The sequence below is a fragment of the Bidens hawaiensis genome, unplaced genomic scaffold (assembly GCF_021521415.1).
Source record: "Bidens hawaiensis isolate Kalapana, Puna unplaced genomic scaffold, B.hawaiensis_p1.1 tig00008580_1, whole genome shotgun sequence".
Lineage (NCBI taxonomy): Eukaryota > Viridiplantae > Streptophyta > Magnoliopsida > Asterales > Asteraceae > Bidens > Bidens hawaiensis.
The window spans coordinates 497,815-569,903 of record NW_027491619.1 but is presented as its reverse complement, the minus strand read 5'-3'; the positions used below and the strand labels follow the sequence as shown (position 1 = coordinate 569,903).

At 34.2% G+C, this 72,089-nt stretch overlaps 2 protein-coding genes and 1 long non-coding RNA gene across 3 annotated transcripts; 1 reads left to right on the top strand and 2 right to left on the bottom strand.

The window, feature by feature from the left end:
• Positions 1 to 35,280: 35,280 nt before the first annotated feature.
• On the bottom strand, positions 35,281 to 42,905 carry LOC143529594 (uncharacterized). The gene is made up of 8 exons (XM_077025355.1): positions 42,722 to 42,905; positions 41,191 to 41,246; positions 37,464 to 37,604; positions 37,199 to 37,311; positions 36,238 to 36,601; positions 36,008 to 36,148; positions 35,804 to 35,919; positions 35,281 to 35,685 (listed from the first exon to the last, which is right to left on the bottom strand). Exons 1-8 carry the CDS (start codon positions 42,903 to 42,905, stop codon positions 35,283 to 35,285), a joined length of 1,518 nt encoding a protein of 505 aa, XP_076881470.1. The 3' UTR covers positions 35,281 to 35,282.
• Positions 42,906 to 52,926: 10,021 nt separating this feature from the next.
• Positions 52,927 to 54,186, top strand: LOC143529579 (uncharacterized). The gene is made up of 3 exons (XR_013134686.1): positions 52,927 to 53,140; positions 53,371 to 53,739; positions 54,150 to 54,186. It is a non-coding gene; the product is annotated as an uncharacterized LOC143529579 (long non-coding RNA).
• A 3,550-nt stretch (positions 54,187 to 57,736) lies between these two features.
• Positions 57,737 to 65,368, bottom strand: LOC143529593 (uncharacterized). Its single transcript, XM_077025354.1, has 8 exons — positions 65,185 to 65,368; positions 63,654 to 63,709; positions 59,930 to 60,070; positions 59,665 to 59,777; positions 58,694 to 59,057; positions 58,464 to 58,604; positions 58,260 to 58,375; positions 57,737 to 58,141 (listed from the first exon to the last, which is right to left on the bottom strand). Exons 1-8 carry the CDS (start codon positions 65,366 to 65,368, stop codon positions 57,739 to 57,741), a joined length of 1,518 nt encoding a protein of 505 aa, XP_076881469.1. The 3' UTR covers positions 57,737 to 57,738.
• Positions 65,369 to 72,089: the final 6,721 nt, after the last annotated feature.

Sequence of the window (72,089 nt, the reverse complement as noted above, 5' to 3'; positions counted from 1 at the left end):
TTAAATTAAAAATTAATCTCACAAAATATTTGATATGAAAATCCTATAAAATATGGATATACTAAAAATTAATATTTATTTTTTTAAAAAGATATGATTTATAATTAAGAAACAATTTTATATTAAAAAAAAAGAAGCGGGTCATGGGTTTTACCAAATCCATATAACTTTTAAACCGGGTTATAACATCTAGTTTATTTGTGAAACAATTTTCATAATCAAATCCTAAGTATATAATTATTAACTTCCTTACAATACATAAAATTAAAATTATATATATATTAGAAATGAGAAATATAAAATAATCCCGTAATACGAATGAAACCTTTAATATCCTACGTGTAGCGCTCTGGTCACTCCCCGCCCCCTCTCAAGCCACCAGATTGTTTCATTTGTAAATGGAGTTTTTTTATGCGTTTGAACCACTTTGACGGGCATGGGGCTTCTAGTTAAACCTGGATAGCCCACGGGTCATAACAACTTATCTTAATATTTTCCTCTTTCCTTTGCCTGCGAGACCTTGCTCACACCCACCTTATCGCTGGTGTGGATTAAAAGATGGAGAAGACTGAGCGAAGGTCATGGCAGATTGAAAGTCTTTCTCTATCTTCACAATTTCAAAACCTTACCTTTCAATCAACGATTCCATGGTACGATTTCATCGCTTCAGCAACACATAAATTGCGCACTAATTTTAAACCTTTTTTTGCAGGCGTCTTTTTCTTATTATGCTAGTTTCAATTCGAATTCAATAAGTAAGTTTTATCATTGCCTCTAATCTATATGTATACCTAAAACTAGTTGGCTTTTATTCTATATTTAAGATCGGACTTTGTTAACTATTAAAAATTCATAGTTCTTTATTAATTAGGTTTTTTCATTATTTTTTTTAAGATTTTATGATATATATTATTATTATTATTGTATTCAACTTCAAAAGGTTATTTCTGTTAGTGTTCTGATTAGGGTTATTTTTCGTTATGCATTTGTTAGTTATCGAAGATCATTTGTTTTATGATCCCGATAACACAATCGTGACTGGATAATTAGTTGCTGGAACTTTACACACTTCTAAATCATGTACATTTATTGTTATTATTATTTTGTATATGATAGGAGCCGTTTGTTACAATGGAACTCTTATTGATCTAGAAGAAAGTCATCGCTGCTATTCATCGATGTTAAAAGATCTGATGGCTACAAGTACTATGTATTATAACTATTAATCTTTGTTTCTATAGGTTTGACCACATCCAGATTCATCTTGATTTTATGTTAGATGCTTTACTGATAAACTCCAAAATTTTGATCTAAAAATTTATGTTTAATTTTAATAAGAGGCTTCAAGCTGAAGTGAATTAGGTTTTGTTTACTTTCAAATTTAAAGTATCATACTATTGGATATGGTAGCTTTAATATTTTGTGCTAAACACCTCAGTAGGGTATTCTGGTGGAGTTTGACTTTAATAATTAAACAGTTACTTTTAAAATTTAATTTCATGCTGATTGGTTTTAATTTACTTAAGTACTTCAGTGGGGTATTCCAGTAAACTTTGGGTTTCATGGTCAAATAATTTCTTTTATGCAGATTGGATATAACTTATTTTAAGGATTTGTAAATTATTTTATCTCCTGATTTATTTGCATATGAGAACTCATTATAATTTAGATACTTATTTAACTTGCAACGTTTTTGTTTTTTTTTCACATCTTTTTTTTTTTTTTGACTTTTGGATTTATATGGTTTTGTTTGATAATATAATTTTTATATAACGATATTGTTGGTGTTTGAAACTTCACTTCCAACTCAATATTACTACATTTTTTACTTATTTGTAAGTTCAAGTATCTAAATTGAACGAATGTGTTATTTGCAATTTTGCACATAAATAAAGAAATAATATAATTTCTCATATTACAAACGGAGAATTTTTTTGTGACTTGAGTTGCGTGCTATTTCTTTGAAGTAGCAATCTTATAAGAGTGTCTTGGTACTACACTCAAGCTCAGTTGTTTCTACTCTATATGTAATATGTTTTTATGATATGCTCTTAGGTAGTTTAAAACCTTTTTTTACATTAATCTTTTAATAATGTATTGTCAAACGGGTGTTTTATCTTTGGCGAAGTTCTTCAAAAATGAGCAAGAGTACATTTTTGTGAGACAAGACATGTTTATGAGACGGGAATGAAGTCTCTATAATTAGGTAAAAAGAAAAGGTATGCAACTTTGTTTTACCTTTGATAATTATTTTTGTTAGAACAATAGTAATATCACTACCATAATCTGTTTATTAAAAAACTAAAAAGAAAATAATCACATATAGGTAATGCCAACTTTATATTGCAAAAGAATCCCAAATGCTGAAGCATTTGACATGATTAAAAAATCTTATTTCAAGAACATTGCTAATGTTGTTTTGGGTAGCGAGTAGCAACTTACTGATATTTTATCATCAGATATCAAGCATGTTGAAAACAAGGTCAATTCTTGAATAAATATCTTCATCAGTCAATACAACATGTTTAGAAAGTTGAAGTTTAAGGTGTTAGTTTCTTTCTCAATTGATGCAGGTCATAAATCATAAACGATCTAGTGTTAACAAGAAGCGTATTTGATTGAGATTCGGTCATAATGAAGGTTACGTATTTTGTTTAAATTTAGACCAAAATATTTAGCTTCACCTTTCAGAAAATGGGAAACACTAGGCCGTTGGCATAATGGAATCCTTGGTTTTCCAAGGTACCTTATCATTACATTTTTCATGTTTGTTCATAAAAAATATGGGCATGTCCATGTGCATTCATGTTCTTTCATTTAAAATATAAATGAATAGTTTGCAATGGAAATGAACAAGCCTAATAAATCACAAAACACATTTAAATTAGTGGCTTAAATTTACCTTATTCATTTTAACAAGCCCTTTTTATATTCAATTTTCACACACACACACACACATATATATATGTATATATATATAAATATGTAACATCCTAAATTTGATATTAATAAATAAAAGGAATTATGTTTGTTTAATGTGTGTCAATATTTAATAGATTAAATATAATAAAGAATATGGACTTGGGTAGGAAAGATGGAATAAGGGATGGGATGGACCTTAGGTTAATAGGCTTAAGAGAGTATAAATACTCCCTTAAACCTCCTAAAACCCTAAATCCCTCATTCTCATCTCCTAGCCTCCCTACACACTCAAAACACACACATAACCTCCTCTCATAAGGCCGCGATCAAGAAGAGAAGTTCCAAGACCAAACCAAGCCTAAATCTTGATATAACTTGACTATACGGGCAAGATACAAGATCCTTGTTGAATACCGGAGTTAACCATAACCTAAGAACGCATAAAGGCATGTTCTTTACCTTTAAAGGTTATGTTTTTATGAACTGTTTACCCTAAAACTTAGCCCTATAGTAGATCGGGTATAGATGAACCATAAAGTTACAAACTTGATGTTTAAAATAGACTTAACGAACTCATGGTTATATATACGGCTCGTACGAATAAACCCTAGATCTAGTTAAAATGGATTTGTAAACAATAAAGGTTGAAACTTTATTGATGCACAACCTAGATCTAACCTAAAACGAGTTTGAAAATGATAAAGGCTCAATCTTTATGGATAAACGGGCTAAGTCTTAGCCGATCACGGTTAGGGAAACGTTCAAGGGTTAATATAATACCATACTAGAAGTGTAAATGTTAAAATACCCTTTGATAAGGGAAATAAAGGACCAACAGTAGTAGCTCGCTCACATACAATGGTTAGATTCGAATACAATGGTTAGATTCGAATACAATGCCCAGATTCGAATACAATGCCAAGACTCGAATACAATGAACAGGTTAGAATACATTGTATAAACTCGATTACAATGAACATGTTAGAATACATTGTATAAAATCGAATACATTAAACATGTTATCATACATTGAAAGGACTCGAATACAATGTATATGTTCGAATACATTGAGGATGTTCGAATACAATACAAATACTCGCATACAACGAAGGAATCTAATACAATGCATACGTTTGAATACAGGGATGACTCGCATACATACATACATTCAAATACAATATATGTATTCGAATACATAATGTATTCGAATACACTTAATTGTATACAAAGTTACATTCTAAACCTACATTTCGATACCAAAAAGAAAGAAAGAAAGATTAAGCGAGTGTTGAGTATTCGATTACAAAAGGAAAGAAAGAAAGGAACACATTGTATTCGAATGGAAAGTATTTGAATACATTAGTGTTTGAGGGTAAAATTAAATTCTAAGTAAATTATATTCTAATACAAGTCCATGCTTATGAATACAATACCTTATAAAGCCATTAGAATATACCAGACTTAACCATTTTGGGCTGAAATATGAATAACATGATTAGGACAAGTATTGATACACGTAATTAATATACAGTTAGAATAGCTCAGTTAAATAAAGGAATAACTGTGAACAGAGAAGGTAACAGGATCCAGGTGAGTTTCTCGCCCCATTTCCTTGTTATGTTTTCGTGGTTGTGTGCATACTTATTGTGGATGTTAATACACTTACCTTAAGTGTTAAGTGTATGTCTTAAGTGTATGCCTTAATAATACTCGAGGCAAGAGGGAACCGAACCCTAATAATATTCGAGGCAAGAGGGAACCGATCCCCAATAATATTCGAGGCAAGAGGGAACCGTGCCCTGATAATATTCGAGACAAGAAGAAACCGGGCCCTAATAATACTCGAGGAAAGAGGGAACCGCCCTAATAATACTAGAGGAAAGTAGGGCGTAATTCTCTTTAAAACGTAAGGCATGAATATAAAAGAAAGAAGGTATGAAGGTAAGTAAGTGTATAATGAACGAATGCATGAAAGTATAAAGTATGAATGAAAATATATAACTATGAATGTGTTGTATATTATATGATTAACTAGAACTCACTCAGCGTAGCTGGCTTTTAGTATACACGCATGTGAGTAGAATGAGACAGTTAGCTTGAGCGGGGCACATGGAAGAAGAATAAGAGACTGACATTTGAAGACTCATGATGTTTTATAATTGATGTTTTAATTTTGAAAGACAAGAATGTTTGTTTAAGACATGTTTATGAATTATTATGTAATGTTTAATGAAAGGTTATATTCTGCGAAAGTTTTAATTAACTCTGATATTTAGAACTATGTTTATGAGTAAATCCAACATCCAATGTAGTGCACCGGTAACGGGGTCTTACAAGTTAGTAACAGAGCAAAGTTCGAGAGAATTAAGTAGCCTACATGCTTGGACTCGAACAGAGAATGGGATTTAAGTAAGAAAAAAAAAAAGAAGATGCCAGTTCAAGATAGCCATGTGTCACTCAAGCAAGCTAAGTAAAGGTAAAGTGTATGGTTAAATAATGTGTAATGATGTTAGCTTAATTGCTAAAGAAAGGATATGTGTATGTTAGGGATATGATTAATTGATTGTTGGATTGATTAACTGCTTAAAAGTAGAACATAACACAAATAGACTCATAAGAGGAAGTGTATATGACACGGAAAGTAACGTGATTAGCTAATCACAGCTGGCCACTTTTATTACCTGTTAGCCTTACTATCCTTGTACTAAATAGTTCCTTGAGTGATGATGTTTGTGTTTCCTTATAGAATACGAATGGCTGGATCTAGGAAAGTTGTTGAACAAGGGGTCGTAAGGGACGTTGTGGCAGGCCACGCATTGTCCGAGAACCTTCTACAGAGCCGGTTGTTAACTCACTGGAAGGACCAAGTGAGACTCTACGAGGGCTAAGCCAGATTGAAGGGTATCACCTTAACCCTGCTGTTCAAGCTGCCATTGCTCAAGCCGTAGTTGCGGCAGTGAAGAACCTGCAACCTGAAAAGTCTGCTAGAAATCATGCAAGAACTGCTGAGAGATCAGGGGAGAAAGGTAATAAAGATGATGAAGGAGAGAAGGGTTACTCGAGTGAAGTTCAATCGGTGAAGGTTGATGACAGGAAGCGAGGCCGAGGTGGGTGTAACTACAAGCCGTTCAAAGGTTGCGACCCACCGAAGCTAACTGGTTTGTGATACGCAATCGCTACTCTTCAATGGGTAACCGCAATGGAAAAGGTTATCCGAATTAGCGAGTGCCGTCCCGACCAAGCTGTGGGTTATGCTACCCAATCATTCGGTGATGAAACAATGTACTAGTGGGAGTTGATTGAGCAGAGGAAGAGTCGGGAGGAGATTAAGGCCTTGAGATGGGTTTACTTGAAGGATATGGTCATGAAATGTTTATGTGCTGATGCCGAGGTTGAAAGGGCCGAAATGAAGTTCCTGAACTTGAAAGCGGGAAAGAAGACACACCAGGAGTATACTACCGAATTCAACCGAATGTCTAGGTTGGTGCCTGATATGGTTAACACTGAGGCCAAGAGGATCAAGTGCTATGTAAGAGGACTGCCACAAAACTTCAGCACGCTAGTCAGGGTGAATAAACCCGCTAAGTTTGACTCAGCAGTGGAACTCGCTGAGATGGTTTATGAAAACCAGGCTGTGGATGATGTTGTGGTAGGGGTTAAGAGAAAGGATAAGAAGTGGGTCAATCATGCTAAATGACCCGATACCCAGCTATGGAACTCCAAAGACAAGAAACAGAAGGTGTGGGAGAGGTCATGTAAAATTTGCGGTAAGATGCACGGTGGTGATTGTAGATGGGGTATTGGTTCTGATACATGTCATAAGTGCGTGAAAATCCATGCTGGGGAGTGCATAGTTGGATCTAATGCTTGTTATAAGTGTGGAAAGGCAGGGCATTACGCTCATGAGTGTAATGCCAAGCCTGCATGTTACAAATTTGGCAAGACCGGCCACATGGCAAGGGAGTGCACCGATAGTGGAGCTGGAGGTAGTGAAAAGAAAGATGCTAAGCAAGCAAGACCAAAGAACAGATCTTACATGCCGACTCAGGAGCAAGCCAAGAAAATTCCAGACGTTGTCACATGTACGTTTCTAGTAAACGGTGTTTCCGCTTCCGTATTTTTTGATTCATGTGTGAATAAGAGTTTTGTAGCTACAACATTTAGTACATTAGCTAAAATGAAATGTTGCCGAGTGCCTGAAACTTTTATAGTATAAACTGCTAGTGAAACCAAGGTTAAAATAAAGAGAATGGTTAAGGACTGTAAGATAGAGTTAGAGGGACGTGAGTTCCCTGTTACCCTATATGTGATGACCTTAGGAGGGTTCGGTGTAGTTTTGGGAATGGATTGGTTATCTGAGTTTGAAGCTCAGATATTGTGTAAGAGTAGATAATAAGGTTAAAGTCCTTGGAGGGTAGTGCGGTGACGGTGTATGGTGATAAAGAAAGTTCAGGGCTTAATTTCATTTTGATGATAAAGGCCGAAGGATTGTTAAGGCGAGGGTGCGGTGCTTACATGGCGTATGTTGTCAAAGCTACGGCTGAGACAAAAGAAATGAAAGATTTTCCTATCGTGTGCGACTACCCAGAAGTATTCCATGAAGATCTTCCAGGGTTGCCACCTGAGCGAGGACAGAAATCCAAATATATTTAATACCAGGAGCCCAGCCCGTCGCGAAAGAGCCTTACCATCTAGCATCGTCCGAGATGAAATAATTGATGTCCCAACTACAAGAGCTCATCGACAAAGGTTTTATCAGACCAAGTGTTTCCCCGTGGGGCGCACCGGTGTTATTTGTTAAGAAGGATGGAAGTATGAGAATGTGAATAGACTATCGTGAGTTGAACAAACTGAAGGTGAAGAATAGATATCTGTTGCCATGGATTGATGATTTATTTGACCAACTGCAAGGTTCAAGTTAGTTCTCCCGAATAGATCTCAGATCTGGCTATCATCAGCTAAAAGTGAAAGAAGAGGCATACATCCCTAAGACAGCTTTTCGGACGCGGTATGGACACTACGAGTTCCTCGTGATGTCATTCGGTCTGACGAATTCTCCCGCAGCGTTCATGGACATGATGAATAGGGTGTGTCGGCCGATGTTGGATAAGTCAGTTATCATTTTCATTGATGATATATTGATTTATTTCAAGAGCGAGCCTGATCATGCCGAACATCTGAGGGAAGTATTGAAGGTTTTGAAGAAAGAGAAATATGCTAAGTTTTCGAAATGCGTGTTCTGGTTGTGAGAAGTGCAGTTTCTAGGTCACGTGATCAATCCTGAAGGGATTACCGTGGACCCAGCTAAGATTGAGGCGATAACAAATTGGAAGACTCCACAAAACCCGACTGACATACGAAGCTTCTTAGGGTTAGATGGCTATTATAGGAGATTTACTGAAGGCTTCTCCAAGATAGCTGCACCGTTGACCGGTATGACCCGAAAGTCTGTAGTTTTCAGTTGGGGTAAGTTCTAAGAGGAAGCTTTTGAGGAATTAAAGAGAATACTCACGCAAGCTCCAATCCTTGCTTTACCCGATGGTTACAATGATTTGGTTGTTTGTACTGATGCTTCGCATCGTGGGTTAGGTTGCATGTAAATGCAACGAGGAAAGGTTATAGCTTATGCGTCCAGACAGTTGAAAGTTCACGAAAGTACGTATCCGATGCATGATCTAGAGCTAGCAGCAGTAGTTCATGCTCTCAAGATATGGAGACATTATCGGTAAGGTACTAAGTGCACCATTTACACAGATCATAAAAGTGTAAAGTACTTAGAGCAGAATGAATTGAACATGAGGCAGAGGAGATGGTTAGAGTTGATAAAGGACTACGACTGTGATATTAAGTACTACCCTGGTAAAGCTAATATGGTCGCTGATGCGCTAAAGCCGTAAGAATGAAGAAGTCATTGCAACAGTGAAGTGATATTAATAGATCATGAACTCAAGTCTTTTCGAAGAAATCATCAAGGTACAGACAGAAGTGCTAGCATATGAAGGATTAGTGTAGAGAGAAAGGATTTTCGGTCAGCAAGACGAGTTGATAGAAAACACTCATGTTGTTAAGACTAGGTTTGACCGTATGTGGATTCCACACCATGGAAATATTAGAGGTCGAATCTTAGATGAGGCTCATAAGTCAAGATATTCAATCCATCCGGGAACCACTAACATGTATCAAGACTTGAAGAGAGACTATTGGTGGCCGAGTATGAAGAATGATGTAGTAGATTATGTCAGTAAGTGCTTAACTTGTTTTCAAGTCAAAGCTGAACACCAGAAGCCTTATGGGAAGATACAACCTTTGGAGATACCAGAATGGAAATGGGAACACATCACCATGGATTTCATAACTAAGCTACCTCGTACAGCTAAACATCATGATACTATTTGGGTGATAGTGGACTGTTTGACCAAAAGTGCTCACTTTCTGCCTATACGAGAGGCTACCTCATCAAAAACGTTAGCAAATTTGTTCATAAAAGAGGTTGTGACTAAGCATGGAGTGCCAATGTCAATCGTGTCTGATAGAGATACTCGTTTTACTTCGAGGTTTTGGAAAAAGTTCCATGAATCCATGGGGACAAGATTGAGCATCAGTACAACGTATCATCCTCAAACAGATGGACAATCTGAAAGGACAATCCAAACCCTTGAGGATATGCTACGTGCTTGCATTCTAGACTTTGGAGGAGGTTGGGATGATCATCTGAATCTGTCAGAGTTCTCTTATAACAACAGCTATCATTCAAGTAATGGTATGCCACCGTCTGAAATGTTGTTTGGAAGATGATGTAGAACCCAGTATGTTGGGGAGAAATTGGTCAGAAAGAGATGGGAAGTCTAGAGGTTGTGCAAAAAACTTCTTCAAAGTTTGATCATATCAAAGCAATGATGAAAGCTGCTCAAGACTGTCAGACGTCGTATGCTGATAAGCAGCGACGAACGATTGAGTTTAACGTTGGTGACAATGTGATGCTCAATGTCTCGCCTTGGAAAGTAATTATTCGTTTTAGAAAGAGGGGAAATTGAGTTCGAGGTACATTAGACCGTTTAAGATTATGGATCGTGTGGGTGAAGTGGCTTATAAGATATATTTACCCGAGGAGTTAGAAGGAATTCTTTTAACCTTCCATGTTTCTCATATGAGGAAAAGCCTCGCTGATGACACGTCTCGTGTGCCATTGGTAGACATTGAGGTTGATGAACGGTTGAACTACATTGAACAGCCAGTAGGGATAGTTGACCGCAAGGAAAATCAACTCTTTCACAAGGTTATACCCTTAGTGAAAGTGATATGGAAGCATCGCAAGGGATCAGCCGCTACTTGGAAAGTTGAAGAAGAGATGTGCAAGTTTTACCCAGATTTGTTTTAGTAATAGTTAGGTTTCGGGGACGAAACCTCTATAATAAAGGAAGACTTGTAACATCCTAAATTTGATATTAATAAATAAAAGGAATTATGTTTGTTTAATGTGTGTCAATATTTAATTAAGATTAACTATAATAAAGAATATGGACTTGGGTGGGAAAGCTGGAATAAGGGAAGAGATGGGCCTTAGGTCAATGGGCATAAGAGAGTATAAATACTCCCTTAAACCTCCTAAAACCCTAAATCCCTCATTCTCATCTCCTAGCCTCCTTACACACTCAAAACACACACATAACCTCCTCTCATATGGCCGCGATCAAGAAGAGAAGTTCCAAGACCAAACCAAGCATAAATCTTGATATAACTTGACTATACGAGCAAGATACAAGATCCTTGTTGAATACCGGAGCTAACCAAAACCTAAGAATGCATAAAGGTATGTTCTTTACTTTTAAAGGTTATGTTTTTATGAACGGTTTTCCCTAAGACTTAGCCCTAGAGTAGATTGGGATAGATGAACCATAAAGTTACAAACTTGATGTTTAAAATGAACTTAACGAACTCATGGATATATATACGGCTCGTAAGAATAAACCTTAGATCTAGTTAAAATGGATTTGTAAACAATAAAGGTTGAAACTTTATTGATGCACAACCTAGATCTAGCCTAAAACGGGTTTGAAAATGATAAAGGCTCAAGCTTTATGGATAAACGGGCTAAGTCTTAGCCGATCACGGTTAGGGAAACGTTTAAAGGTTAATATAATACCATACTAGAAGTGTAAATGTTAAAATACCCTTTGATAAGGGAAATAAAGGACCAAACAGTAGCAGCTCATTCGCATACAATGGTTAGATTCGAATACATTGGTTAGATTCGAATACAATGCCCATAATCGAATACAATGCCAAGACTCGAATACAATGAGAAGATTAGAATACATTGTATAAACTTGAATACAGTGAACATGTTAGAATACATTGTATAAACTCGAATACATTAAACATGTTAGCATACTTTTAAAAGGCTCGAATACAATGTATATGTTCGAATACATTGAGGATGTTCGAATACAATACAAATACTCGCATACAACGAAGGACTCGAATACAATACATACGTTCGAATACATGGATGACTCGCATACATACATACATTCATTCGAATACAATATATGTATTCGAATACAATAAAAGTATTCGAATACAATATATGTATTCGAATACAATTAAGGTATTCGAATACATAATGTATTCGAATACACTGTATTGTATACAAAGTTACATTCTAAACCTCCATTTCGATACAGAAAGAAAGAAAGAAAGATTAAGTGAGTGTTGAGTATTCTATTACAAAAGGAAAGAAAGAAAGGAACACATTATATTCGAATGAAAAGTATTTGAATACATTAGTGTTTGAGGGTAAAATTAAATTATAAGTAAATTTTATTGTAATACAAGTCCATGCTTATGAATACAATACCTTATAAAGCCATTATAATGTACCAGAGTCAGCCATTTTGGGCTGAAATATGAATAATGTGATTAGGACAAGTATTGATACACGTAATTGATATACAGTTAGCAGAGCTCATTAAAGAAAGGAATAACCATGAACGGAGAACGTAACAGGATATATGTGAGTTTCTAGCCCCATTTCCTTGTTATGTTTTCGGGGTTGTGTGCATACTCAATGTGAATGTTAATACACTTACCTTAAGTGTTAAGTGTATGTATTAAATGTGATAGTTATGTTTATATTATAAACGAATGCTTGACAGTAAGCGAACGATCTTTGGATATTGCACGTATTGTTAAGGAAGGTACTATGTAGTAAGTATGAAATGAGTATGTAAAAGAAAGTATGTATGAATAATGCATGCATGATGTTATGAAAGGTATGTATGAATCTTATAAAGTTAATGATAAGGTAAGGTATGGTTGTATGTTAACGAGATGGAACTGGGCCCTAATAATACTCGAGATAAGAGAGAATCGAACCCTAATAATATTCGTGGCAAGAGGGAACCGACCCTAATAATATTCAAGGCAAGAGGGAACCGGGCCCTAATAATAGTCGAGTCAAGAGAGAACCAGACCCCAATAATACTCGAGGCAAGAGGGAACCGGGCCCTAGTAATACTCGAGGAAAGTAGGGCGTAATGCTCTTTGAAACCCGTAAGGTATGAATACGGAAGAAAGAAGGTATGATGGTAAGTAAGGGTATAATGAATGAATCTATGAAAGTATAAAGTATGAACGAAAGTATGTAACTATAAATGTGTTGTATGTTATATGATTAACTACAACTCACTCAGCGTAACTGACTTTTAGTATGCACGCAGGTGAGTAGAATGAGGCAGCTAGCTTGAGCGGGGCACATGGCAGAAGAATAATAGGCTGACATCTGAATACTCATGATGTTTTATAATTGGTGTTTTAATTTTTAAAGACAAGAATGTTTGTTTAAGACATGTTTATGAATTATTATGTAATGTTTAATGAAAGTTTTATATTCCGCGAAAGTTTTAATTAACTCTAATATTTAGAACTGTGTTTATGAGTAAATCCAATGCCCAATGTAGGACACCGGTAACGGGGCCTTACAATATATATATATACACACACACACACTTAGATGTTTATAAAACATAAACGAACGAAAATACATCAACGTAAATAAACGAACATAACCGGATGCTCATGAACATAAATGAACAAACAAAATACATGTTCATGTTTGTTCATTTTTTAAATAAACGAAGATGAACTTCCAGCCAAACATTTCGTTAATGTCCGATTCTTTTGTAGGCTTAAATTAGCATGTAAGCTGATTAGAAATACATCTAGAAGTTATAATAAATAGCGTATATTTTTAAAGTAGTAACTATAGATATATACTAGAAGAAAGAATAAAACATAATTCTAAAAGAGTCATATGGGTCACATGGGTAAAAAGCCGTCTGAAATTTATTGCATTGTGTTTTTGTAATTATGCTAACGGGTTCGCGCTGTCCGACCTAACCTAGACCGAATTTTATGAATACATTGACATAAGATGAATGCTATTTTAGCACCATTGTATCCTCAATATACAATTCTTCTGATAAAGAAGATACAACATGTATACACAATTTCTTTGTGATCATGCTTTGTAATGGACTGTTTATAAATGAGTCATAATATCAACTTCATATTTGGCAGGAGGAGCCATCAAGGTTAAAGCTTGTATTATCATTTGTTTCATTGAAGTACCATGTGAACTCTAAAAGTTAAGTGACAAGATTCATATTAATAGTTTATCTTCTTTTTAAACTTGTTGGCTTGACTTAAAAAGTCAAAATTCACCCAATAAAACATATATAAAATATTTTAATAGTTTTAGGAAACTTGTGGTGGTGGCGGTCGTGGTGGTGGTGGTGGTGGTGACTACTATGGTGGTGGTGGTGGTGGCAGTGCAATATGTCACATAAGCATGTCACATATATGCCAAATAAGAATGTCACGCCATGAAAACTAAAGGCGTTAGTATTTCGTTAGTCAGGGTTCATTGGTAAAAAAAAGAATGATAAAAGGTGGGACTATCATTAGGCATTTCATTAGTTATGATCGGCAAAGGTCAAAGGTGGTATTTGAGATTATTTAAAACTAATATATTATTTTTAAAATGGTTGTAAATTGTTATTGACACAATGGTCGATTAAATATATTAAGAACAAACACAAATCCCTTCTACAACCTAAAAAACTTTCACTTAACAACACAATTCGTCTTAATTAAGGGGAATATTAACTTAGGTTTATAATTGTTAGATGAAATGAAGGATTTGATAAAGAAGGCGAGAAAAGAGTTTCTCAAGACGGTTTATTATCTTTATAGCGTCACTTACAAATGACGGCTTCCAATTATTGCTCATTTCAAAATATAAAAAAGTAATAAATCTATCAAACCACATAATACAAAAATTTATATATAAAATATTAAAAACGTATACATTATTAATAAAAAATAAATTTTTTAAAACTTAGTTTTTACATATGATCATAAAATTTTCGTTAATATAATTTATAAACTAATATAACTTCTATTATATTTGATAAGAATAAAAATTAATTAACAAATTAAATGTTATTTTAATACACAACAATAACTAAACCACAAATCTATAAATACAACAAATACATACAAAATAATAAGAAAATCACACATTAAACATCATACTAGAAAAAATTTAATAAATTAATAATTCACCCAAAAATGAAATGATAACAAATGACGTACTCATTTCAGATAGACGTGGAACTAGAATTGACCTATAGAAATGCAAATACATTAATTTATTAAAAGCTCAATTCACTATCAAGCACAAAATACATATTTTAAATAACAAAAAATAAAATGTTGGGCTACATTAATTGACTGACACATGAGAGCCCATTTTAGGTGATCCATTAAACAACATATACATCTCCAACGAACCGTAACAATTCAATACAAACGAAAATAACACAAACATATAAATTTCTTTATGCATTCATGTATATTAAGACAAAAATTCGCATCTTAAATAACAAAATGTTGGGTCACGTTAACTACTAGACCAATGAAACTCATTTGAGATATAAAAAAAAACAAAACAAACTATACTTTAACTAAAGTTAATAAATATAACATATTTTAGAAATTCATGTAACCTTTCTATTTAATACCTAAATACATACTACATGAAAATTATAAATAAACAATAATTAAAAATAAACAATTATTAAAAAAAACTATAAGTTAGTTATATATATTAGACGGTAGATACTGAGTATTCTCTCATCTCTGTACCCCTAGGACACCATCTTATCTACATTATCTATATTATATTATAATACATATAAACAATTCATCACCTTCCTACTTTCTCACTCATGAGATGCCCTAATATTTGTTATCTACTTGCCATCGCTCCCTTCAATTCAATCTTCCGAAGACATTCAACTCACTTTTTATTACATTCAATTATCCCTTCAATTCGCCCAATCCGTTTAAATTGAAACTTATTTCTCACGTACCATTACGCCTTACCAATCGCCCACCTTTAACATCTTATTGCTCTGTTGGTCTCAAGGTTCGATTGATGATCTTTTTTTACTTTCTGCATTTTTCTGTTTCTCTGGTAAGCGCGTCATTTTCTCTAATTTCTTTATGTTTTTTGTTTGTTTCAGTCTTTACCTAATTTTCCATCTCATATTCAATTTCATCAATTCATGACGTTGTTTAGATCGCTCAACTTGTGTTTGCATGTGCCTGGTGGTATGGAAAGCATGTCTAATTTCTTTATATATATTGCAAAAAGCAAGGTAAAGCTTTTTTCACTCTTCTGTTTTTTTAAAACTAAGGGTTCTTGAAACTTACTGAACTCTTTCTTGGTACACGTTGGGGTCTAAATTTGGATATGATACTCTTGTTGATGGAATCCTAAAATACAGATTACCGGATGTTTTCAACAATTACAAGATAGGAATTTTTGCTAGATACATATGGAATTACAAGACAACTGGTACACAAAATGTATATAAATGCAGCCTTCATTTCTGGATGACTATGTTATTCAGAGCTTTGAACATGGTATGGCCGAGATATTGGTGCATTTTCTAGGGAATTGTTTATCGTAAGGTGGCCAGTGTTAACACTTTTGACTTTTTTTTACTAACACCATAAGTAAGTAAATAACCATCATTTTTAATTTACAGGTTCAGGTTCCAGCCCCAGGAGGAAAACCCTCAATAATTGTTATCAAAGTTGATGACAAACAAAAGCTTTCTCTAACGAAGGTAACCATGTTGTGATTTTGACAGCTCTCAATGACCAAATTAGCTGCACCAACAGGTCCACAAACTACAAGCATTTCTTAAGTTTCAAATAGTGTTAAAATACTCATGGCTCGCTTGATATTGGATCGTTTATAAACGAGACGAGCCAACTCCCATTGTAAACAGTTCAAGGGTTTGTAACGAGTTAGTTGGGTCGTTTAGCTGGCTAGCTAACTAGCTTGTTTAAACTAAATCTCAAACTTAAATATCTATAAATTATAACCTAAATATTAATACATAATAAAATTTGTAGTTTATTAATACTGTATAATAAAATATTATTTTTATATATATGTCAATATTTGTAAAAAGGTAAATATTTTAATACATAAATAGCGAGTTTTCTTGAACTTTTCACGAGCGAGCTCTAGCTAAACATTTCAGCTCGCTAAGATAAACGAGCCGAACTGTATAGTTTTTCTTATGTTTTGAGCTTGTGTTATGATCTAAAATGTCAATTCTTGATATGGGTTGTTGTTTCTTGGCTGATCTTTGAGTCTTGTTTGTGATTTCTGATGTTTTGAGCTTGTGTTATGACTACAAATGGGTTCTTGTATCACCGGTGATCTTTGAGACTTTGTGTGTTTTGTGATCTTTGAGCTTGTGTTATGATCTAAAATGTCAATTCTTAATATGTGTTCTTCTTTCTTGCCTGATCTTGTGATTGCTTATTCTCTTTGTATTTGTAGTTATGTTAAACCATTTTCAATTGTTACATTTTTTTGTCCTATGATCTAAAAAGTCACGGGAAATGAAAGGAGAGTTGCCGACTCAGCTAAAACAGGACACTAGAGAGAGTAGTATCAACTCGATGATCGAAAAAGTGGAAGTCAACGGTTTTGATCTAGAACCAGAGTTTGACTTTTGGCCGATTCAACACCCAAGCGAACCGTCCCATTAAGATAGACCGGTCCAGTGTCCTATGCCCTCACTCTTCCCACCTCATCAAAGTAAGCCTTTTCCACTTGTGCAACTTATTATATGTTTTAGTTGAATACATGATATTCCAACAACAACAACAACAACAACAACAACAACATATAGGATGAAAGAATGCAAGATGATCGGTTTTCATGTCAAACGAAGTCAGAAGCAACTGATGGCTTGCTTGATATTGGATCGTTTGTAAACGAGATGAGCCGACTCCCTTTGTAAACAGTCCAAGGGTTTGTAACGAGTTAGTTGGGTCGTTTAGCTGGCTAGCTAACTGGCTTGTTTAAACTAAATCTCAAGCTCATATATCTATAAATTACAACCTAAATACTAATACATATAAATCATTATAAAGTTTGTAGTTTATTAATATTATATTATTTGTAAAACGGTAAATATATTTTATACATATAAATAATAATGTATGATAAAATATTATTATTTGTTTATATGTCAATATTTGTAAAACGGTAATATTTTATACGAAAACAGTGAGTTTGCTTAAACTTTTCGCGAGCGAGCTCTACCTAAATATTTCATTTCGCTAACATAAACAAGCTGAACTGTTCAGTTTGGTTTGTAAACTGATGCACTTGTGATGGTACTCGAGACATCACGTTAGCATTCTCACATTGAAAACTGCATAAACTTACGGCATCTTATTATGTCACTAATTGTTATTAAACGTAACCGGCTAAAGATGGCATAATTAACTATGTCAACAGGTTGAGTAACATTAACATACACACATATATAATATTGGTTCTGAATTTTTATTTATGCAAATGCAGTTGATCGATTACCAAGCCTGATAGGAGAATCTGCGGTTGATTGTTGCAGTCTTTCTTCCATTTCCAATATCGCCTTTACCTCAATTCATCGGTGGCACATTGACTTTATCTTTTGGTTCAATGTCATGGCTCACCTAAGGTATCTCTACCCCCGAGGCTACCTGATATGTTCCCAATCAAAGTATCTGCATTGTACGATGCATACATTTCTTCATTGCGGTGACACAACTAGATATAACTTCACTCTATTTACTATAACATGTAGTTATCATTACCATGATATCGTTGCTTATGTGTTTAGATGGACGCTCGAATTTTTCATGGATCAAAAATGTATACTAATGCTTACCAGAGTCTGTCAAATAATCTCACGACTATTTTCATAAACGGATTATCATTTTTATGAAGACCTAAAAGAATGATAATCAAATGAGGTTTGCACATTATGTAATGACTTGTACTTATTTTCCCTTTTTTTACCTCTGTTTTTTTAACTCAATCGTTTTATCATTTGATGAAACAACATATGAAACGTGGTATGGTTAAAACGGGTTCTTTCCAAAACATGAACAGTCAAAATTTTTTACTTTCCGATACGGGTGTGCAACGTGTCCGACTTGCACCTGAACTGATTTAAATAATTTCTCAAACCCGGAACAGGACCTATTACAAATGGGTCGGTCCGGGTATATAAAACGGTCCTGCGCGACGGATTTGACAGGTTTAACAAGTTCCTTAACAAAATTCAGAAACTATGATAAACTCTTTGATTGATTTCTTCCCTATAAGCCAAATAATATTTACAACATATACTCTTAACTAACTTTTCATCTATCACAAAAAGTACATAACCTGTTGCATTAATAGTGACAGTACATAACCTGATTTTGAAAGTATGATAACATAACCTGAATTCATCAATAAAAAACAAATTTATAATACAACATCGACAATAAGCAGCTCCTGGTTTGGTCGGTATCGTATCTTTCGGTTTCATGCACACCCATTGACTCATCAATTGGATAGCATAAATTAAGTTATTGTTTCTTGGAAAGGTTTGACCTGTACAAGCTTACAACAAAATGCCCAAAATAGATTTGACTCTTAATGTCAAAGTCCAAACGCAACAATTAAATTGCAATTCCAACCTCAACCATAAAATTTCAGGTTATTTGATCTTTTATTTGAATCAGTTTTTGAATTTGTTTTATAGTAGGAATATTATGTTGTTGTGGCAGATATAGGATGTTGGAGCTGACATAACATAAATCCGCATCTAATGATTGGTTTGGGCTGAAGTTTACAACGAAAATAGAAACAATCTGTGTGGCGGTGGCATGTTGAGGACCTGAAACAAAGGCCGAAGTCAACAGTTGACCAAGATTCTGAAAACATCGAAATGGTAAAACAGGTAGTTCAGTTGATTCTAGACAACACCTTTAATTTCAAGGTATAAGAGAACCCATGATCGCTGGCAGCTTTTAAAGTTTATATATATCCCTTGATATTTTATAAGCCTATTTAACTGTTTGCTTATGATCTCGTAAATATATTTTTTTTTGTATACTATGTAATGGCAAAAGATATTATCGTATTGTTTACTTATGTCATAGTTAAGTTTGTTTTTTGATCATTTTGTTTGCCTTTGTTTTGTTTCACATATTTAGCGTTTTCTTTCGTTAGATTTATTTATAATATTTGTTAGTAATTAAAAGTTAGTCCTTGTTTTTACTCAGCCTGCACTAGCATATGTTGCATTAACCTATAGAAAACTACTGTGCCATCACAACCGTAACGACACCATCAAATTTCCGTCGCGTCTCTTTTAGGAACCTTACTCATACCGACCTAATCCTCATAGTGTCCCGCCGCAACGCGCAGGCACATCTACTAGTATAGATTATTATTATTATTATTATTATTATTATTATTATTATTTATGAACGGTTCTGATAAGATGCCGAAAATGACGAGAAACACCCGACGACTTTTGTTATTTAGCAATTAAAAATGAACATGAGAGATTTGAAATATGTAGTTTTGTTTCCATAAATGAATTAATTACTCGCAGTATTTGTAAATGGTTTAACTCTGATTATGAGATTTGTTATTAAGAAATTTAACAGATGTAGCCAGTTTGGTTTGTTTTGTCTACAAAAATAATAGATCCAATAGATCTATCCTGGAAACTAATATAAAGGGTGATTTGAGGAACTAAAGTTTAATTAATTATCTCTAAAGAAACACCCAAGAACAGAAACTTTACAAACAAACAGAACGTTCGAACAAAGTTAACAAGTAACAACAATGAACTTCGATACAAACACGATCATTTAGTTCTTGTCGCATGAGTACGTCTTCTTATACATACGGGTGACCTAACCGGACTGAACGGGCTTATTAGTTGAATTCTTTGCACGTGGATCCACATCTCCTTGTGATGGTGGTTTTTGTGGATCATTAATTGAGCGTTGAAATGAAACAGGTTTTTTACCCGCAACACCTGATGAAGAAGAAGAAGGAGCTCCAGGCCTGACAGAAGAAAAGGATGGAGGTCCACCAGACATGTTGAATGTGATATATTATTAATGCTCAAGTAAGTGATTGGGGAGATGGAGGACTAATAGTGCTCTACTTATAATAGAAGAAATGGATGTGATTTACGTAATATGATGACGCATAGGATGATGATGTTGCTTCTTGTTAAACTTTTTTTTTTCTTTTTTTGTTATAAAGTAAATTCATCCAATTTTATGTACCAGGATGGGAAGGCGTCGTGTCAGAGCCTACTGAAACAGGAAGGTACCCTTTTGGAGCATGTAGGCTAGGATTCTAAGAAGGTGCCTTGCCGGGCTGCGTTGTAGCCCTGTCGGTCGAAGAAATTGTCAAGACTGCTTATTCTACTAGTTTAGGCAACCAATTAGCTTAACAAGGATACATGTGATGATTATCATGGACGTGTCAAGTCAATTTAAAATAAAGACGTACATGTTGGACTCCCTTGATGCATGCCATGCGGCGCCCAAGGAGTTTGTGAGCAAATCCAGTCAGGTATATTCATATTAGCCGGATATTTTATTAACGTCTATATTACTAACTTTCGTCTCTTTTTTTTTCTACAAAAGATGTTTATTTTGATAATTTTTCTATTCTTCTACTTTAAAAAGTTGATTACATAATTAATAGTGATTGTGCATCGATAATGGTCACACTTATTATGCTTAAGTTTTAAAATTGCATGTTATTATTTGTTTTTCATTTTATAGATGGTTTGGAGTCACTAACCATTTATATCTGTTGCTTTTGTATAAATTATAAAATGACTATTTAAACTTACATGAAGATATGTGACTTGGAACGAATCAAATGAATTACTTGTACAATAAAGTCTAAAGTCATCTCCCGAATTATGTCACGTCAAACTTTAAATATCACTCACTTGGAATCGTTCAGCACTCTTACATTAATTTTATTATTAAAACAATTATATTTTCTCCACCTTCTCGGTAAGGACATCATTGTTAACTTCTTTCCTGTGTCATGTAGCTTTCATTTTTAAACATTTTTATTCTCACGCAAGGGACCCAACATACAATATAATTATTGCAAATTGCTGGTATTTGTATCTTCTTTCTTTTTTTATAAACGTGAAAAATAATAAATAATGCTCGGTGGCGTAAAGGTTAGGTTCGGAAGGGTGGCGTTGGCGAAGGCTTTTGAGAGGTGGAGTCGAATTGACTTCCTTTGATGAATAGGTACATTCTATTTCTGAGGTGCACCTTGGGGATAGTATGGATCGTTGGCAATGAGTTTGTAATGGACTGGTAGGGTTCTCAGTAAAAGATATGAGATTGTTGATGGAGGGACACTTTCTGCCAACCAATGTTTCTCAAACAATTTGGTATAAACACATTCCGAGAAAGATCAATATTTGTGCTTGGAGGATTTTGATAGATTGTCTCCCCACCCGATGTAATTTGGTGGACAGAAATATAGATATTCCCTCTGTTCTGTGTCCGTTTTGTAACCTTTGGCCGGAGTCGGCTAGTCATAATTTTGGTGTTTGTCCTTCTATCTCTCAGATATTGAGCAAAATTGCCTCTTGGTTGGATATTCGGTTTCCGGTGGATCGATCTCCTTCTCCTCTCATGAATTGGCTTAGTTCGACTCACTTAGTGGAAAAGAAGAAAGAGTTAGTGGGTTCGATTATCTTTATCACTTGGTGGAATATTTGGAGGCTGAGAAACGACATCATCTTCAAATTAAAAGGAAGTAAGGAGCGTCTTTTTGATGACATCGTTCAATTATCTTTTCTTTGGTATAGTGGTCGGTCTAGTAAATGTCGTGTTTCTTGGACGGCGTGGTTGTTAAACCCTCTGATGTATGTGTAACACTTTCCTTGTTTCCCCCGTCTAGTTTCTTGCTAGTCGTGGTTTTATTTTTTTTATATATTTCTGACGCCTTTCAAAAAAAAAAGTGTGACACGTGTCAGTTTATGGTTAATCCTTACTATTTTTTCCCTCCAAAACTAATATATGTCATAGATAAATAAATAGACAAAATTACAGAAATTGTCCTTTATATATGTTTGTACCAAATTTCAGTAGTTATCATTTATCTTTAAAAGTAATATAATTTGTACTTTAAGTTTCAAAATGTTACACCGTTTGTCCTTTTGGCCTAACCCAGTTAGTTATTCTCGTTAAGTTAGGTCATGTGTGTTGTACATGAGTGCAAATTCGTCAATTTACCTATTTAATTATAAACATTCTAATAATAAAACAAATTAAATAACTTAACCAAACCCACCCCCGTCTCCCCCTTCTTCCGTAAAGTACAAATTATGTTAATTTTAAAGATAAATGACAACTATTAAAATATGGTACAAACATAAAAGAAAATTTATGTAACTTGGTCAAATAAATAATTACATATTATACTACTATACATTGTTAGAATATATTTCACAATATATTTTGAAATACAAAAATCAACAACAAACCATATTTGTTAAATATTGAAAATAATATAATTTTAAATTTTATCATTAATATATTATACTATGTATATTATTGAAGATTGTAAAAAAAAAAAAAAACTTTTATATGTTTTCAATTTACGAAGTAGTTTTTTAACATTAAATTATAAATATATGCTTAAAAGTTGATCCATTTTTAAAAATAAATCCATTTATCTATTGGTTTTTTTGTACAATGTCATATAAATTTGTAAATTATAAATATATGATTTAAACCTATCTATTTATTTTTCGGTTAATTTAGTAAACTATACACATATATATTAAATTTTAAGGATAATATATACCAATCACTTCCGAATATAATAAATTTTATCATATTTAGTTACTTGGGGTTTTTATTTATCAATGATTGTTTCGGGTTTTTTTTGTGAAACTTAAATTTGATTGTTTCGGGTTAAAAGTTGGCAAATAAATCGTTTGGTACAAATTAACTACATTTAGCTCAAATTTGTCATGGGTAAAAAAGAGGTAATATGAGTATTTTAAAAAAAAAATTTAAGAATGCAAATAGATTTATCGTCAAACTTGTTACGGGTTCAAAGTTTTGTCTTGAAAATGTAAAACAAATGAAAGTTAGAATTTTAAATGTGATTGAGTATCAAATTTATTTTTAATGACATTTTTTGAAATAGTCAAAAGATTCGAATTTTGCACGTTGAATATTTTTCGCATGACTATTAAAATTAAAATAAAATGGCACACACTTCCGACATGCCACCTCCAGGTCAACATTGACTTTTTCCTCTAATAGTGATCAAAATATTGTATGTGAAGCATATTATACAAAATTATGCTCAAGTGAAGCAAAACAAACACAAAATTGAACGGGTTAACCGTAGTTATTTTTTTTTATCAATTAGCAAAGTCGAGAAGCCCCCAAACTTATCAAAAAAATTTTCATGGTGTAACTCAAAACTATTATTACATGAAAAGTATCTCCGAAATTGGTTTATAACCAAATTTCTTTCAACTATACATATGTGATACTAAGAATAAATTTTCAATAGATGGAGTGTTCTTGGTATGTTTTTGCGCGTACATTATTTATTTATTAAGTTTTTTTGAAAAAAAAATTCATTTTGTGATATAAATAAAATCAATTTATGTATAAAATGATACATACATATATGTAATACATTTTTCTATATACATTATGTATTGATTTATTTGTAACTTAATTACTTAGATTATCATGTGTGTTACATGAACTCTAAAGCTAGTTATAAATGAAAGATTAACTTCTTTACTTTAACCACATTAGTGTGGATACTGATAAATACTAAATTCTTATTTACTTTTTTTTGAACGACCAACTAAGTAACGCCGAGTACTTCGTACGCGACCTCTATTGGCTAAAGGTAGCCTGAGCCGGCCACTAGTCCAGACGGACGGAGCCTCTAGTGGTCCACCTATTGAGGGATTCACCAGATAAAACCCGACCCCCACGCCCTCCAAATGGCACGCCAGGGAAGAGCCGGTAAAACCGGGTGAGATCAGGACTCGAACCCTGGCAAGTCAGGGTCATCGCGCATATCTCCCATATAAATTGGTGATAGTGAGGTTTGAACCTCCTATCGCTCACTAGTAAAGTGAATTCTCTACCATTAAGCCACAATACTTTTACCAAGCTAAGTAACACACATATATAAAGGTATGGTAGCAATTAGTCTCTTTACTATATAGTGGTTCACAAAACACACTACGGTAGCAATTAGTCTCTTCACTAAAATTGCACTCTGATTATTATTCTTACTATAGGTCTAAGGATTTAGAGAGCACATATTTCGGTTAGTCTATGGTGAAGCATGTGTTGTGGCTCGGGCGGCCCCGACTAGGGCTGTCATAACATATCGGACATGACAAGATAAGACACGATGACCTGTGATACTAAACATGAACACAATGCGATAACTATTCGTGCCATTTTTTTCAAACACAAACACAAACCTACTTAGTAACATGTTAGCCTGCTAAGGAACATGTTTAAAGACATAATGAATACTATGTGTGTAATGAAACAAAAATTTTCGAAACGAACATAAAAGTCTTAATTAATACATAACAAGTGGCAAGCCATGCTCAAAAGTATTTCATCCGGCAACTTTCTGGTGGAAAAGATAAACGACGAGCGAGTATTCTTGATATAACAACGGTCAATGTCAATGAAAGTCAACTTTCTTCGCCAAAATGCAAAAGATCATCACCCGAGCAATGTAAATTTCAGTGGAATCAGCCTAGTGGTGGCGGTGGTGACAACGGTGCATCTACAACTTTCCTCCAAACAAATGGTAACAACTTTACTTCTCAATACCGAGGTAATGTGGGGTTTAGAATGGGTGGTGGTGGTGGTTTAAATGACTTTTACAGTGTACCAAAAAGCACGGTTTTTCAAATGCAACCCGTGATGCATTACCCTCATGTATGATCAAATGTCGTTAACGTGTTTAGTGATTTCGGAATGGTTGATTTCTTTTTGGTTTGATTTGAGTAGTTTTCTTGTGGTGTTACCCTCATGGTGCTTATGGTATATTGCTTATGGTGTTAACTTGTTATCTATAATGTGGATATTGTAAGTAGTTTTTTAGCACCTTATGATTGTTAATACTCTTTATTAAATATTGCTTTATAACAACATTAATGAATATATGTATGCTTGCTATAACAATTTTATTTGTTTGACACCATAATCCTTATAGGTTTATATATTCATAAAATAAAATTACTTTTTTGGAAAACATAATTTTTCTTCGAGTTATATATTTTGCATTGTCTTTTTTACGTCTTTGTGCATAGCCGATCAAAATTAAGTATATAAGTTATCGTTTGACCATTAAAATATCATTCTTGACTCGTGTATGAATCTTTATTTGAAAGTTGATACGACTAAGTGATACACGGATGATCAGTTCCAAGATCCCGCATAGTGAATCATGATAATGATCTATAATAGTACCTTAAACTCACCAATGTGGTTTTCCAATGTGCTAACATGTAGTTGTTAATTTGGACTAATATTTGATTATCACGGGCAAATCCAAATTGAACCTAACACATTTAGGACCACATACATATTGATGCAGGAACGGAAGCATTCAAATGGCTCATGACACTTTAGTTAATCAAAGACTGATAAACTGAACCATAGGTTCCAAGAACAATGTTCTTTTATATAAACTTAATCAAAAAACTAATTAAAACAATAAACCATAACATCCAATTTATACTAAAGACTATCTTACTAAACAAGAAAGATAAATATTAGGAAACTTGAATTTTAAACGAATAATAAAAGATATTAAATATCTGATATTCAAATAAGGAGATATCCTGTATCATACTCCCCGTCTTCGAAAAAACTCGTCCTCGAGTTTTGCCTCCAGGGTCAAACGGAACATCAACCCGCTTCTCATCTATTTTTATTATTATCACGACCCACTTAAACATTCCAACGTGATGGAGTGCATTGCCCAACTTTAAACTTGTACCACCCGGGTCAAAGGGAGTGTGGATTCGCGTCCTATCCACCGCCGACGTTACTCGCTCAAATAGTTCAGCTCCCACTTCCGTTATTTTTATTGTGATGAACCCATATTGAATCCATGGTTTTGCTCCAACTTTATTCTTACACCCTACATTTAATAATTCCCGTACAGAACTTTCATGCAATCTAGATTTTATTTCCATGTATGCAACTTTAGTAATATGCCTCACCATATCTTGTGTATTATTTAAACAAATTTTATTGACATGCAAACCCACATCAGAATCCTTATCACCAATTATCGAAATCCTTTTTTCACTTTGATTTTGAGTTTCCACTAAAATCGGAGCAAAAGTCAAATTACCTACTATTTGAATTCCCTTGATATCAGACAACACCATAGGCATCATCGTGGACGGACTTTGAGATCCGATAGTAGCCGCCGCACCATCTAGAACCACCATATATTCTTCCTCTTCATCGTAGTTATCAAACACGGGTGGCGAATCCCAGCTAAAATCACTACCGGATGGATACGCAAATAAACAGTTATCATCATCAAAATCAACCTCGTCTTCATCAAACCTCGACCCCTCTTCATCGAGCCTCGGTCCGTCTTCTAATAAACACTCTGGATAGATCGGTTCATAGAACCGGGGTGGATGACGGCCAAACGGATGCTGCTCTCCGTCGCCACCTTCGTCCCAGACGACGGTGCTCGACTCGGTTTCCGCCTTGCGCATCTCCCGTTGTAACTCGAGATCGCGGACTCGTTTTCGGAGCTGTTTGATCTCCTCAAGATCACGTACTCGTTGTCGGAGTCGTTTGATTTCTTCAAGATCATGAACTCGTTGTCGGAGTCGTTTGATCTCTTCAAGATCCCGCAGGTCGGGATGGATTCCACTGCTGCCTCTCGCGGCGACTCTGCTAGTAGAATGCCAATATCTACCGTGGGCACGTGAATCAGCCATACTTGTGTCGTTGCCTCGGGCGGCGAATCTACGAGCAAACAAGTATTCTTCCTCACGTCGAGCCATTTGAGAACCAAAAGCTATGATACCAAATGATGCAGGAACGGAAGCATTCAAATGGCTCATGACACTTTAGTTAATCAAAGACTGATAAACTGAACCATAGGTTCCAAGAACAATGTTCTTTTATATAAACTTAATCAAAAAACTAATTAAAACAATAAACCATAACATCCAATTTATACTAAAGACTATCTTACTAAACAAGAAAGATAAATATTAGGAAACTTGAATTTTAAACGAATAATAAAAGATATTAAATATCTGATATTCAAATAAGGAGATATCCTGTATCACATATTCTACGTTTTCCTTTTATCTTTTTAAAATCAAATCAATCAACATAATTTAAAAATATATGTCTTTTCTAAAATCCGGTATTTTATTATTCTTATTATTAATTCCTAACTAGGCTTTTTACTCGCGCGTTGCGGCGGTGCGTATTGTTTAAAATGTAAGTTGCAAAAAAAGAAAATGCAACTTGATATTTGATAAACGCCACTCTTAGAGTTGCAACAGTTCTTGTATAACCTCCTCTTGACATCTTCAGTTAAATGTTGAGCCCAAAACTGTTCTACGATTGAAGATCGTGAGGCGCCTTTATTCTAGGAATGAGGATCACGTGGCGTCTTAATATAAACAGGAACCCCAACAACCATCATAGGAGTTGTCTCAATGATAGATGATATGTAAAGCACATAAACTGGATGTTAAAGTACTTAGACTTTCAGAAGTTAAATATCATTCATACCTTTCTCATTTAAGTGGTGACTGAGCACGGTTACAAAGTAGCCAATTCGATTGATGAAGTCATCAACTCATCAGGAAACTCGGTAACGGTAACAAAAGTTGCTTACTATTGTGCAAAAAGTCAATTCATAAAAAACACAGCATAAGCTTTTTGAAATATCCTGGTCACTATTATCAAGAAAATCCAAAGTGCAATCTCCCATCCTACCCATTACAAAATGCAGGCTGCAAATGCAACCTGCAAGCTGAGTTGTTACCTTAATTACCATGTGCAATTTGACCCATAACCTTATCATATGCAATCTGACCCGTTACCAATGACACATGAACTGCAATCCAACATGTCACCAACAAAATCCAAGCTGTGATTCGACTCGTTAAAAAATTCAATGCAAGCTCCAATAAAAAATCCATCCCCTTTCAGATTACAATTAATGGAACTCTGCGATAAGTAACTAATTCAATATTTTCCCCAAACCAGTGCACTTCAATCTTTATGCAAAATTAAACTCACAAATTTATTTGAAAGCAAGCAACCCCTACTGTTTCTATTATATTAAAAATAATGAAACGTTAACTTCTTTCTACTTTTAGCGACCTAAAATCATCCTTGTTCATCTAAGGTAACCTTTAATGTGTTAGAAACATCCATAGGTTATGAAGGAAAGCCCTAAATAAAACTACAATATTCGTAGGCACATGGTAAATAAACAAAAATGTACACGATTATCACCTAAAGAAAAAAAAATCCTGCAGAACTACTATTCTAGCTACTACTGAAACATAAGCATTACCAACATAATCGTATGATTTTAAAACATAAATATAACTACAAATACAACTTTCAGTACCTGCCTCGTGGATAGGGCCAAACAAAAACGATGCTTAGAACTCTGAATGAATTCGTCATAAAGCATGGGATTTCGAACTTCAAATCAGTTTAATGAAATCGTAGATTTAATTAGGATGCATGTAGGTGAAATCGCAGACGATGCGACAAGCAGAGAGAACCGACATCGGGAGTGGAGGATGGCGATGTCGTCTCTGATCTCCCACTTTCCTTCGACTGAACCAATGATGCAAGAAGGGCACGACATCTTGATGATATGATGGTGGAGTGGGGAAGAAACGTGAAGCTGACAAACAATTGAGAGTACAAAGCATTGTGAGTTGTACGGCGTGCATCATAATATCCAACAGAGATGAATAGTAGTTTATGCTCACATCACCGACTCCTCTTTTTAATATATACTAGTTTTTGCGACCCGTGTGTTACGACGGGACTAAAAACCAAACAAAAAGCACACCAAAACAAGTCGAATCACGCATGCATGTTTACTCGTAAAATTTACATAAAATAAGTATTTCTATAAATATTATAAAGTTCAAAATAATCTTTAGTTCCAGAGTAAGTTATTTTCATGTAAATGTTTATTTAAATGTAAAAAAAGTTAAAAAAATTGAATAATTTAACGTATTCAAAGCCTCATGTACCTCCACTTTTCAACTTGACAAAAGAGTAATACAAGATTATGGACCAATATATTACTTGTAAATGAGGCTTAAACACTTCTACTTAAAATGAATAGTAAAACCTACTCACAAAGCAAATCCTCTATTTAATATATATATAATAATTTATAACATATTTGAAACAAAAAACCGCAAATCTATAACATACTTGAACAAAAAATCAAACAAACAAATTATAACATCCTCCAGAAATATAATATCGGATTCTGACATACATTAGTGAAATTATGGAAGTATGAATTTAGGCTATACTAACAGGCTAACAAGTATTTAACATGTTAGGACATGAATTAAAACATGTCTTAAACAAGTCGACATGTTTGAGACACGAAACCTCCACTAATACAAAACTGAGCAAAAGATGCGAGGAAGAAAACCAGAGGTGCGGTTCGTTATATTGATCGCACCTTTTGAGAAAGTTTTAATTTTATATAAAATTGATAGTAGAAGGTGCGGTTGAGGCATCCAATTTTAAGAGGGTTTAATTTTAAATAAAAGGATGGCAGAAGTTGCGGTTAAATCTACAGAATGAAAATAGTAAGCACAATTATTTCCCTCTAAAATTTTCACTTTCCCCCTAAAATTTTTACATTGCTTTTTCCTTCCTCCTTTCACCAAAATTAGGACCCAGAGTCTTATGCCCTAAAATAAGTACTCTTTTCAGTCTTTTGTTTCAACTTCATTATGTTTTTGGGTTTGTTATAATTTGTTGGGTAGTTATGATTCTTATGAGTATTTGACTTTCACTCATCATTATTCAAATATTTTGATTATATATACTTAACAGATGTATCTTGGCACTCAAATATTTTGATTTTGTTTTAAATCCAGCAAGTGTCTGGCTGAGAAGACGAATCTTTAAGTTTCTGACTCGGCTGTTGAGTTTGGAGCTGCACAAATCTTTGAATCGAGTGGTTCAATTGTTGCTTCCATGAGTGTTTAAACTTTAAAGCGGCTTTAAATATTGTAAGTGGTCTTCATTAACACATTGCATTACAGTATATGAATTAGGGAAGATGGTCATTAAGTCGTCTAATTTCATTTAGATTGGTAAGCAATCTGATCCGAACCAAAAATTGACCCTAATTTGAAGCCTAATTATATACCCAAAAATGAGAAATTAAGGTGATATAAATATTTGATCTTGAACATCTGAACTAAATTTGTGTACTTTTTTCTTCTGTTTCTTCATATAGGTTGAAGAATCACCTGCATTGAGATAATCCATTGTTACATGCATCTTTTGAACAGATAATAAGGCACCCATTCTATGCTTTGAGCTGCTTGGTAACTGCTTTTGATCACTGAAGTTTAATTTTAATTTAGACATTTAGTTTTAAAACTTAGTATAAAGACTGTTGCCATTTTGTTAGGTACAACCTTCATTGTGATCTACCCAACTTGTGTTGAAAGTAAGTGGCTTATGTTCAATGTTTATGACAGTTTTCCAACATATTCGTACAGTTTCATACTTATAAATTAATGATTAATTTTAACTTAATGTTTTTTCAACTTAGTGTTTGATGTTTGAGGGCTGGACATGTACTCCGTTAAGGCGTTTAAAGGTTAGTCCAACTTCTACTATTTAGCGTTTATTTATCAACTAGAAACTCACTTATATACGACTATGAGTATGTTAATCGTCTAAAGAATTAGGATATATCTATACTGAAACTAGTAAATTTGGGATAGGATTTTAGGAATACAATATATTCAAAACCTAAGGAAACTAGCGATTAAGTAGATTTGTATTAGGATATGAATTATTTTTTATTACTTCATCTCTTGCCATCATTTTGTACAACCATAAACAAACATAAACAGTTTAACTCATTTATGTTCGTTCATTGAACAGTTTGTTTATATTGTTAATGTTCATACATGGTCGAACACGAGCATGTTCATTTTCTTAGAGAACTCACATGCATATATCATATAAGCTTCATTTTATTAATGTAACTTTATGTTTTGTTAGGTGATTTTACAGTTCTGACGGTTGCAAGAATGAAGACACATTGGTTTCGGTTGCAAGAATGAAAATGTCGGTTCGGGTTGTAAGAATGAAGACTAAAAAACACCCTTAAAACACTAGTATACTGTATATTTGTAAGAATGAAGACCCCTATCTTTGTATGTTTGTGGTACAATGAAATGTACTTTTTTGTATATTATTTTATTGGGTTTTTTGGAAATTTATATTGGAACTAAATATATTTATGTATTATTTAATTACTAAAAATTAAAAAAAATGAAAATAAAAGTCAAAAGGTGTGGTCATGAACACAGTTTTGGAAATATTAAACACGGAGCAAAAAGTGCGGGCTCTTGCAAATATTAAAACTTGAGTAGAAGGTGCTGCTATAAGAAGTGCGTGTAACATCCTGTTTTCAAAAAGAATTAATAAAATAAGTTTCGTTTATTTTATAGTGTGTCGTTTATCGGTATAGATAAATAAACTAATAGAAGGTGGACTTGGACTTTAGAAGATGAAATAAGAGATTGAATGAGCCTTAGGTCCAAGGGCTTAAGGGAGTATAAATACCCCTTAAACCCTAATCTTTTCTATTTTTATCCATCTCTACACCATAGCCTACACCATAAAAACACACACAAACACTATCCTATAACCCGAGCCAAGATCCGAAGGTGAAAACCCGAACCTGTTGGTGCTAGAACGTTGTGACGAACCAAAACAACATCAAGACTAGACCGTGTTCGTAAACCAACTCATTTAAGGTACGTTTATATCGAGAACTTGTTCGTTTAGGTCCGGATTACGTCTAGAAATCATAAATTTGTTTGATTATATTAAAAACGAATCCAACTCAACAAATCCTACTGAAATCCGTTAACGTTTGATAGGCTAATTGTTAACTTAAGGAACCCGTAATATAGATGCATCAATCGCACCATATAAACACGAATATTTGGATGAATGAATGGTTAGGGTTTGTTGGTAATGGTATTACGAGTTCATTGATACCTAAATCGTGTTGTTTCGTTAAGAAACAAAGGTTTATTGCAAATCCGGTACGAGTTGACTGTATGTTATTCTTGACGATTTTGACTTTGACCCCTTGAGTCAAAGATCTGGATAAAACTGATGCTTATGCCCATTCGTTAAGTTCAGATAACGAATCAAGTGATTCGTTATTCACCCAATCGTTATGTTCAGATAACGAATCAAGTGATTCGTGACTCACCCATTCTTTATGTTTAGATAACGAATCAGGTGATTCGTTACTCGCCAATTCGTTACGATTAAGATAACGAATCAAGTCATGTTCAGATAATGAATCGGAATGACGAACCAGACGATGACAAGATGACGAACTAGGATAACGAACCAGACTATGTTAAGATAATGAACCAAAATACCGAATCAGATCATAAAAGATAACGAATCAGTTAACGAATCAGGCTTAATTCGTTATAGCAAACGAGTTAGCGAATTAGATAATAATTTAAAATTCTAATGGAAAACTTGTTAAGACAATTAATGAAAATAAAATTTTCCGAGCTGACCTGGCAGCTGGACCCCAGCCAGGGGCTCTGCCCCTTGGACCCCGCTAGGGGCTGCCTCCCGTAGAACCCCGATGCCAGGGGTGCTGCCCTCCGGACTCCCGTTCGTTGAGGGTTATAACTAGACTAGAAATGCGATATGAGTAGTGATAGTTAATTGATACGTGTAATTGTTATATAGTTAGTCGCGCACAGCTAAGGAAATGAATAACAATTAACGGTGAACGTAATCGAGTTCAGGTAAGTTTCTATCCCCATTCCTTGTTATATTTTCGGAGCTGTGTGCATACTCGATGTCATATTTAATACACTTACCTTAAATGGTAAGTGTATGCCATGTATGATTTGTATGTTAATTATGTATATCTTAAATGTAAATGAAAGCTTGTCAGTGCGTGAATGATCTTCGGATATTGCATGCACTGTCAGGCGATGGTTTGTTGTTATGATTGTTGTATATGATGGATGAATGATGCATGTATGTATGAAACTTACAATTATATATTTAGAAAGGTATGGCATGATAGTAGGGAAGAAAGGGAGACCGGACCCTAATAATATCCGAGGATGGAGGGTACCAGACCCTAATAATATCCGAGGAAGAAGGGAGACCGGACCCTAATAATATCCGAGGATGGAGGGTACCGGACCCTAATAATATTCGAGGTATGTAGGGCGAAACGCTCTTTATAATGTAAGGTTAGTTATGAACATATATGAAAGAATGATGAACATGTTAAGTATGTAATGCGTACCTTCGGGCACGTATATGTGTACGTAAAGTAAGTGATTTGATTAACTAGAACTCACTCAGCATAGCTGACTTTTAGTATGCACACATGTTAACAGATTGAGATAGCTGGTTTGAGCAGGACATATGGCAAGATTGAAGAGGCTGACATCTGAAGATTTGTCATGATTTTTTGATATTATCATTTATGTTATGTTTTAAAAGACAAGTTGAGAATGTTTGTAATGAATGGTTGACTATTATTATTATTTCGCGAAAGTTTTAATTAACTCTGATATTTAGAACTGTGTTTATGAGTAAATCAAACGATAGAGTAGGGCACCGGGATCGGGGCCTTACAGTACGGTTGTATAAACTCAAAAGATTCAATGCTATAAGATGTAGTCCTACTCTAGCACCTTCAGGCAAAAACACCGCACCTTTAGGCTAATTCTGCATAGTGCTCTTAAGCTTAAACCCAAACATGTTAAAACCTGCGTTAACATGCCCGTGCCATAAATTAACAGCCCTACCCTCGACCCTTGTTTTTTTTCTCATTAGTGTAAATTTACATAGTTTTTGTCCAAAAGTTTTTATACGTAGTGTAAATTTACTCGTTTTCCTAATAACACTTAACGTCCGACCCTCGCTGTTTATGAAATTTCATATACATATTGAGTCTTAACCCTGCTGTGTTTTCGTCCAAGCTTCGTCTTATCAAAAAACTAAAATAAATAGGACTTTGTGATAGGGGTGTTCAAAAAAATCTAAACTCGACTCCGAATTCAAAATATCCGAAAATCCGATTTATTCGAAAAATTCGGATATCCGAATTATCGATTTCACATTCGGATAGTGGTTTTGATATTTTTCAGATATCCGAAATATCCGAATTATTTCTTTTGAAATCTAAAATATCAAAAGTCGAAACTCGGATATCCGAAATATCCCAATCTCGCTTATACTAACCGCCTGACAACCTTAGCGATCCTAAACAAAGATAAGTAAAATTATCACATAATAACATAATAGACACCAAAAGCTAAATATTGTTTATAATTCTGATAGAAGCTAATCTAAAAAACATAAAATAAATAACTGAAATACAAACTATGGCTAAATACTTCCAATTATTTAACATCATAAAGATAAATATAACTAATTCAAACTTTAGATGATCTTCAATAACATTAGCTTCAAGGTTATGCTTTATTATAAACTGGTCGAATTAATAAAACAAAAAGAAGCTAACTAGTAAACTTATATAAATATTAAGAACACATATAGCAAGACGAATTCACATATTAATATTGTTACATTGGCCGAAACTCAAGGCCAGAGACAATAAGGCCGGACAAAGAGCCTTCATAACTTAAAATTTTCAAATTAACCCGAACACAATCATTTTCAAGTTCAAGATTTGAGTTGAATTTCTTGACGTTAACCTCCATCCACCCATCACTCCTTTGTTTTGGAATCTGAGTAATATTATGTATATTCCATGGGCTTGGGGTTCTGAAATAAACAAATTCGGACACTTTAATTTTCTGAAGTAGATCTCGTACTTTGACTGGACCATGCATCTCATTACAATTTTCGGAAAGCTTAAACACTAAGTAGCACACATAATCTGCATCTCGTGACAACATTTGGCTTTTAACCGTGCAACTGATACGAAATATTTGTTGTGGCAGAAGCTCAAGCACCTCTTCAAATCTGCATGTACATTATATTATGTGATAAGTATTTTTTTAGAAACATTGGTAGATTTTGAAGACATAAACAACCGCATCAATCTATTAAGAGTATAAATTAACATTTACAAAAAGCTAACCTGGACTTGGGTGTTGGTTTTGGAACAAAAAGCTCCAAATCAGAAGAGTTGTAGAGAGCCGCCTTTGCTGAAAGCATAAGGTGCTTCTTTCCATTCACTTCATTTAGCGAAACCAACTATTCATAAATTAGTGAATTGTTACAGAACCAGGAGGAATGTTTAAAATTTCAATATGTATTATTTTTTCTAGAAGTAAATAAGAACCTCTTCCCCGTAGTCATAGTTTATGGACCCCTTTAATATCATTTCGCTTTTAGTTGGCATTTGTAGGAACTGATCCAAGTTCGAGTTTGATTCCAAAACTTTTTGGACTTTCCTCGACTTTTCAGTTTCTTCATGTTCCACCTATTTAAAATTCCTTAGACTATTTCATAAACATGTAACGTAGAACATTTGCAAAATACAAACTAGAATGGAAATATAATGAAACTTACGTTGTCGATGGGTTGAAACTCAATGCCTTCTACATAGATCGCATCATGTTCTCTACAATAGGATGCTGAAAGGCTCTCTAGTAAAACCTCAAAATCACCATCATCTTTATGGTTCAAGAACCGGTATAGTTCAATCATCATCCACTCGTCAGCTCTCCATTTTGAAAAATACGCATGTAAGGTTTCGTTCCCCTTTCTGTACTTTAGGTCAACATACATTGGGGTTCTAGAAACATTTCTAGAATCGCAAAACTTGAAGACTAGATAGACCCCATATTCGGTATTTGGAGATAAAAATTGAGCTCTTGTCTCGATTTTGATCATCAAATTTGAAATATCAAACATCTGTGCTACCATCTTAAACCTGCAAGATATTAAACTCTAAATTAGTTGTAGTCTCTTCTTTTTTTAAATCAAAAATGAGAAAAACAGAACTTACAAAGTATGATCACACCCATCTCCTACATATACTAGGCGAAGGTGTAACACAGAAGAATACATATAACCAATAGATAAACATAATAAATTAAATAATAAACTATAATTTTCAGAAAATGTATTATAATATAGTATATATATATATATATATATATATACTGGGGTGTAATGAATTTGCGTTTTCTTTAGTTTTATAATTCGTTATGTTAGAAGCTATGGACATGTAACGAGAAACCGAACAAAGTTAGTACCCGAAAAATCCAATATGAAATAAGTTATAAGTAAGGTAATGATTTTATTATTATCTGACAATACGGGGAAGGTTAACGTACAAATGAAATTAAATTGCTAATGGTGAGAGTAAAGTAGAGTAATGATGTAATTACATATATAATTACTTTATTTGTATATAAAATTACTCTACTTGATTTTTAACAAGTAGCATGTTAATTTCATTTGTATTTGATCCAAACCCATGACAATACCATATATAAGAGCAAACACATAGATTGAAAGAGAGAACCTTGACTTTGGAACATTAATACACCAATTATCATGAGGATTGCCATTTCTGTATGAAAATGTTCTTGCTGATATGATTTCAGTTCCTTCACCGTTACTTCCAAGTGTAAACAACTGAGATGCATAACAAAACAAGTCAATGGAATTTTGGACCATCCCTTAAAATAATTGCTACAGCTTACAAACCTGAAGACTTCGTAACTAGAAATTTGTCATAACTTTTAAACAAAAGAAGAATTCCTTAGGATTAGCCGATCAGTATTTACCAGATTATCATCTTGAAGAAAAATTCCTTTAATGAGCAGATTATAAATATTCTTTTTCATTCGGGTTCTCGAATATTTAGACAATTTTAATATTTCCTGATAGTTCTCCAGCAATTTAGGCCTCCATATATCATAATCCTCCTGAAAATTATAATTAAACAAAAATTAATATATACTTTTATGCATACACCAAACAGTTGTCCACATCTTATAAACAGTTTTCACATTCATTTTGATATTTCTTTATGGATTTTTGAAATCCAAAACAAGGCTTTCAAATAAACTAGTGGCTGTGTTGTCGTTTAAGTTGGGTTCCGAATTCATCAAATAATATTGTGCAATGCAGTGCTGACTGGACACTCGATAAAGCCGGCTGAGCCTGTTGTGGTTTTGGCAAACATGGGCTTCAACGAGTTTTTTTTTTCAAGAATTTAAACTAACAAAGAAAATTAAAAGAAAACTTTTAATAAAAAGTTTTAAAAATATAATTTAATTTTTAAAATACAGAGTAATAAAGTGACAATATAAGAGGGGCCGAGGCACTGCGTGAGGAGCTCCCATCACGCGTGATGGCTCACCGCACACCGCCGTCAGTCATTGCTCACGCGTGACGGGGGTTGGTTGCGTGATAGCCATCACGCAAGTGATGAGTGTTTATCGAGATAATTTGACCATTGGGGAGGGAGCCGTTGGGAACGGGGGGGGGGGGGGGGGGGGAGGGTTAAAAAAAAACCAATATAAAACCAAAACCAAAACATAAACCAAATCCAACTCAAAACACTCTCAATCTTCCCCTTCATTCACAACAAAAAATATGGAATTTTCGAATTACTTGGTCCCTTAGACACCGATAGCTCTTCGACTTCGGACAATGACATTCTCGAATGGTTCCCGTTGTTATATAACGAACTTGAAGGCCCGAGCCGTCCAAAGTAAAAAATGGTGGAGCGTGATCGTATACATGCCCACGAAGTGCTAATGAACGACTATTTTGTGGAGGATCCGAAATACAATGACGAGACGTTTAGGGAACGCTTTCGTTGCCTAAATCTTTATTTTTAAAGATTGTAGCCGACGTCGAAGCAAACGAAGAATGGTTTCAAGAATCTTACGACACGAGGGGCAAACGAAGTTTTACGGCGCTTCAAAAATGCACATCCGCTATTCGTCAACTAGCGACAGGTAACCCACCCGACCAATTCGATGAATACTTACAAATGTCTGAGAGAACTTCACGTGAATGTATACAATTCTTTTGTAACGCGATTATAAAATTGTATGGCAAAGAGTTTCTACGAAAACCAACAAGACACGACATTACACGTCTTTACGCCGTGCACGGGGCTATATGGCATTTTCCAGGGATGCTCGGTAGCATCGATTGTACACATATCGAATGGAGGAATTGTCCACGGGAGTTGCAAGGGGCGTATGTTAGGGGTGATATCAAACGACCAACCATCTCACTAGAAGCGGTTGCGTCAAATGATTTATGGTTTTGGCGAGTTTTCTTGAACTTTTCACGAGCGAGCTCTAGCTAAACATTTCAGCTCGCTAAGATAAACGAGCCGAACTGTATAGTTTTTCTAATGTTTTGAGCTTGTGTTATGATCTAAAATGTCAATTCTTGATATGGGTTGTTGTTTCTTGGCTGATCTTTGAGTCTTGTTTGTGATTTCTGATGTTTTGAGCTTGTGTTATGACTACAAATGGGTTCTTGTATCATCGGTGATCTTTGAGACTTTGTGTGTTTTGTGATCTTTGAGCTTGTGTTATGATCTAAAATGTCAATTCTTAATATGTGTTCTTCTTTCTTGCCTGATCTTGTGATTGCTTATTCTCTTTGTATTTGTAGTTATGTTAAACCATTTTCAATTGTTACATTTTTTTGTCCTATGATCTAAAAAGTCACGGGAAATGAAAGGAGAGTAGCCGACTCAGCTAAAACAGGACACTAGAGAGAGTAGTATCAACTCGATGATCGAAAAAGTGGAAGTCAACGGTTTTGATCTAGAACCAGAGTTTGACTTTTGGCCGATTCAACACCCAAGCGAACCGTCCCATTAAGATAGCCCGGTCCAGTGTCCTATGCCCTCACTCTTCCCACCTCATCAAAGTAAGCCTTTTCCACTTGTGCAACTTATTATATGTTTTAGTTGAATACATGATATTCCAACAACAACAACAACATATAGGATGAAAGAATGCAAGATGATCGGTTTTCATGTCAAACGAAGTCAGAAGCAACTGATGGCTTGCTTGATATTGGATCGTTTGTAAACGAGATGAGCCGACTCCCTTTGTAAACAGTCCAAGGGTTTGTAACGAGTTAGTTGGGTCGTTTAGCTGGCTAGCTAACTGGCTTGTTTAAACTAAATCTCAAGCTCATATATCTATAAATTACAACCTAAATACTAATACATATAAATCATTATAAAGTTTGTAGTTTATTAATATTATATTATTTGTAAAACGGTAAATATATTTTATACATATAAATAATAATGTATGATAAAATATTATTATTTATTTATATGTCAATATTTGTAAAACGGTAATATTTTATACGAAAACAGTGAGTTTGCTTAAACTTTTCGCGAGCGAGCTCTACCTAAATATTTCATTTCGCTAACATAAACAAGCTGAACTGTTCAGTTTGGTTTGTAAACTGATGCACTTGTGATGGTACTCGAGACATCACGTTAGCATTCTCACATTGAAAACTGCATAAACTTACGGCATCTTATTATGTCACTAATTGTTATTAAACGTAACCGGCTAAAGATGGCATAATTAACTATGTCAACAGGTTGAGTAACATTAACATACACACATATATAATATTGGTTCTGAATTTTTATTTATGCAAATGCAGTTGATCGATTACCAAGCCTGATAGGAGAATCTGCGGTTGATTGTTGCAGTCTTTCTTCCATTTCCAATATCGCCTTTACCTCAATTCATCGGTGGCACATTGACTTTATCTTTTGGTTCAATGTCATGGCTCACCTAAGGTATCTCTACCCCCGAGGCTACCTGATATGTTCCCAATCAAAGTATCTGCATTGTACGATGCATACATTTCTTCATTGCGGTGACACAACTAGATATAACTTCACTCTATTTACTATAACATGTAGTTATCATTACCATGATATCGTTGCTTATGTGTTTAGATGGACGCTCGAATTTTTCATGGATCAAAAATGTATACTAATGCTTACCAGAGTCTGTCAAATAATCTCACGACTATTTTCATAAACGGATTATCATTTTTATGAAGACCTAAAAGAATGATAATCAAATGAGGTTTGCACATTATGTAATGACTTGTACTTATTTTCCCTTTTTTTACCTCTGTTTTTTTAACTCAATCGTTTTATCATTTGATGAAACAACATATGAAACGTGGTATGGTTAAAACGGGTTCTTTCCAAAACATGAACAGTCAAAATTTTTTACTTTCCGATACGGGTGTGCAACGTGTCCGACTTGCACCTGAACTGATTTAAATAATTTCTCAAACCCGGAACAGGACCTATTACAAATGGGTCGGTCCGGGTATATAAAACGGTCCTGCGCGACGGATTTGACAGGTTTAACAAGTTCCTTAACAAAATTCAGAAACTATGATAAACTCTTTGATTGATTTCTTCCCTATAAGCCAAATAATATTTACAACATATACTCTTAACTAACTTTTCATCTATCACAAAAAGTACATAACCTGTTGCATTAATAGTGACAGTACATAACCTGATTTTGAAAGTATGATAACATAACCTGAATTCATCAATAAAAAACAAATTTATAATACAACATCGACAATAAGCAGCTCCTGGTTTGGTCGGTATCGTATCTTTCGGTTTCATGCACACCCATTGACTCATCAATTGGATAGCATAAATTAAGTTATTGTTTCTTGGAAAGGTTTGACCTGTACAAGCTTACAACAAAATGCCCAAAATAGATTTGACTCTTAATGTCAAAGTCCAAACGCAACAATTAAATTGCAATTCCAACCTCAACCATAAAATTTCAGGTTATTTGATCTTTTATTTGAATCAGTTTTTGAATTTGTTTTATAGTAGGAATATTATGTTGTTGTGGCAGATATAGGATGTTGGAGCTGACATAACATAAATCCGCATCTAATGATTGGTTTGGGCTGAAGTTTACAACGAAAATAGAAACAATCTGTGTGGCGGTGGCATGTTGAGGACCTGAAACAAAGGCCGAAGTCAACAGTTGACCAAGATTCTGAAAACATCGAAATGGTAAAACAGGTAGTTCAGTTGATTCTAGACAACACCTTTAATTTCAAGGTATAAGAGAACCCATGATCGCTGGCAGCTTTTAAAGTTTATATATATCCCTTGATATTTTATAAGCCTATTTAACTGTTTGCTTATGATCTCGTAAATATATTTTTTTTTGTATACTATGTAATGGCAAAAGATATTATCGTATTGTTTACTTATGTCATAGTTAAGTTTGTTTTTTGATCATTTTGTTTGCCTTTGTTTTGTTTCACATATTTAGCGTTTTCTTTCGTTAGATTTATTTATAATATTTGTTAGTAATTAAAAGTTAGTCCTTGTTTTTACTCAGCCTGCACTAGCATATGTTGCATTAACCTATAGAAAACTACTGTGCCATCACAACCGTAACGACACCATCAAATTTCCGTCGCGTCTCTTTTAGGAACCTTACTCATACCGACCTAATCCTCATAGTGTCCCGCCGCAACGCGCAGGCACATCTACTAGTATAGATTATTATTATTATTATTATTATTATTATTATTATTATTTATGAACGGTTCTGATAAGATGCCGAAAATGACGAGAAACACCCGACGACTTTTGTTATTTAGCAATTAAAAATGAACATGAGAGATTTGAAATATGTAGTTTTGTTTCCATAAATGAATTAATTACTCGCAGTATTTGTAAATGGTTTAACTCTGATTATGAGATTTGTTATTAAGAAATTTAACAGATGTAGCCAGTTTGGTTTGTTTTGTCTACAAAAATAATAGATCCAATAGATCTATCCTGGAAACTAATATAAAGGGTGATTTGAGGAACTAAAGTTTAATTAATTATCTCTAAAGAAACACCCAAGAACAGAAACTTTACAAACAAACAGAACGTTCGAACAAAGTTAACAAGTAACAACAATGAACTTCGATACAAACACGATCATTTAGTTCTTGTCGCATGAGTACGTCTTCTTATACATACGGGTGACCTAACCGGACTGAACGGGCTTATTAGTTGAATTCTTTGCACGTGGATCCACATCTCCTTGTGATGGTGGTTTTTGTGGATCATTAATTGAGCGTTGAAATGAAACAGGTTTTTTACCCGCAACACCTGATGAAGAAGAAGAAGGAGCTCCAGGCCTGACAGAAGAAAAGGATGGAGGTCCACCAGACATGTTGAATGTGATATATTATTAATGCTCAAGTAAGTGATTGGGGAGATGGAGGACTAATAGTGCTCTACTTATAATAGAAGAAATGGATGTGATTTACGTAATATGATGACGCATAGGATGATGATGTTGCTTCTTGTTAAACTTTTTTTTTTCTTTTTTTGTTATAAAGTAAATTCATCCAATTTTATGTACCAGGATGGGAAGGCGTCGTGTCAGAGCCTACTGAAACAGGAAGGTACCCTTTTGGAGCATGTAGGCTAGGATTCTAAGAAGGTGCCTTGCCGGGCTGCGTTGTAGCCCTGTCGGTCGAAGAAATTGTCAAGACTGCTTATTCTACTAGTTTAGGCAACCAATTAGCTTAACAAGGATACATGTGATGATTATCATGCACGTGTCAAGTCAATTTAAAATAAAGACGTACATGTTGGACTCCCTTGATGCATGCCATGCGGCGCCCAAGGAGTTTGTGAGCAAATCCAGTCAGGTATATTCATATTAGCCGGATATTTTATTAACGTCTATATTACTAACTTTCGTCTCTTTTTTTTTCTACAAAAGATGTTTATTTTGATAATTTTTCTATTCTTCTACTTTAAAAAGTTGATTACATAATTAATAGTGATTGTGCATCGATAATGGTCACACTTATTATGCTTAAGTTTTAAAATTGCATGTTATTATTTGTTTTTCATTTTATAGATGGTTTGGAGTCACTAACCATTTATATCTGTTGCTTTTGTATAAATTATAAAATGACTATTTAAACTTACATGAAGATATGTGACTTGGAACGAATCAAATGAATTACTTGTACAATAAAGTCTAAAGTCATCTCCCGAATTATGTCACGTCAAACTTTAAATATCACTCACTTGGAATCGTTCAGCACTCTTACATTAATTTTATTATTAAAACAATTATATTTTCTCCACCTTCTCGGTAAGGACATCATTGTTAACTTCTTTCCTGTGTCATGTAGCTTTCATTTTTAAACATTTTTATTCTCACGCAAGGGACCCAACATACAATATAATTATTGCAAATTGCTGGTATTTGTATCTTCTTTCTTTTTTTATAAACGTGAAAAATAATAAATCATGCTCGGTGGCGTAAAGGTTAGGTTCGGAAGGGTGGCGTTGGCGAAGGCTTTTGAGAGGTGGAGTCGAATTGACTTCCTTTGATGAATAGGTACATTCTATTTCTGAGGTGCACCTTGGGGATAGTATGGATCGTTGGCAATGAGTTTGTAATGGACTGGTAGGGTTCTCAGTAAAAGATATGAGATTGTTGATGGAGGGACACTTTCTGCCAACCAATGTTTCTCAAACAATTTGGTATAAACACATTCCGAGAAAGATCAATATTTGTGCTTGGAGGATTTTGATAGATTGTCTCCCCACCCGATGTAATTTGGTGGACAGAAATATAGATATTCCCTCTGTTCTGTGTCCGTTTTGTAACCTTTGGCCGGAGTCGGCTAGTCATAATTTTGGTGTTTGTCCTTCTATCTCTCAGATATTGAGCAAAATTGCCTCTTGGTTGGATATTCGGTTTCCGGTGGATCGATCTCCTTCTCCTCTCATGAATTGGCTTAGTTCGACTCACTTAGTGGAAAAGAAGAAAGAGTTAGTGGGTTTGATTATCTTTATCACTTGGTGGAATATTTGGAGGCTGAGAAACGACATCATCTTCAAATTAAAAGGAAGTAAGGAGCGTCTTTTTGATGACATCGTTCAATTATCTTTTCTTTGGTATAGTGGTCGGTCTAGTAAATGTCGTGTTTCTTGGACGGCGTGGTTGTTAAACCCTCTGATGTATGTGTAACACTTTCCTTGTTTCCCCCGTCTAGTTTCTTGCTAGTCGTGGTTTTATTTTTTTTATATATTTCTGACGCCTTTCAAAAAAAAGTGTGACACGTGTCAGTTTATGGTTAATCCTTACTATTTTTTCCCTCCAAAACTAATATATGTCATAGATAAATAAATAGACAAAATTACAGAAATTGTCCTTTATATATGTTTGTACCAAATTTCAGTAGTTATCATTTATCTTTAAAAGTAATATAATTTGTACTTTAAGTTTCAAAATGTTACACCGTTTGTCCTTTTGGCCTAACCCAGTTAGTTATTCTCGTTAAGTTAGGTCATGTGTGTTGTACATGAGTGCAAATTCGTCAATTTACCTATTTAATTATAAACATTCTAATAATAAAACAAATTAAATAACTTAACCAAACCCACCCCCGTCTCCCCCTTCTTCCGTAAAGTACAAATTATGTTAATTTTAAAGATAAATGACAACTATTAAAATATGGTACAAACATAAAAGAAAATTTATGTAACTTGGTCAAATAAATAATTACATATTATACTACTATACATTGTTAGAATATATTTCACAATATATTTTGAAATACAAAAATCAACAACAAACCATATTTGTTAAATATTGAAAATAATATAATTTTAAATTTTATCATTAATATATTATACTATGTATATTATTGAAGATTGTAAAAAAAAAAAAAAAAAACTTTTATATGTTTTCAATTTACGAAGTAGTTTTTTAACATTAAATTATAAATATATGCTTAAAAGTTGATCCATTTTTAAAAATAAATCCATTTATCTATTGGTTTTTTTGTACAATGTCATATAAATTTGTAAATTATAAATATATGATTTAAACCTATCTATTTATTTTTCGGTTAATTTAGTAAACTATACACATATATATTAAATTTTAAGGATAATATATAACAATCACTTCCAAATATAATAAATTTTATCATATTTAGTTACTTGGGGTTTTTATTTATCAATGATTGTTTCGGGTTTTTTTGTGAAACTTAAATTTGATTGTTTCGGGTTAAAAGTTGGCAAATAAATCGTTTGGTACAAATTAACTACATTTAGCTCAAATTTGTCATGGGTAAAAAAGAGGTAATATGAGTATTTTAAAAAAAAAATTTAAGAATGCAAATAGATTTATCGTCAAACTTGTTACGGGTTCAAAGTTTTGTCTTGAAAATGTAAAACAAATGAAAGTTAGAATTTTAAATGTGATTGAGTATCAAATTTATTTTTAAGGACATTTTTTGAAATAGTCAAAAGATTCGAATTTTGCACGTTGAATATTTTTCTCATGACTATTAAAATTAAAATAAAATGGCACACACTTCCGACATGCCACCTCCAGGTCAACATTGACTTTTTCCTCTAATAGTGATCAAAATATTGTATGTGAAGCATATTATACAAAATTATGCTCAAGTGAAGCAAAACAAACACAAAATTGAACGGGTTAACCGTAGTTATTTTTTTTTATCAATTAGCAAAGTCGAGAAGCCCCCAAACTTATCAAAAAAAATTTCATGGTGTAACTCAAAACTATTATTACATGAAAAGTATCTCCGAAATTGGTTTATAACCAAATTTCTTTCAACTATACATATGTGATACTAAGAATAAATTTTCAATAGATGGAGTGTTCTTGGTATGTTTTTGCGCGTACATTATTTATTTATTAAGTTTTTTTGAAAAAAAAATTCATTTTGTGATATAAATAAAATCAATTTATGTATAAAATGATACATACATATATGTAATACATTTTTCTATATACATTATATATTGATTTATTTGTAACTTAATTACTTAGATTATCATGTGTGTTACATGAACTCTAAAGCTAGTTATAAATGAAAGATTAACTTCTTTACTTTAACCACATTAGTGTGGATACTGATAAATACTAAATTCTTATTTACTTTTTTTTGAACGACCAACTAAGTAACGCCGAGTACTTCGTACGCGACCTCTATTGGCTAAAGGTAGCCTGAGCCGGCCACTAGTCCAGACGGACAGAGCCTCTAGTGGTCCACCTATTGAGGGATTCACCAGATAAAACCCGACCCCCACGCCCTCCAAATGGCACGCCAGGGAAGAGCCGGTAAAACCGGGTGAGATCAGGACTCGAACCCTGGCAAGTCAGGGTCATCGCTCATATCTCCCATATAAATTGGTGATAGTGAGGTTTGAACCTCCTATCGCTCACTAGTAAAGTGAATTCTCTACCATTAAGCCACAATACTTTTACCAAGCTAAGTAACACACATATATAAAGGTATGGTAGCAATTAGTCTCTTTACTATAAAGTGGTTCACAAAACACACTACGGTAGCAATTAGTCTCTTCACTAAAATTGCACTCTGATTATTATTCTTACTATAGGTCTAAGGATTTAGAGAGCACATATTTCGGTTAGTCTATGGTGAAGCATGTGTTGTGGCTCGGGCGGCCCCGACTAGGGCTGTCATAACATATCGGACATGACAAGATAAGACACGATGACCTGTGATACTAAACATGAACACAATGCGATAACTATTCGTGCCATTTTTTTCAAACACAAACACAAACCTACTTAGTAACAGGTTAGCCTGCTAAGGAACATGTTTAAAGACATAATGAATACTATATGTGTAATGAAACAAAAATTTTCGAAACGAACATAAAAGTCTTAATTAATACATAACAAGTGGCAAGCCATGCTCAAAAGTATTTCATCCGGCAACTTTCTGGTGGAAAAGATAAAAGTCGAGCAAGTATTCTTGATATAACAACGGTCAATGTCAATGAAAGTCAACTTTCTTCGCCAAAATGCAAAAGATCATCACCCGAGCAATGTAAATTTCAGTGGAATCAGCCTAGTGGTGGCGGTGGTAACAACGGTGCATCTACAACTTTCCTCCAAACAAATGGTAACAACTTTACTTCTCAATACCGAGGTAATGTGGGGTTTAGAATGGGTGGTGGTGGTGGTTTAAATGACTTTTACAGTGTACCAAAAAGCACGGTTTTTCAAATGCAACCCGTGATGCATTACCCTCATGTATGATCAAATGTCGTTAACGTGTTTAGTGATTTCGGAATGGTTGATTTCTTTTTGGTTTGATTTGAGTAGTTTTCTTGTGGTGTTACCCTCATGGTGCTTATGGTATATTGCTTATGGTGTTAACTTGTTATCTATAATGTGGATATTGTAAGTAGTTTTTTAGCACCTTATGATTGTTAATACTCTTTATTAAATATTGCTTTATAACAACATTAATGAATATATGTATGCTTGCTATAACAATTTTATTTGTTTGACACCATAATCCTTATAGGTTTATATATTCATAAAATAAAATTACTTTTTTGGAAAACACAATTTTTCTTCGAGTTATATATTTTGCATTGTCTTTTTTACGTCTTTGTGCATAGCCGATCAAAATTAAGTATATAAGTTATCGTTTGACCATTAAAATATCATTCTTGACTCGTGTATGAATCTTTATTTGAAAGTTGATACGACTAAGTGATACACGGATGATCAGTTCCAAGATCCCGCATAGTGAATCATGATAATGATCTATAATAGTACCTTAAACTCACCAATGTGGTTTTCCAATGTGCTAACATGTAGTTGTTGATTTGGACTAATATTTGATTATCACGGGCAAATCCAAATTGAACCTAACACATTTAGGACCACATACATATTGATGCAGGAACGGAAGCATTCAAATGGCTCATGACACTTTAGTTAATCAAAGACTGATAAACTGAACCATAGGTTCCAAGAACAATGTTCTTTTATATAAACTTAATCAAAAAACTAATTAAAACAATAAACCATAACATCCAATTTATACTAAAGACTATCTTACTAAACAAGAAAGATAAATATTAGGAAACTTGAATTTTAAACGAATAATAAAAGATATTAAATATCTGATATTCAAATAAGGAGATATCCTGTATCATACTCCCCGTCTTCGAAAAAACTCGTCCTCGAGTTTTGCCTCCAGGGTCAAACGGAACATCAACCCGCTTCTCATCTATTTTTATTATTATCACGACCCACTTAAACATTCCAACGTGATGGAGTGCATTGCCCAACTTTAAACTTGTACCACCCGGGTCAAAGGGAGTGTGGATTCGCGTCCTATCCACCGCCGACGTTACTCGCTCAAATAGTTCAGCTCCCACTTCCGTTATTTTTATTGTGATGAACCCATATTGAATCCATGGTTTTGCTCCAACTTTATTCTTACACCCTACATTTAATAATTCCCGTACAGAACTTTCATGCAATCTAGATTTTATTTCCATGTATGCAACTTTAGTAATATGCCTCACCATATCTTGTGTATTATTTAAACAAATTTTATTGACATGCAAACCCACATCAGAATCCTTATCACCAATTATCGAAATCCTTTTTTCACTTTGATTTTGAGTTTCCACTAAAATCGGAGCAAAAGTCAAATTACCTACTATTTGAATTCCCTTGATATCAGACAACACCATAGGCATCATCGTGGACGGACTTTGAGATCCGATAGTAGCCGCCGCACCATCTAGAACCACCATATATTCTTCCTCTTCATCGTAGTTATCAAACACGGGTGGCGAATCCCAGCTAAAATCACTACCGGATGGATACGCAAATAAACAGTTATCATCATCAAAATCAACCTCGTCTTCATCAAACCTCGACCCCTCTTCATCGAGCCTCGGTCCGTCTTCTAATAAACACTCTGGATAGATCGGTTCATAGAACCGGGGTGGATGACGGCCAAACGGATGCTGCTCTCCGTCGCCACCTTCGTCCCAGACGACGGTGCTCGACTCGGTTTCCGCCTTGCGCATCTCCCGTTGTAACTCGAGATCGCGGACTCGTTTTCGGAGCTGTTTGATCTCCTCAAGATCACGTACTCGTTGTCGGAGTCGTTTGATTTCTTCAAGATCATGAACTCGTTGTCGGAGTCGTTTGATCTCTTCAAGATCCCGCAGGTCGGGATGGATTCCACTGCTGCCTCTCGCGGCGACTCTGCTAGTAGAATGCCAATATCTACCGTGGGCACGTGAATCAGCCATACTTGTGTCGTTGCCTCGGGCGGCGAATCTACGAGCAAACAAGTATTCTTCCTCACGTCGAGCCATTTGAGAACCAAAAGCTATGATACCAAATGATGCAGGAACGGAAGCATTCAAATGGCTCATGACACTTTAGTTAATCAAAGACTGATAAACTGAACCATAGGTTCCAAGAACAATGTTCTTTTATATAAACTTAATCAAAAAACTAATTAAAACAATAAACCATAACATCCAATTTATACTAAAGACTATCTTACTAAACAAGAAAGATAAATATTAGGAAACTTGAATTTTAAACGAATAATAAAAGATATTAAATATCTGATATTCAAATAAGGAGATATCCTGTATCACATATTCTACGTTTTCCTTTTATCTTTTTAAAATCAAATCAATCAACATAATTTAAAAATATATGTCTTTTCTAAAATCCGGTATTTTATTATTCTTATTATTAATTCCTAACTAGGCTTTTTACTCGCGCGTTGCGGCGGTGCGTATTGTTTAAAATGTAAGTTGCAAAAAAAGAAAATGCAACTTGATATTTGATAAACGCCACTCTTAGAGTTGCAACAGTTCTTGTATAACCTCCTCTTGACATCTTCAGTTAAATGTTGAGCCCAAAACTGTTCTACGATTGAAGATCGTGAGGCGCCTTTATTCTAGGAATGAGGATCACGTGGCGTCTTAATATAAACAGGAACCCCAACAACCATCATAGGAGTTGTCTCAATGATAGATGATATGTAAAGCACATAAACTGGATGTTAAAGTACTTAGACTTTCAGAAGTTAAATATCATTCATACCTTTCTCATTTAAGTGGTGACTGAGCACGGTTACAAAGTAGCCAATTCGATTGATGAAGTCATCAACTCATCAGGAAACTCGGTAACGGTAACAAAAGTTGCTTACTATTGTGCAAAAAGTCAATTCATAAAAAACACAGCATAAGCTTTTTGAAATATCCTGGTCACTATTATCAAGAAAATCCAAAGTGCAATCTCCCATCCTACCCATTACAAAATGCAGGCTGCAAATGCAACCTGCAAGCTGAGTTGTTACCTTAATTACCATGTGCAATTTGACCCATAACCTTATCATATGCAATCTGACCCGTTACCAATGACACATGAACTGCAATCCAACATGTCACCAACAAAATCCAAGCTGTGATTCGACTCGTTAAAAAATTCAATGCAAGCTCCAATAAAAAATCCATCCCCTTTCAGATTACAATTAATGGAACTCTGCGATAAGTAACTAATTCAATATTTTCCCCAAACCAGTGCACTTCAATCTTTATGCAAAATTAAACTCACAAATTTATTTGAAAGCAAGCAACCCCTACTGTTTCTATTATATTAAAAATAATGAAACGTTAACTTCTTTCTACTTTTAGCGACCTAAAATCATCCTTGTTCATCTAAGGTAACCTTTAATGTGTTAGAAACATCCATAGGTTATGAAGGAAAGCCCTAAATAAAACTACAATATTCGTAGGCACATGGTAAATAAACAAAAATGTACACGATTATCACCTAAAGAAAAAAAAATCCTGCAGAACTACTATTCTAGCTACTACTGAAACATAAGCATTACCAACATAATCGTATGATTTTAAAACATAAATATAACTACAAATACAACTTTCAGTACCTGCCTCGTGGATAGGGCCAAACAAAAACGATGCTTAGAACTCTGAATGAATTCGTCATAAAGCATGGGATTTCGAACTTCAAATCAGTTTAATGAAATCGTAGATTTGATTAGGATGCATGTAGGTGAAATCGCAGACGATGCGACAAGCAGAGAGAACCGACATCGGGAGTGGAGGATGGCGATGTCGTCTCTGATCTCCCACTTTCCTTCGACTGAACCAATGATGCAAGAAGGGCACGACATCTTGATGATATGATGGTGGAGTGGGGAAGAAACGTGAAGCTGACAAACAATTGAGAGTACAAAGCATTGTGAGTTGTACGGCGTGCATCATAATATCCAACAGAGATGAATAGTAGTTTATGCTCACATCACCGACTCCTCTTTTTAATATATACTAGTTTTTGCGACCCGTGTGTTACGACGGGACTAAAAACCAAACAAAAAGCACACCAAAACAAGTCGAATCACGCATGCATGTTTACTCGTAAAATTTACATAAAATAAGTATTTCTATAAATATTATAAAGTTCAAAATAATCTTTAGTTCCAGAGTAAGTTATTTTCATGTAAATGTTTATTTAAATGTAAAAAAAGTTAAAAAAATTGAATAATTTAACGTATTCAAAGCCTCATGTACCTCCACTTTTCAACTTGACAAAAGAGTAATACAAGATTATGGACCAATATATTACTTGTAAATGAGGCTTAAACACTTCTACTTAAAATGAATAGTAAAACCTACTCACAAAGCAAATCCTCTATTTAATATATATATAATAATTTATAACATATTTGAAACAAAAAACCGCAAATCTATAACATACTTGAACAAAAAATCAAACAAACAAATTATAACATCCTCCAGAAATATAATATCGGATTCTGACATACATTAGTGAAATTATGGAAGTATGAATTTAGGCTATACTAACAGGCTAACAAGTATTTAACATGTTAGGACATGAATTAAAACATGTCTTAAACAAGTCGACATGTTTGAGACACGAAACCTCCACTAATACAAAACTGAGCAAAAGATGCGAGGAAGAAAACCAGAGGTGCGGTTCGTTATATTGATCGCACCTTTTGAGAAAGTTTTAATTTTATATAAAATTGATAGTAGAAGGTGCGGTTGAGGCATCCAATTTTAAGAGGGTTTAATTTTAAATAAAAGGATGGCAGAAGTTGCGGTTAAATCTACAGAATGAAAATAGTAAGCACAATTATTTCCCTCTAAAATTTTCACTTTCCCCCTAAAATTTTTACATTGCTTTTTCCTTCCTCCTTTCACCAAAATTAGGACCCAGAGTCTTATGCCCTAAAATAAGTACTCTTTTCAGTCTTTTGTTTCAACTTCATTATGTTTTTGGGTTTGTTATAATTTGTTGGGTAGTTATGATTCTTATGAGTATTTGACTTTCACTCATCATTATTCAAATATTTTGATTATATATACTTAACAGATGTATCTTGGCACTCAAATATTTTGATTTTGTTTTAAATCCAGCAAGTGTCTGGCTGAGAAGACGAATCTTTAAGTTTCTGACTCGGCTGTTGAGTTTGGAGCTGCACAAATCTTTGAATCGAGTGGTTCAATTGTTGCTTCCATGAGTGTTTAAACTTTAAAGCGGCTTTAAATATTGTAAGTGGTCTTCATTAACACATTGCATTACAGTATATGAATTAGGGAAGATGGTCATTAAGTCGTCTAATTTCATTTAGATTGGTAAGCAATCTGATCCGAACCAAAAATTGACCCTAATTTGAAGCCTAATTATATACCCAAAAATGAGAAATTAAGGTGATATAAATATTTGATCTTGAACATCTGAACTAAATTTGTGTACTTTTTTCTTCTGTTTCTTCATATAGGTTGAAGAATCACCTGCATTGAGATAATCCATTGTTACATGCATCTTTTGAACAGATAATAAGGCACCCATTCTATGCTTTGAGCTGCTTGGTAACTGCTTTTGATCACTGAAGTTTAATTTTAATTTAGACATTTAGTTTTAAAACTTAGTATAAAGACTGTTGCCATTTTGTTAGGTACAACCTTCATTGTGATCTACCCAACTTGTGTTGAAAGTAAGTGGCTTATGTTCAATGTTTATGACAGTTTTCCAACATATTCGTACAGTTTCATACTTATAAATTAATGATTAATTTTAACTTAATGTTTTTTCAACTTAGTGTTTGATGTTTGAGGGCTGGACATGTACTCCGTTAAGGCGTTTAAAGGTTAGTCCAACTTCTACTTTTTAGCGTTTATTTATCAACTAGAAACTCACTTATATACGACTATGAGTATGTTAATCGTCTAAAGAATTAGGATATATCTATACTGAAACTAGTAAATTTGGGATAGGATTTTAGGAATACAATATATTCAAAACCTAAGGAAACTAGCGATTAAGTAGATTTGTATTAGGATATGAATTATTTTTTATTACTTCATCTCTTGCCATCATTTTGTACAACCATAAACAAACATAAACAGTTTAACTCATTTATGTTCGTTCATTGAACAGTTTGTTTATATTGTTAATGTTCATACATGGTCGAACACGAGCATGTTCATTTTCTTAGAGAACTCACATGCATATATCATATAAGCTTCATTTTATTAATGTAACTTTATGTTTTGTTAGGTGATTTTACAGTTCTGACGGTTGCAAGAATGAAGACACATTGGTTTCGGTTGCAAGAATGAAAATGTCGGTTCGGGTTGTAAGAATGAAGACTAAAAAACACCCTTAAAACACTAGTATACTGTATATTTGTAAGAATGAAGTCCCCTATCTTTGTATGTTTGTGGTACAATGAAATGTACTTTTTTGTATATTATTTTATTGGGTTTTTTGGAAATTTATATTGGAACTAAATATATTTATGTATTATTTAATTACTAAAAATTAAAAAAAATGAAAATAAAAGTCAAAAGGTGTGGTCATGAACACAGTTTTGGAAATATTAAACACGGAGCAAAAAGTGCGGGCTCTTGCAAATATTAAAACTTGAGTAGAAGGTGCTGCTATAAGAAGTGCGTGTAACATCCTGTTTTCAAAAAGAATTAATAAAATAAGTTTCGTTTATTTTATAGTGTGTCGTTTATCGGTATAGATAAATAAACTAATAGAAGGTGGACTTGGACTTTAGAAGATGAAATAAGAGATTGAATGAGCCTTAGGTCCAAGGGCTTAAGGGAGTATAAATACCCCTTAAACCCTAATCTTTTCTATTTTTATCCATCTCTACACCATAGCCTACACCATAAAAACACACACAAACACTATCCTATAACCCGAGCCAAGATCCGAAGGTGAAAACCCGAACCTGTTGGTGCTAGAACGTTGTGACGAACCAAAACAACATCAAGACTAGACCGTGTTCGTAAACCAACTCATTTAAGGTACGTTTATATCGAGAACTTGTTCGTTTAGGTCCGGATTACGTCTAGAAATCATAAATTTGTTTGATTATATTAAAAACGAATCCAACTCAACAAATCCTACTGAAATCCGTTAACGTTTGATAGGCTAATTGTTAACTTAAGGAACCCGTAATATAGATGCATCAATCGCACCATATAAACACGAATATTTGGATGAATGAATGGTTAGGGTTTGTTGGTAATGGTATTACGAGTTCATTGATACCTAAATCGTGTTGTTTCGTTAAGAAACAAAGGTTTATTGCAAATCCGGTACGAGTTGACTGTATGTTATTCTTGACGATTTTGACTTTGACCCCTTGAGTCAAAGATCTGGATAAAACTGATGCTTATGCCCATTCGTTAAGTTCAGATAACGAATCAAGTGATTCGTTATTCACCCAATCGTTATGTTCAGATAACGAATCAAGTGATTCGTGACTCACCCATTCTTTATGTTTAGATAACGAATCAGGTGATTCGTTACTCGCCAATTCGTTACGATTAAGATAACGAATCAAGTCATGTTCAGATAATGAATCGGAATGACGAACCAGACGATGACAAGATGACGAACTAGGATAACGAACCAGACTATGTTAAGATAATGAACCAAAATACCGAATCAGATCATAAAAGATAACGAATCAGTTAACGAATCAGGCTTAATTCGTTATAGCAAACGAGTTAGCGAATTAGATAATAATTTAAAATTCTAATGGAAAACTTGTTAAGACAATTAATGAAAATAAAATTTTCCGAGCTGACCTGGCAGCTGGACCCCAGCCAGGGCTCTGCCCCTTGGACCCCGCTAGGGGCTGCCTCCCGTAGAACCCCGATGCCAGGGGCGCTGCCCTCCGGACTCCCGTTCGTTGAGGGTTATAACTAGACTAGAAATGCGATATGAGTAGTGATAGTTAATTGATACGTGTAATTGTTATATAGTTAGTCGCGCACAGCTAAGGAAATGAATAACAATTAACGGTGAACGTAATCGAGTTCAGGTAAGTTTCTATCCCCATTCCTTGTTATATTTTCGGAGCTGTGTGCATACTCGATGTCATATTTAATACACTTACCTTAAATGGTAAGTGTATGCCATGTATGATTTGTATGTTAATTATGTATATCTTAAATGTAAATGAAAGCTTGTCAGTGCGTGAATGATCTTCGGATATTGCATGCACTGTCAGGCGATGGTTTGTTGTTATGATTGTTGTATATGATGGATGAATGATGCATGTATGTATGAAACTTACAATTATATATTTAGAAAGGTATGGCATGATAGTAGGGAAGAAAGGGAGACCGGACCCTAATAATATCCGAGGATGGAGGGTACCAGACCCTAATAATATCCGAGGAAGAAGGGAGACCGGACCCTAATAATATCCGAGGATGGAGGGTACCGGACCCTAATAATATTCGAGGTATGTAGGGCGAAACGCTCTTTATAATGTAAGGTTAGTTATGAACATATATGAAAGAATGATGAACATGTTAAGTATGTAATGCGTACCTTCGGGCACGTATATGTGTACGTAAAGTAAGTGATTTGATTAACTAGAACTCACTCAGCATAGCTGACTTTTAGTATGCACACATGTTAACAGATTGAGATAGCTGGTTTGAGCAGGACACATGGCAAGATTGAAGAGGCTGACATCTGAAGATTTGTCATGATTTTTTGATATTATCATTTATGTTATGTTTTAAAAGACAAGTTGAGAATGTTTGTAATGAATGGTTGACTATTATTATTATTTCGCGAAAGTTTTAATTAACTCTGATATTTAGAACTGTGTTTATGAGTAAATCAAACGATAGAGTAGGGCACCGGGATCGGGGCCTTACAGTACGGTTGTATAAACTCAAAAGATTCAATGCTATAAGATGTAGTCCTACTCTAGCACCTTCAGGCAAAAACACCGCACCTTTAGGCTAATTCTGCATAGTGCTCTTAAGCTTAAACCCAAACATGTTAAAACCTGCGTTAACATGCCCGTGCCATAAATTAACAGCCCTACCCTCGACCCTTGTTTTTTTTCTCATTAGTGTAAATTTACATAGTTTTTGTCCAAAAGTTTTTATACGTAGTGTAAATTTACTCGTTTTCCTAATAACACTTAACGTCCGACCCTCGCTGTTTATGAAATTTCATATACATATTGAGTCTTAACCCTGCTGTGTTTTCGTCCAAGCTTCGTCTTATCAAAAAACTAAAATAAATAGGACTTTGTGATAGGGGTGTTCAAAAAAATCTAAACTCGACTCCGAATTCAAAATATCCGAAAATCCGATTTATTCGAAAAATTCGGATATCCGAATTATCGATTTCACATTCGGATAGTGGTTTTGATATTTTTCAGATATCCGAAATATTCGAATTATTTCTTTTGAAATCTAAAATATCAAAAGTCGAAACTCGGATATCCGAAATATCCCAATCTCGCTTATACTAACCGCCTGACAACCTTAGCGATCCTAAACAAAGATAAGTAAAATTATCACATAATAACATAATAGACACCAAAAGCTAAATATTGTTTATAATTCTGATAGAAGCTAATCTAAAAAACATAAAATAAATAACTGAAATACAAACTATGGCTAAATACTTCCAATTATTTAACATCATAAAGATAAATATAACTAATTCAAACTTTAGATGATCTTCAATAACATTAGCTTCAAGGTTATGCTTTATTATAAACTGGTCGAATTAATAAAACAAAAAGAAGCTAACTAGTAAACTTATATAAATATTAAGAACACATATAGCAAGACGAATTCACATATTAATATTGTTACATTGGCCGAAACTCAAGGCCAGAGACAATAAGGCCGGACAAAGAGCCTTCATAACTTAAAATTTTCAAATTAACCCGAACACAATCATTTTCAAGTTCAAGATTTGAGTTGAATTTCTTGACGTTAACCTCCATCCACCCATCACTCCTTTGTTTTGGAATCTGAGTAATATTATGTATATTCCATGGGCTTGGGGTTCTGAAATAAACAAATTCGGACACTTTAATTTTCTGAAGTAGATCTCGTACTTTGACTGGACCATGCATCTCATTACAATTTTCGGAAAGCTTAAACACTAAGTAGCACACATAATCTGCATCTCGTGACAACATTTGGCTTTTAACCGTGCAACTGATACGAAATATTTGTTGTGGCAGAAGCTCAAGCACCTCTTCAAATCTGCATGTACATTATATTATGTGATAAGTATTTTTTTAGAAACATTGGTAGATTTTGAAGACATAAACAACCGCATCAATCTATTAAGAGTATAAATTAACATTTACAAAAAGCTAACCTGGACTTGGGTGTTGGTTTTGGAACAAAAAGCTCCAAATCAGAAGAGTTGTAGAGAGCCGCCTTTGCTGAAAGCATAAGGTGCTTCTTTCCATTCACTTCATTTAGCGAAACCAACTATTCATAAATTAGTGAATTGTTACAGAACCAGGAGGAATGTTTAAAATTTCAATATGTATTAATTTTTCTAGAAGTAAATAAGAACCTCTTCCCCGTAGTCATAGTTTATGGACCCCTTTAATATCATTTCGCTTTTAGTTGGCATTTGTAGGAACTGATCCAAGTTCGAGTTTGATTCCAAAACTTTTTGGACTTTCCTCGACTTTTCAGTTTCTTCATGTTCCACCTATTTAAAATTCCTTAGACTATTTCATAAACATGTAACGTAGAACATTTGCAAAATACAAACTAGAATGGAAATATAATGAAACTTACGTTGTCGATGGGTTGAAACTCAATGCCTTCTACATAGATCGCATCATGTTCTCTACAATAGGATGCTGAAAGGCTCTCTAGTAAAACCTCAAAATCACCATCATCTTTATGGTTCAAGAACCGGTATAGTTCAATCATCATCCACTCGTCAGCTCTCCATTTTGAAAAATACGCATGTAAGGTTTCGTTCCCCTTTCTGTACTTTAGGTCAACATACATTGGGGTTCTAGAAACATTTCTAGAATCGCAAAACTTGAAGACTAGATAGACCCCATATTCGGTATTTGGAGATAAAAATTGAGCTCTTGTCTCGATTTTGATCATCAAATTTGAAATATCAAACATCTGTGCTACCATCTTAAACCTGCAAGATATTAAACTCTAAATTAGTTGTAGTCTCTTCTTTTTTTAAATCAAAAATGAGAAAAACAGAACTTACAAAGTATGATCACACCCATCTCCTACATATACTAGGCGAAGGTGTAACACAGAAGAATACATATAACCAATAGATAAACATAATAAATTAAATAATAAACTATAATTTTCAGAAAATGTATTATAATATAGTATATATATATATATATATATATATATATATATATACTGGGGTGTAATGAATTTGCGTTTTCTTTAGTTTTATAATTCGTTATGTTAGAAGCTATGGACATGTAACGAGAAACCGAACAAAGTTAGTACCCGAAAAATCCAATATGAAATAAGTTATAAGTAAGGTAATGATTTTATTATTATCTGACAATACGGGGAAGGTTAACGTACAAATGAAATTAAATTGCTAATGGTGAGAGTAAAGTAGAGTAATGATGTAATTACATATATAATTACTTTATTTGTATATAAAATTACTCTACTTGATTTTTAACAAGTAGCATGTTAATTTCATTTGTATTTGATCCAAACCCATGACAATACCATATATAAGAGCAAACACATAGATTGAAAGAGAGAACCTTGACTTTGGAACATTAATACACCAATTATCATGAGGATTGCCATTTCTGTATGAAAATGTTCTTGCTGATATGATTTCAGTTCCTTCACCGTTACTTCCAAGTGTAAACAACTGAGATGCATAACAAAACAAGTCAATGGAATTTTGGACCATCCCTTAAAATAATTGCTACAGCTTACAAACCTGAAGACTTCGTAACTAGAAATTTGTCATAACTTTTAAACAAAAGAAGAATTCCTTAGGATTAGCCGATCAGTATTTACCAGATTATCATCTTGAAGAAAAATTCCTTTAATGAGCAGATTATAAATATTCTTTTTCATTCGGGTTCTCGAATATTTAGACAATTTTAATATTTCCTGATAGTTCTCCAGCAATTTAGGCCTCCATATATCATAATCCTCCTGAAAATTATAATTAAACAAAAATTAATATATACTTTTATGCATACACCAAACAGTTGTCCACATCTTATAAACAGTTTTCACATTCATTTTGATATTTCTTTATGGATTTTTGAAATCCAAAACAAGGCTTTCAAATAAACTAGTGGCTGTGTTGTCGTTTAAGTTGGGTTCCGAATTCATCAAATAATATTGTGCAATGCAGTGCTGACTGGACACTCGATAAAGCCGGCTGAGCCTGTTGTGGTTTTGGCAAACATGGGCTTCAACGAGTTTTTTTTTTCAAGAATTTAAACTAACAAAGAAAATTAAAAGAAAACTTTTAATAAAAAGTTTTAAAAATATAATTTAATTTTTAAAATACAGAGTAATAAAGTGACAATATAAGAGGGGCCGAGGCACTGCGTGAGGAGCTCCCATCACGCGTGATGGCTCACCGCACACCGCCGTCAGTCATTGCTCACGCGTGACGGGGGTTGGTTGCGTGATAGCCATCACGCAAGTGATGAGTGTTTATCGAGATAATTTGACCATTGGGGAGGGAGCCGTTGGGAACGGGGGGGGGGGGGGGGGAGGGTTAAAAAAAAACCAATATAAAACCAAAACCAAAACATAAACCAAATCCAACTCAAAACACTCTCAATCTTCCCCTTCATTCACAACAAAAAATATGGAATTTTCGAATTACTTGGTCCCTTAGACACCGATAGCTCTTCGACTTCGGACAATGACATTCTCGAATGGTTCCCGTTGTTATATAACGAACTTGAAGGCCCGAGCCGTCCAAAGTAAAAAATGGTGGAGCGTGATCGTATACATGCCCACGAAGTGCTAATGAACGACTATTTTGTGGAGGATCCGAAATACAATGACGAGACGTTTAGGGAACGCTTTCGTTGCCTAAATCTTTATTTTTAAAGATTGTAGCCGACGTCGAAGCAAACGAAGAATGGTTTCAAGAATCTTACGACACGAGGGGCAAACGAAGTTTTACGGCGCTTCAAAAATGCACATCCGCTATTCGTCAACTAGCGACAGGTAACCCACCCGACCAATTCGATGAATACTTACAAATGTCTGAGAGAACTTCACGTGAATGTATACAATTCTTTTGTAACGCGATTATAAAATTGTATGGCAAAGAGTTTCTACGAAAACCAACAAGACACGACATTACACGTCTTTACGCCGTGCACGGGGCTATATGGCATTTTCCAGGGATGCTCGGTAGCATCGATTGTACACATATCGAATGGAGGAATTGTCCACGGGAGTTGCAAGGGGCGTATGTTAGGGGTGATATCAAACGACCAACCATCTCACTAGAAGCGGTTGCGTCAAATGATTTATGGTTTTGGCGAGTTTTCTTGAACTTTTCACGAGCGAGCTCTAGCTAAACATTTCAGCTCGCTAAGATAAACGAGCCGAACTGTATAGTTTTTCTAATGTTTTGAGCTTGTGTTATGATCTAAAATGTCAATTCTTGATATGGGTTGTTGTTTCTTGGCTGATCTTTGAGTCTTGTTTGTGATTTCTGATGTTTTGAGCTTGTGTTATGACTACAAATGGGTTCTTGTATCATCGGTGATCTTTGAGACTTTGTGTGTTTTGTGATCTTTGAGCTTGTGTTATGATCTAAAATGTCAATTCTTAATATGTGTTCTTCTTTCTTGCCTGATCTTGTGATTGCTTATTCTCTTTGTATTTGTAGTTATGTTAAACCATTTTCAATTGTTACATTTTTTTGTCCTATGATCTAAAAAGTCACGGGAAATGAAAGGAGAGTAGCCGACTCAGCTAAAACAGGACACTAGAGAGAGTAGTATCAACTCGATGATCGAAAAAGTGGAAGTCAACGGTTTTGATCTAGAACCAGAGTTTGACTTTTGGCCGATTCAACACCCAAGCGAACCGTCCCATTAAGATAGCCCGGTCCAGTGTCCTATGCCCTCACTCTTCCCACCTCATCAAAGTAAGCCTTTTCCACTTGTGCAACTTATTATATGTTTTAGTTGAATACATGATATTCCAACAACAACAACAACATATAGGATGAAAGAATGCAAGATGATCGGTTTTCATGTCAAACGAAGTCAGAAGCAACTGATGGCTTGCTTGATATTGGATCGTTTGTAAACGAGATGAGCCGACTCCCTTTGTAAACAGTCCAAGGGTTTGTAACGAGTTAGTTGGGTCGTTTAGCTGGCTAGCTAACTGGCTTGTTTAAACTAAATCTCAAGCTCATATATCTATAAATTACAACCTAAATACTAATACATATAAATCATTATAAAGTTTGTAGTTTATTAATATTATATTATTTGTAAAACGGTAAATATATTTTATACATATAAATAATAATGTATGATAAAATATTATTATTTATTTATATGTCAATATTTGTAAAACGGTAATATTTTATACGAAAACAGTGAGTTTGCTTAAACTTTTCGCGAGCGAGCTCTACCTAAATATTTCATTTCGCTAACATAAACAAGCTGAACTGTTCAGTTTGGTTTGTAAACTGATGCACTTGTGATGGTACTCGAGACATCACGTTAGCATTCTCACATTGAAAACTGCATAAACTTACGGCATCTTATTATGTCACTAATTGTTATTAAACGTAACCGGCTAAAGATGGCATAATTAACTATGTCAACAGGTTGAGTAACATTAACATACACACATATATAATATTGGTTCTGAATTTTTATTTATGCAAATGCAGTTGATCGATTACCAAGCCTGATAGGAGAATCTGCGGTTGATTGTTGCAGTCTTTCTTCCATTTCCAATATCGCCTTTACCTCAATTCATCGGTGGCACATTGACTTTATCTTTTGGTTCAATGTCATGGCTCACCTAAGGTATCTCTACCCCCGAGGCTACCTGATATGTTCCCAATCAAAGTATCTGCATTGTACGATGCATACATTTCTTCATTGCGGTGACACAACTAGATATAACTTCACTCTATTTACTATAACATGTAGTTATCATTACCATGATATCGTTGCTTATGTGTTTAGATGGACGCTCGAATTTTTCATGGATCAAAAATGTATACTAATGCTTACCAGAGTCTGTCAAATAATCTCACGACTATTTTCATAAACGGATTATCATTTTTATGAAGACCTAAAAGAATGATAATCAAATGAGGTTTGCACATTATGTAATGACTTGTACTTATTTTCCCTTTTTTTACCTCTGTTTTTTTAACTCAATCGTTTTATCATTTGATGAAACAACATATGAAACGTGGTATGGTTAAAACGGGTTCTTTTCAAAACATGAACAGTCAAAATTTTTTACTTTCCGATACGGGTGTGCAACGTGTCCGACTTGCACCTGAACTGATTTAAATAATTTCTCAAACCCGGAACAGGACCTATTACAAATGGGTCGGTCCGGGTATATAAAACGGTCCTGCGCGACGGATTTGACAGGTTTAACAAGTTCCTTAACAAAATTCAGAAACTATGATAAACTCTTTGATTGATTTCTTCCCTATAAGCCAAATAATATTTACAACATATACTCTTAACTAACTTTTCATCTATCACAAAAAGTACATAACCTGTTGCATTAATAGTGACAGTACATAACCTGATTTTGAAAGTATGATAACATAACCTGAATTCATCAATAAAAAACAAATTTATAATACAACATCGACAATAAGCAGCTCCTGGTTTGGTCGGTATCGTATCTTTCGGTTTCATGCACACCCATTGACTCATCAATTGGATAGCATAAATTAAGTTATTGTTTCTTGGAAAGGTTTGACCTGTACAAGCTTACAACAAAATGCCCAAAATAGATTTGACTCTTAATGTCAAAGTCCAAACGCAACAATTAAATTGCAATTCCAACCTCAACCATAAAATTTCAGGTTATTTGATCTTTTATTTGAATCAGTTTTTGAATTTGTTTTATAGTAGGAATATTATGTTGTTGTGGCAGATATAGGATGTTGGAGCTGACATAACATAAATCCGCATCTAATGATTGGTTTGGGCTGAAGTTTACAACGAAAATAGAAACAATCTGTGTGGCGGTGGCATGTTGAGGACCTGAAACAAAGGCCGAAGTCAACAGTTGACCAAGATTCTGAAAACATCGAAATGGTAAAACAGGTAGTTCAGTTGATTCTAGACAACACCTTTAATTTCAAGGTATAAGAGAACCCATGATCGCTGGCAGCTTTTAAAGTTTATATATATCCCTTGATATTTTATAAGCCTATTTAACTGTTTGCTTATGATCTCGTAAATATATTTTTTTTTGTATACTATGTAATGGCAAAAGATATTATCGTATTGTTTACTTATGTCATAGTTAAGTTTGTTTTTTGATCATTTTGTTTGCCTTTGTTTTGTTTCACATATTTAGCGTTTTCTTTCGTTAGATTTATTTATAATATTTGTTAGTAATTAAAAGTTAGTCCTTGTTTTTACTCAGCCTGCACTAGCATATGTTGCATTAACCTATAGAAAACTACTATGCCATCACAACCGTAACGACACCATCAAATTTCCGTCGCGTCTCTTTTAGGAACCTTACTCATACCGACCTAATCCTCATAGTGTCCCGCCGCAACGCGCAGGCACATCTACTAGTATAGATTATTATTATTATTATTATTATTATTATTATTATTATTTATGAACGGTTCTGATAAGATGCCGAAAATGACGAGAAACACCCGACGACTTTTGTTATTTAGCAATTAAAAATGAACATGAGAGATTTGAAATATGTAGTTTTGTTTCCATAAATGAATTAATTACTCGCAGTATTTGTAAATGGTTTAACTCTGATTATGAGATTTGTTATTAAGAAATTTAACAGATGTAGCCAGTTTGGTTTGTTTTGTCTACAAAAATAATAGATCCAATAGATCTATCCTGGAAACTAATATAAAGGGTGATTTGAGGAACTAAAGTTTAATTAATTATCTCTAAAGAAACACCCAAGAACAGAAACTTTACAAACAAACAGAACGTTCGAACAAAGTTAACAAGTAACAACAATGAACTTCGATACAAACACGATCATTTAGTTCTTGTCGCATGAGTACGTCTTCTTATACATACGGGTGACCTAACCGGACTGAACGGGCTTATTAGTTGAATTCTTTGCACGTGGATCCACATCTCCTTGTGATGGTGGTTTTTGTGGATCATTAATTGAGCGTTGAAATGAAACAGGTTTTTTACCCGCAACACCTGATGAAGAAGAAGAAGGAGCTCCAGGCCTGACAGAAGAAAAGGATGGAGGTCCACCAGACATGTTGAATGTGATATATTATTAATGCTCAAGTAAGTGATTGGGGAGATGGAGGACTAATAGTGCTCTACTTATAATAGAAGAAATGGATGTGATTTACGTAATATGATGACGCATAGGATGATGATGTTGCTTCTTGTTAAACTTTTTTTTTTCTTTTTTTGTTATAAAGTAAATTCATCCAATTTTATGTACCAGGATGGGAAGGCGTCGTGTCAGAGCCTACTGAAACAGGAAGGTACCCTTTTGGAGCATGTAGGCTAGGATTCTAAGAAGGTGCCTTGCCGGGCTGCGTTGTAGCCCTGTCGGTCGAAGAAATTGTCAAGACTGCTTATTCTACTAGTTTAGGCAACCAATTAGCTTAACAAGGATACATGTGATGATTATCATGCACGTGTCAAGTCAATTTAAAATAAAGACGTACATGTTGGACTCCCTTGATGCATGCCATGCGGCGCCCAAGGAGTTTGTGAGCAAATCCAGTCAGGTATATTCATATTAGCCGGATATTTTATTAACGTCTATATTACTAACTTTCGTCTCTTTTTTTTTCTACAAAAGATGTTTATTTTGATAATTTTTCTATTCTTCTACTTTAAAAAGTTGATTACATAATTAATAGTGATTGTGCATCGATAATGGTCACACTTATTATGCTTAAGTTTTAAAATTGCATGTTATTATTTGTTTTTCATTTTATAGATGGTTTGGAGTCACTAACCATTTATATCTGTTGCTTTTGTATAAATTATAAAATGACTATTTAAACTTACATGAAGATATGTGACTTGGAACGAATCAAATGAATTACTTGTACAATAAAGTCTAAAGTCATCTCCCGAATTATGTCACGTCAAACTTTAAATATCACTCACTTGGAATCGTTCAGCACTCTTACATTAATTTTATTATTAAAACAATTATATTTTCTCCACCTTCTCGGTAAGGACATCATTGTTAACTTCTTTCCTGTGTCATGTAGCTTTCATTTTTAAACATTTTTATTCTCACGCAAGGGACCCAACATACAATATAATTATTGCAAATTGCTGGTATTTGTATCTTCTTTCTTTTTTTATAAACGTGAAAAATAATAAATCATGCTCGGTGGCGTAAAGGTTAGGTTCGGAAGGGTGGCGTTGGCGAAGGCTTTTGAGAGGTGGAGTCGAATTGACTTCCTTTGATGAATAGGTACATTCTATTTCTGAGGTGCACCTTGGGGATAGTATGGATCGTTGGCAATGAGTTTGTAATGGACTGGTAGGGTTCTCAGTAAAAGATATGAGATTGTTGATGGAGGGACACTTTCTGCCAACCAATGTTTCTCAAACAATTTGGTATAAACACATTCCGAGAAAGATCAATATTTGTGCTTGGAGGATTTTGATAGATTGTCTCCCCACCCGATGTAATTTGGTGGACAGAAATATAGATATTCCCTCTGTTCTGTGTCCGTTTTGTAACCTTTGGCCGGAGTCGGCTAGTCATAATTTTGGTGTTTGTCCTTCTATCTCTCAGATATTGAGCAAAATTGCCTCTTGGTTGGATATTCGGTTTCCGGTGGATCGATCTCCTTCTCCTCTCATGAATTGGCTTAGTTCGACTCACTTAGTGGAAAAGAAGAAAGAGTTAGTGGGTTTGATTATCTTTATCACTTGGTGGAATATTTGGAGGCTGAGAAACGACATCATCTTCAAATTAAAAGGAAGTAAGGAGCGTCTTTTTGATGACATCGTTCAATTATCTTTTCTTTGGTATAGTGGTCGGTCTAGTAAATGTCGTGTTTCTTGGACGGCGTGGTTGTTAAACCCTCTGATGTATGTGTAACACTTTCCTTGTTTCCCCCGTCTAGTTTCTTGCTAGTCGTGGTTTTATTTTTTTTATATATTTCTGACGCCTTTCAAAAAAAAGTGTGACACGTGTCAGTTTATGGTTAATCCTTACTATTTTTTCCCTCCAAAACTAATATATGTCATAGATAAATAAATAGACAAAATTACAGAAATTGTCCTTTATATATGTTTGTACCAAATTTCAGTAGTTATCATTTATCTTTAAAAGTAATATAATTTGTACTTTAAGTTTCAAAATGTTACACCGTTTGTCCTTTTGGCCTAACCCAGTTAGTTATTCTCGTTAAGTTAGGTCATGTGTGTTGTACATGAGTGCAAATTCGTCAATTTACCTATTTAATTATAAACATTCTAATAATAAAACAAATTAAATAACTTAACCAAACCCACCCCCGTCTCCCCCTTCTTCCGTAAAGTACAAATTATGTTAATTTTAAAGATAAATGACAACTATTAAAATATGGTACAAACATAAAAGAAAATTTATGTAACTTGGTCAAATAAATAATTACATATTATACTACTATACATTGTTAGAATATATTTCACAATATATTTTGAAATACAAAAATCAACAACAAACCATATTTGTTAAATATTGAAAATAATATAATTTTAAATTTTATCATTAATATATTATACTATGTATATTATTGAAGATTGTAAAAAAAAAAAAAAAAACTTTTATATGTTTTCAATTTACGAAGTAGTTTTTTAACATTAAATTATAAATATATGCTTAAAAGTTGATCCATTTTTAAAAATAAATCCATTTATCTATTGGTTTTTTTGTACAATGTCATATAAATTTGTAAATTATAAATATATGATTTAAACCTATCTATTTATTTTTCGGTTAATTTAGTAAACTATACACATATATATTAAATTTTAAGGATAATATATAACAATCACTTCCAAATATAATAAATTTTATCATATTTAGTTACTTGGGGTTTTTATTTATCAATGATTGTTTCGGGTTTTTTTGTGAAACTAAAATTTGATTGTTTCGGGTTAAAAGTTGGCAAATAAATCGTTTGGTACAAATTAACTACATTTAGCTCAAATTTGTCATGGGTAAAAAAGAGGTAATATGAGTATTTTAAAAAAAAAATTTAAGAATGCAAATAGATTTATCGTCAAACTTGTTACGGGTTCAAAGTTTTGTCTTGAAAATGTAAAACAAATGAAAGTTAGAATTTTAAATGTGATTGAGTATCAAATTTATTTTTAAGGACATTTTTTGAAATAGTCAAAAGATTCGAATTTTGCACGTTGAATATTTTTCTCATGACTATTAAAATTAAAATAAAATGGCACACACTTCCGACATGCCACCTCCAGGTCAACATTGACTTTTTCCTCTAATAGTGATCAAAATATTGTATGTGAAGCATATTATACAAAATTATGCTCAAGTGAAGCAAAACAAACACAAAATTGAACGGGTTAACCGTAGTTATTTTTTTTTATCAATTAGCAAAGTCGAGAAGCCCCCAAACTTATCAAAAAAAATTTCATGGTGTAACTCAAAACTATTATTACATGAAAAGTATCTCCGAAATTGGTTTATAACCAAATTTCTTTCAACTATACATATGTGATACTAAGAATAAATTTTCAATAGATGGAGTGTTCTTGGTATGTTTTTGCGCGTACATTATTTATTTATTAAGTTTTTTTGAAAAAAAAATTCATTTTGTGATATAAATAAAATCAATTTATGTATAAAATGATACATACATATATGTAATACATTTTTCTATATACATTATGTATTGATTTATTTGTAACTTAATTACTTAGATTATCATGTGTGTTACATGAACTCTAAAGCTAGTTATAAATGAAAGATTAACTTCTTTACTTTAACCACATTAGTGTGGATACTGATAAATACTAAATTCTTATTTACTTTTTTTTGAACGACCAACTAAGTAACGCCGAGTACTTCGTACGCGACCTCTATTGGCTAAAGGTAGCCTGAGCCGGCCACTAGTCCAGACGGACAGAGCCTCTAGTGGTCCACCTATTGAGGGATTCACCAGATAAAACCCGACCCCCACGCCCTCCAAATGGCACGCCAGGGAAGAGCCGGTAAAACCGGGTGAGATCAGGACTCGAACCCTGGCAAGTCAGGGTCATCGCTCATATCTCCCATATAAATTGGTGATAGTGAGGTTTGAACCTCCTATCGCTCACTAGTAAAGTGAATTCTCTACCATTAAGCCACAATACTTTTACCAAGCTAAGTAACACACATATATAAAGGTATGGTAGCAATTAGTCTCTTTACTATAAAGTGGTTCACAAAACACACTACGGTAGCAATTAGTCTCTTCACTAAAATTGCACTCTGATTATTATTCTTACTATAGGTCTAAGGATTTAGAGAGCACATATTTCGGTTAGTCTATGGTGAAGCATGTGTTGTGGCTCGGGCGGCCCCGACTAGGGCTGTCATAACATATCGGACATGACAAGATAAGACACGATGACCTGTGATACTAAACATGAACACAATGCGATAACTATTCGTGCCATTTTTTTCAAACACAAACACAAACCTACTTAGTAACAGGTTAGCCTGCTAAGGAACATGTTTAAAGACATAATGAATACTATATGTGTAATGAAACAAAAATTTTCGAAACGAACATAAAAGTCTTAATTAATACATAACAAGTGGCAAGCCATGCTCAAAAGTATTTCATCCGGCAACTTTCTGGTGGAAAAGATAAAAGTCGAGCAAGTATTCTTGATATAACAACGGTCAATGTCAATGAAAGTCAACTTTCTTCGCCAAAATGCAAAAGATCATCACCCGAGCAATGTAAATTTCAGTGGAATCAGCCTAGTGGTGGCGGTGGTAACAACGGTGCATCTACAACTTTCCTCCAAACAAATGGTAACAACTTTACTTCTCAATACCGAGGTAATGTGGGGTTTAGAATGGGTGGTGGTGGTGGTTTAAATGACTTTTACAGTGTACCAAAAAGCACGGTTTTTCAAATGCAACCCGTGATGCATTACCCTCATGTATGATCAAATGTCGTTAACGTGTTTAGTGATTTCGGAATGGTTGATTTCTTTTTGGTTTGATTTGAGTAGTTTTCTTGTGGTGTTACCCTCATGGTGCTTATGGTATATTGCTTATGGTGTTAACTTGTTATCTATAATGTGGATATTGTAAGTAGTTTTTTAGCACCTTATGATTGTTAATACTCTTTATTAAATATTGCTTTATAACAACATTAATGAATATATGTATGCTTGCTATAACAATTTTATTTGTTTGACACCATAATCCTTATAGGTTTATATATTCATAAAATAAAATTACTTTTTTGGAAAACACAATTTTTCTTCGAGTTATATATTTTGCATTGTCTTTTTTACGTCTTTGTGCATAGCCGATCAAAATTAAGTATATAAGTTATCGTTTGACCATTAAAATATCATTCTTGACTCGTGTATGAATCTTTATTTGAAAGTTGATACGACTAAGTGATACACGGATGATCAGTTCCAAGATCCCGCATAGTGAATCATGATAATGATCTATAATAGTACCTTAAACTCACCAATGTGGTTTTCCAATGTGCTAACATGTAGTTGTTGATTTGGACTAATATTTGATTATCACGGGCAAATCCAAATTGAACCTAACACATTTAGGACCACATACATATTGATGCAGGAACGGAAGCATTCAAATGGCTCATGACACTTTAGTTAATCAAAGACTGATAAACTGAACCATAGGTTCCAAGAACAATGTTCTTTTATATAAACTTAATCAAAAAACTAATTAAAACAATAAACCATAACATCTAATTTATACTAAAGACTATCTTACTAAACAAGAAAGATAAATATTAGGAAACTTGAATTTTAAACGAATAATAAAAGATATTAAATATCTGATATTCAAATAAGGAGATATCCTGTATCATACTCCCCGTCTTCGAAAAAACTCGTCCTCGAGTTTTGCCTCCAGGGTCAAACGGAACATCAACCCGCTTCTCATCTATTTTTATTATTATCACGACCCACTTAAACATTCCAACGTGATGGAGTGCATTGCCCAACTTTAAACTTGTACCACCCGGGTCAAAGGGAGTGTGGATTCGCGTCCTATCCACCGCCGACGTTACTCGCTCAAATAGTTCAGCTCCCACTTCCGTTATTTTTATTGTGATGAACCCATATTGAATCCATGGTTTTGCTCCAACTTTATTCTTACACCCTACATTTAATAATTCCCGTACAGAACTTTCATGCAATCTAGATTTTATTTCCATGTATGCAACTTTAGTAATATGCCTCACCATATCTTGTGTATTATTTAAACAAATTTTATTGACATGCAAACCCACATCAGAATCCTTATCACCAATTATCGAAATCCTTTTTTCACTTTGATTTTGAGTTTCCACTAAAATCGGAGCAAAAGTCAAATTACCTACTATTTGAATTCCCTTGATATCAGACAACACCATAGGCATCATCGTGGACGGACTTTGAGATCCGATAGTAGCCGCCGCACCATCTAGAACCACCATATATTCTTCCTCTTCATCGTAGTTATCAAACACGGGTGGCGAATCCCAGCTAAAATCACTACCGGATGGATACGCAAATAAACAGTTATCATCATCAAAATCAACCTCGTCTTCATCAAACCTCGACCCCTCTTCATCGAGCCTCGGTCCGTCTTCTAATAAACACTCTGGATAGATCGGTTCATAGAACCGGGGTGGATGACGGCCAAACGGATGCTGCTCTCCGTCGCCACCTTCGTCCCAGACGACGGTGCTCGACTCGGTTTCCGCCTTGCGCATCTCCCGTTGTAACTCGAGATCGCG

What these genes read in the sequence shown, in the direction of transcription:
- LOC143529594 (XM_077025355.1), bottom strand. Translation starts at nt 42,905, where the DNA reads ATGTCTGGTGGACCTCCATCCTTTTCTTCTGTCAGGCCTGGAGCTCCT. An exon ending in TTCTTCAAGATGATAATCTG is followed by an intron (nt 37,312 to 37,463) that starts GTAAATACTGAT and finishes TATGCATCTCAG; the next exon opens with TTGTTTACACTTGGAAGTAA. An exon ending in ACTATGACTACGGGGAAGAG is followed by an intron (nt 35,920 to 36,007) that starts GTTCTTATTTAC and finishes ATTTATGAATAG; the next exon opens with TTGGTTTCGCTAAATGAAGT.
- LOC143529593 (XM_077025354.1), bottom strand. Translation starts at nt 65,368, where the DNA reads ATGTCTGGTGGACCTCCATCCTTTTCTTCTGTCAGGCCTGGAGCTCCT. An exon ending in TGTCACTATTAATGCAACAG is followed by an intron (nt 60,071 to 63,653) that starts GTTATGTACTTT and finishes TATAATTTTCAG; the next exon opens with GAGGATTATGATATATGGAG. An exon ending in ATTAATGTTCCAAAGTCAAG is followed by an intron (nt 59,058 to 59,664) that starts GTTCTCTCTTTC and finishes AATATCTTGCAG; the next exon opens with GTTTAAGATGGTAGCACAGA.